Source organism: Dendropsophus ebraccatus, chromosome 7 (genome assembly GCF_027789765.1).
Source record: "Dendropsophus ebraccatus isolate aDenEbr1 chromosome 7, aDenEbr1.pat, whole genome shotgun sequence".
Lineage (NCBI taxonomy): Eukaryota > Metazoa > Chordata > Amphibia > Anura > Hylidae > Dendropsophus > Dendropsophus ebraccatus.
This window is the reverse complement of record NC_091460.1, coordinates 24,837,508-24,909,596: the sequence shown is the minus strand read 5'-3', so window position 1 is coordinate 24,909,596 and position 72,089 is coordinate 24,837,508. Positions and strand designations below refer to the sequence as shown.

Below are 72,089 nucleotides of genomic sequence, written 5' to 3'. Positions count from 1 at the left end.
TGGCCAGCTGAGGAATTACGTACCTGTTTTCCTCTATAGATTATATAGTACTGGTTTAGCTGTCCACTTCCATGTTGAGGTGTTCTAGTTCAACATTACTGTCTGTACTTTACTATTAGTGACCACCAGATGGCAGCGTTGTAATTGGCACATATTACACTATAGCACTTTAGCATATATATGTGTATATATATGTATACTTGGTTGGTTTACCGCACTGAGATCTTCCTCCCCCTTTGGCCTTAGTGTTATCTGTGTCATTCCCCATGGAAATTTTGAGTTTTTAATATTATGTATATGATGTATATGGTAATAAAGGATTTGTTATACTTCTAGATTATTTGTGCAATTTCTTTGGTTGTGTGTATAGGTTTGGTTGCACAGTAGATTTATGTAGGCAGGACTTTGTTTTGGGTTGTTAGTTGCCAGACTAGTGTTCAGGAAGGCACGAGCATTCAAAGGTACCCCAAGGCAGCAGCGGCACTCCTCAACAGTCTGGCAGTGCGCCTGCTATAAAGAACCATTTATTGCAATCAGTATAGTAGTTTTTCCGTGTTGGGGGTGGCAAAGACCATGATGCTCTTTGCAGCATCTGTGCCAAAAAGTCGGCTAGGGTTTAAATCCAGGTACTACCTCTAGACCATTGGGAAAATATTGCCACTATGGAGACAATAGTCACTGGTAACTCCTTGGGCCTCTCTGTGTATAATTGAGTGCATGTTGGCACAGACGTGAGATCAAACTAGAGGCAAGGACTGTATATGTTCATCACTTCCCACTGGATAAAAGTCCTTCCAAGAGAGGTGCAGCTCCAACAACAATGAATGGAGCTCATACCATTTTTGCCTCCTAGGTTCATTCACAGCCATTATTCAGACATCTCATCATCTGCTTCCACCACCTCTGTGCTTCTGTGACTTTCTCCTACAACACAAACAGGCTGAATTCACACCTCCTGGAACCAGTTAGCCTATGTAGCTTTATAGGGGATCACGTCCGAGAGAGTGTGACTAGTAATTGAATGGCTGCAAGAGATTATGGTTGCACTTGCCAGTTTCATGTACCGCATGAAAACATGAAGGCCGCCATATTTTTTTTATTGTGCTGGCTCCTCTCCTGGGATTATTTAGGAAGTGTATAAATGTGTCCTTAGGGAAATGCTGGTGATACATGGGGCGAGGCATACAAAGGAAACAAATTAAACACCTGTCAAAAATACACTTAGTTAGTCTCTCTTTATAAACAAAATAAATGCAGCGCATTTTTATTATTTAAACTAATTAGCATTTTGTCCTTTTGTCAAATATTTTCATCTAATGGCTGCTATGAGGATATATCCAGGGTAATATGTAGATCCAATGTCAGTTTTGACTGTTTTTGACAATTCCTATGATATATCCACCTTAGGGACTGAAAGACATATCTAGTAGATGTTGTAGTTATCATCTGCAGAAACTGCATTATTTAATTGCACTGGCCCTGATTAACATTTTATTTAACCTATGGTAATAGGGGCCTCACTGCTGCACAATGGAAGATGAGGTCTTCTGTTCCATCCTCAAAACAGGATGCTTAAATATTTAATGGACACATGTTGAATTGGCTATACAAACAGAATAATATGCAAAGCATGTGCCTAGTAACAAGCAGCAAAGTTATGCCATCAGAATAACAACATGTTCTTCCACCCTGGATGCGTTAATTTACTTGCTATCAATAGGGGCATTGGACAGTGGAAGTGAAATTCAGGAAATGCCAACATAAAAGAGAACCTAAAGAGAGATTTCTGTGTGGCCAGGAGTTTGGCACTAGATCAATGTCAGTAAATACATTAGGTTGTTAGAGATGTAGCACAGCATGTCTCACCACGCGTAATTGCTTTATTGAATAACAAGTTGTTTATATTGACAACAATTATAGTCACTTAGTTTGTTGCACATGCTACTCATTGTACTTTCATTCAATGTCATTCATAAATTTACCAGCAATTACCTTTCCAGTGAAATTTTTGAAGGGTATATTTTAATATTTGTAATAGTTTTGTTTTAGTTTTGATTTTGTAAACAAAAATAGCAAAATTAGAATGAAAATGTTCTGTATTAAGTAACTATTTAGTAAAATAACTGGCGGCTATATTGCATTATAAGTGATCCTCTTGCATTAAAGCCACCAAGTATTTTACTATATATACTTAATAAAACATATTTCTGTTTTAATTTTGCTACTTCCGTTTATAAAAGCAAAACTGAAATTAAAATTTGCTGTTTTAAGTGAATACACAGTTCCTTAAGGTTTATTTTAAGCAAAATAAATGGGGAACTAGTAAAAAGAATTTTAGAAATTTGCTCAGGGCAGGGTTAGAAAGCCTAAAATTATCAGAGTTGGGAAGAGGTTAACCCCTTAACATTTAACTAACTGCTTAACTCTACATATGCCTATGTGATCTGCAAACCCAAGCCTTCGCTTGGACAGAAGGAAATAGAATGGCAGGATGATACCTTCTATGTATAATATGGACATTGGATTAGCTTATGTTATCTTAGATTTATAATATTTCTCAATAATTTCATTGTATACTGATTTAAGTCTACGGATTATATGAAAGTAAACTAGTACTATAACTAGAAGGATATATTGGTTTACATTGATGAAGTTTTTTTATTGATTCCCATAGGTAGTTTACAACCGTGAACACTTTTATTTGTTTTTAGCTTTGTTTTTAGCTAACTGTTCTCAATATATCTACTATCTGAGCAACCGTGGCTCTTAGGATATATAAGCTAGCAGTTTTCACTGAGCAGCTCAGAAAGAAAAAAAAAATCATCCCTGAGGCTGCCATACAGAACTCTGCTAATATCTGAAGAATTTCTGAAGCCAAAGAAATGAAGAAAAAAATTTTAGCTAATTATGTCTGGAAAATATATTCTACCTAGAACAGCATTATTTTTCAGTATCCTGTTGCTGACTCAAAGCCTGAAACTAAGCACCGGACCTCACTGTTTTTTAGTGAAGAGAGAATTTTTATTTAATACAGATTTGTTCCAGTATGGAGATATCATTATTGGAGGAATATTCAGTGTATATTATCAATATACAGGTTTAACTTTCAATGGAAAAGATGGTTTCCTGTACTTTTGTGATGTGTAAGTAATATTTGTACTACAACATTCTAAACTGCTCACAATTAATATAATTCCCATGAATCATAATTAGAATATATAGTATAGTAAAGCTGCAGCTTGTTGTACAGTAATTGGAAGAGCCCTGAGCCATGTAGAAAGATATACTATATTACACAACAATTTTTATTTTATTTTTTTATTTTTATTGAATCTCAGATGTTGGCTTTTTATCTTGAAATTCTGACCAAATTTACTTAGACTTTTGGTGCCTAACTTCCGGATGTCTATAGTATTTGAACTTTAACCATGCTTCGCAGCTCCCTTGTAGATAAGTTCTCATACACAGCTGTTTGCCTATATTATGTGTCCTTACCATCGTTTGTTACAACATAACATGTAATTATAATACACACTCCTTATTTTTCTCATAGATTTTATTTAACCGGTACCTGTCACTGTCACCTGTCAGTTTTCTGAATTTCTGTAAACAGATGCAACTGCTGACAGAAGTTCAGGTTGCAATAAAAACATCTCAGTGAACCTTATCACTATAGATTTTTATAGACTAAGCTGGACTTACTTGGTTTTAAATTTCAAAGTGTTATTTATATAAATTTTTGAGTCTGCTGATAAATGGCGGTGGTGGTTCTGCCAGCCTAGATAATTTACAATAATGTTTTTTTTTTTTTTTTTTTTGTAGCCTTGTAACCTGTGTGTTAGAATAGGATAAGGATGCACTCATAGTAGCAACCAGCCAGGTATGTTAGGTATGGATTTAAATTATACCAAGGAGATTAATACATTTATGTGTGGGAGAAAATGATAGTGATTTATTTATTTTTTTAAATTGACCAATGTGGGTGATATTTTGATGTGTCCTACTGTTGAAGTGGGTGTAGAAATAAAGGTGTTGGATCCACCCTTAAATTCCTTTGTTCATGTTAATGACTGGTAGAACAAACAACTGTACCAGAGGGGTCAATAGAATTGCTGTGACATTTTATGGTGGAGAATTAGGTGGGTATCACTACACAGTCGAGCAGGACCCAGGGATATCCTAGTTAAGTAGCCCATTGTTTGCTACCACCTGGCTCCTGAGCTCTGGTCTCCGGTGAAGAAGCAGACCACGCAATGTGGTAATGATGAGCTTTTGGCCCCCATGTGGACTGAAGCCCATGAGAGTATGGAGCAAAAGGTGGTGGACACACAGCCCCAGCCAACCAGTGGCCCATAACCAGTTGGTTGGCTGGTCACCCAGTTTATGCCAAAGCCAGCTCAGAGGAGTTCACTGGCGTGGCAGATTTTTTGCTATTGACAAGACATGGGTGGTTCGCAGGTTGTAGCATTGGGTAAAGCTCTGTAAAATAAAATATAAATAGGTTAACAACAGGGATACTGTAGGTAACAACTGGGGTAGAGATAGGTAACAACTGGGGTAGAGACAATTGTGTGTAAAATCTTTAAAAAGCTGCCAGTCTATAATACACAAAATCATATTTAAAGCAACTCTGCACCCACACTTTTTAGGACTATAACTGCATCACCTGCTGAACGGACCCTAGGACGGATTGGATTAGAAGCAGCTATTTGACAGTACAAGTGGTTTGGGGGGAGGGGGGTCAGATTGTGGGAACAGAGTCGCTTTAATAAAACGGTAAAGGTTTTACTGGTACTTGATAGAGATGAGCAAATAGTACTCAATAGAGTAGCAATTCGATCGAATAGTACCCTATCTGAAATACTCATTTTCGATCCAGCATCCAATCAAAAATGCAGTTAAAATTTGTTTCTCCTCCCACCTTGCCTGGTACCTTTTTATAGCAAATAACAATGCAAGGGTATGTGAAAGGCCCTAGGAGCACGCTGGCATTGTGAGAAAAGTGTTTACATTCATTGGCTAGCTTTCTCATGTGACCTCCAGAGTATAGGAACTTGGCTTTTCCTGCTCATCATCAGGGAGAGAGATTGAAGCAGGAAGAGTGAGAATTTAGCTGATAATAGGAAGGCAAGACCTCAAAAGCCATTTTTAGGGCTACAACAATGTTACTTAAACAAAATGCTGCAGCCAGTGTGCAAGCAGCAGGAATAAGTTGAATTTTAGACCCAGAACACAGCCAGTAGGACCTTTCTCTCCAATGACAGGGCTCTGATGGCCGGTTGCTGACCCTTCAGTGGCCATGAACACTGCTATCAAGCCAGGGGACTGTGTTGAATGAATGGGACAAAGGATTTGTCAGGGTGACATCCAAATCATCTTAAGGGCTCTTATGTGGTGTGGCATGGCTAAGGGGGAAAGGGGGGTGAGTTAGTGCACAGTGGACCCAGAGGAGAGATTTGACATGAAGGACACATGAGGTGTAAAGAATTTGAGTCCTGATCTATCTACTCGCAAACACACAAAAACACAGAAAAATGCAACAGCTCACCGCAACAGCAAGATACAGACCCACCATAGACATGAAAATAATTAAAAGCAACCCCCCAACTGCCCAAAAAATTCCCACAAAAATAATGAGTCTCTTGGTTACTATTTGCAAACAGCGTAAACTGCCTCACCACGATAAGGTGGACTCATATCGAGGCAGACCCTACACTGTATGTACACTATGGCTTCTCCATGGCGTATAATACGCCTATGCTCTGGGCACGCAAGATCCGTCTAATACCTGCAAAAATAATTGCACCACCTGGGTGAGACAGGTGGAGTGCACAACCAAATAGAGGCAGCCACTCCCCCAACTGGAACACAGAAAAAAAGGGAAAACAAAAATTGGTCAGCTCTCCTAGAACACTGTTCACACTAGGCAGGAGCACGTTGCCATGGCTGAAATTGCAAACACACAAAAACACAGAAAAATGCAACAGCTCATCGCAACAGCAAGATACAGACCCACCATAGACATGAAAATAATTAAAAGCAGCCCCCCCCCAACTGCCCAAAAAATTCCCACAAAAATAATGAGTGTCTTGGTTACTATTTGCAAACAGCGTAAACTGCTTCACCACGATAAGGTGGACTCATATCGAGGCAGACCCTACACTGTATGTACACTATGGCCTCTCCATGGCGTATAATACGCCTATGCTCTGGGCATGCAAGATCCGTCTAATACCTGCAAAAATAATTGCACCACCTGGGTGAGACAGGTGGAGTGCACGACCAAATAGAGGCAGCCACTCCCCCAACTATAACACAGAAAAAAAGGGGGAAAAAAAGGGTGTTTCCAAAACACCAAAACAGATTTGTTGACCGCTACAACCTTCCCCTACCCACCCAACCCCCCACCCCCCCAAGAAAGAAAGAAAGAAAGAAAGAGAAAAAAAAAAAGAGGGTACAATAGGCTTTTAGATGATTGGTGATGCAGACGATTTTTACCTGTAGACAACCAGGCAACAAAATGCAGATGAAAAGAAGTAATCCAGTAATCTTATAAAGATAGATCAATTAGAATATATGATACAGACAAAGTGCAGTTTGTGCTGTACCATGCTGTGTTTCGGCCTCTGTTTGGCCTTGATCACAGCATAATAAAAGTGAATATATCACTCCTCTTTATACATAGTGACACAGTTGGTTACCTTTCCTCCTCAGTGCCTTTCCAGTGCAGTTAGTCATTTACTTTTCAGTCTGGTAAGATGGCAAAGAGCACTCGGGCACCATTAAGAGCACTGCCTTGACCTCATATCACCCTTTTAATTATTATCAATGGAGCAGGACACCCAGGGGCAGGCTAGAATGGCGCTATGTGGACGGGGCAGTTTTACTAACGATCTTACTGGACAAAAGAAAAAACAACAAATTGCAAGGTAATGGCACTGAGGAAAAAGGTAAGAAACATACCTTCATCCTCTGTTCCTTCTGCACAATAGGGGGCTATCAGAAGTTGGATTTCTCTAAGCTGCTGATGGTTACTCTTTAATTATAGTGCTTGAAAAGCACTATATTGTAATCCGTATTCTTCTTCTTCTTCCGTTTCTTCTTCCAGCCATTTTTCTGCGCGTAATACAGCCCGAACCGCTTTGCGCACAGACTCCGTTCAAACTGCGTTTCGAAGCCCTCGGCGGTGTGTGGTGTGCTATCTATTTTTCGTTTCGATCGGATTTGTCGTTTTTAAGAAATTTACGTTTAAAGACCCCAAATTTCCCATAGAAAATAATGGCCCATTGCAAATAATGGCCACACTCTCACCGCTGATAGCCAATCACAGCACATATGCAAATAGCTGAAATATAGCAGCCAATAGGAACTCTAAGGTCTCGTCATGCATTGTATCACACCATCCACAGTCACATGTCCACTATTGGCCAATAGAAGATGTAATATATGGAAGGCCCTTAACCATTTTGTCTCACTGACATGAGTAAGATTGTCATGGTAACCGAGCAATGATCTTTACCATTATAAGTAGCTGAGGCAGCCATGTAGCAGGTACGGGATCCAAGCTGCTCTTAAAGGGACGGTACCCAAGCCGCTTTTAAAGGAACGGTACCCAAGTCGCTCTTAAAGGGACCCAAGCCGCTCTAAATGGGTCCCTTTAAGAGCGAACTAAGTACCTGTAAGAGCGACCCAGGTCCCTTTAAGAGCGACCTGGGTCCCTTGAGGGGGTAAATGGGTCCCTTTAAGAGCTAAATATGTCCCTTTAAGAGCGACCTGGGTCCCTTTAAGAGCGAAATGGGTCCCTTTAAGAGTGATCTGGGTCCCTTTAAAGGAAATATTTCGCTCTTAAAGAGACCCGTTTCGCTCGAACTGGGTCCCTTTAAGAGTGAAATATGTCCCTTTAAGAGCGACCTGGGTCCCTTTAAGAGCGATATATGTCCCTTTAAGAGCAAAATGGGTCCCTTTAAGACCGACCTGGGTCCATTTAAGAGCGAAATATGTCCCTTTAAGAGCAAAATATGTCCCTTTAAGAGATAAATTAGTCCCTTTAAGAGTGACCTTGGTCCCTTTAAGAGCAACCTGGGTCCCTTTAAGAGCGAAATATGTCCCTTTCAGAGCAAAATGGGTCCCTTTAAGAGCGAAATATGTCCCTTTAAGAGCAAAATGGGTCCCTTTAAGAGCGACCTGGGTCCCTTTAAGAGCGAAAGATGTCCCTTTAAGAGCAAAATCGGTCCCTTTAAGAGCGACCTTGGTCCCTTTAAGAGCAAAAAATAACCATTTAAAAGCGACCTGGGTCCCTTTAAGAGCGAAATATGTCCCTTTAAGAGCAAAATCGGTCCCTTTAAGAGCAACCTTGGTCCCTTTAAGAGCGAAATATGTCCCTTTAAGAGCTAAATGTGTCCCTTTAAGAGCAAAATGGGTCCCTTTAAGAGCAAAATATGTCCCTTTAAGAGCTAAATCGGTCCCTTTAAGAGCGACCTTGGTCCCTTTAAAAGCGAAATATGTCCCTTTAAGGGCAAAATGGGTCCCTTTAAGAGCAACCTGGGTCCCTTTAAGAGCAAAATGGGTCCCTTTAAGAGCGAAATATGTCCCTTTAAGGGCAAAATGGGTCCCTTTAAGAGCAACATGGGTCCCTTTAAGTGCGACCTGGGTCCCTTTAAGAGCGAACTATGTCCCTTTAAGAGCAAAATGGGTCCCTTTAAGAGTGAAATATGTCCCTTTAAGAGCAACCTAGGTCCCTTTAAGAGCAAAATGGGCCCCTTTAAGAGTGAAATATGTCCTTTTTAGAGCAAAATATGTCCCTTTAAGAGCGAAATATGTCCCTTTAAGAGCAACCTAGGTCTCTTTAAGAGCAAAATGGGTCCCTTTTAGAGCGAAATATGTCCCTTTTAGAGCGAAATATGTCCCTTTAAGAGCGAAATATGTCCCTTTAAGAGCAAAATGGGTCCCTTTAAGAGCGACCTGGGCCCCTTTAAGAGCGAAATGGGTCTGTTTAGGAGCGACCTGGGCCCCTATAAGAGTTACCTGGGCCCCTTTAAGAGCTAAATGGGTCCCTTTAAGAGCGAAATATGTCCCTTTAAGAGCAAAATCGGTCCCTTTAAGAGCGACCTTGGTCCCTTTAAGGGCAAAATATGTCCCTTTAAGGGCAAAATGGGTCCTTTTACGAGCAACCTGGGTCCCTTTAAGAGCGACCTGGGTCCCATTAAGAGCGAAATATGTCTTTTTAAGAGCAAAATGGGTCCCTTTAAGAGCGAAATATGTCCCTTTAAGAGCAACCTGGGTCCCTTTAAGAGCAAAATGGGTCCCTTTAAGAGCGAAATATGTCCCTTTTAGAGCGAAATATGTCCCTTTAAGAGCAAAATCGGTCCCTTTAAGAGCGACCTTGGTCCCTTTAAGAGCGAAATATGTCCATTTAAGGGCAAAATGGGTCCCTTTAAGAGCAACCTGGGTCCCTTTAAGAGCGACCTGTGTCCCTTTAAGAGCGACCTGGGTCCCTTTAAGAGCGAAATATGTCCCTTTAAGAGCAAAATGGGTCCCTTTAAGAGCAACCTGGGTCCCTTTAAGAGCAAAATATGTCCCTTTAAGAGCGACCTGGGTCCCTTTAAGAGCGACCTGGGTCCCTTTAAGAGCAAAATGGGTCCCTTTAAGAGCGAAATATGTCCCTTTAAGAGCAAAATCGGTCCCTTTAAGAGCGACCTTGGTCCCTTTAACCCCTTAAGGACCGGGCCTGAAATGGCCTTAAGGACCGGAGCAAATTTTATGAATTTGACCAGTGTCACTTTATTCATTAATAACTTCGGGATGCTTTTACCTATCTGGCTGATTCTGAGATTGTTTTCTCGTGACATATTGTACTTCACATTTCTTGTAAATTGGAGTCGATACTTATAACGAATCTTTATGAAAAAACTCAAAATAGCGTGAAAAATTTTGAAAAAATGCATTTTTCCAACTTTAAAACTTTTCTGCTTATACAGAAAATGGTTATACCACATAAATTATATATTAAATAGCATTAGCAACATGTCTACTTTATGTTGGCGGCATTTATTAAACTATATTTCATTATTTTTAGACAATAGGAAGCTTAAAACATTAGCAGCAAATTTCCAAATTTTCAGTAAAATTTCAAAATCAGATATTTTTAGGGAACTGTTCAGGTTTAAAGTGTATTTGAGGGGACTGTGTGTTAGAAAGCCCCACAAAGCACCCCATTTCAGAAACTGCACCCCCTAAACTCTGCAAAAGCACATCCAGAAAGTTTTTTAACCCTTTAGGGGAGTCACAGAAATAAAAGCTAAGTGTGTAAGAAATTTGAAAATTTTAATTTTCTGTGCAGAGATTTTATTGTAATCCAATATTTTTCATAATTATAAACCTATTACCAGAGAAATGCACCCCAATATTGATTGCCCCGTTTCTGCAGTTTATAGAAATACCCCATATGTGGCCCTATTGCGCTATTTGACGCAACCACAAGCCTCAGATATAAGGGAGCGCCTAGTGAATTTCAATGGCTCCGTTATTTTTGGTCATTTTTGACTGTACCACTTCAGGTTGGCAGAGGCTCTGGGGTGCCAAAACCTAAAAAACACCCCTAAAGGGACACCATTTAGAAAACTACACCCCTCAAGGAATGTAACAAGGGGTGCGGTGAGCATCTGGACCCCACAGGTGCTTCACAGATTTTCCAAACAATATGGCTTGAAAAAAGACTAAAGTATTTTTTACACTAAAATGTTGTTCTAGCCTTCAATTTTTCATTTTCACAAAGGGATAAAAGGAAAAAAAAAACACAAAACATGTAGCGCAGTTTCTCCCGAGTACGGAAATACCCCACATGTGGACATAAAGTACCAAGCGGGCGCAGGACGAGCCTCCAAAGGGAAGGAGCGCCAATTGGCTTTTGGAAGCTGGATTTCACTGGAATGGATTTCAAGGGCCATGTCGCATTTACAGAGCCCTTGTGCTGCCAAGACACTGGAAAACCCCCACAAGTGACCCCATTCTGGAAACTACACCCCTCAAGGAATCTAACAAGGGGTGCAATAAGCATATGGACCCCACTGGTGACGGGCACAAATGTGGAAAAATGTGACGTGAAAGTGAAAATTTTCATTTTTTCACTTTCATGGCACAAATGTGCCCGTCATCCAGGGGTCCATATCCTCACTGCACCCCTTGTTAGATTCCTTGAGGGGTGTAGTTTCCAGAATGGGGTCACTTGTGGGGGGTTTACAGTGTTTTGGCAGCACAAGGGCTCTGTAAATGCGACATGGCGTTCATCATCCATTCTAGCCAAATCCAACCTCTAAAATCCAAATGGCGCTCCTTCCCTTCGGAGGCTTGCCCTGCACCCACATGGCGCTTTATGTCCAGATGTGGGGTATTTACGGACTCGGGGGAAATTGCTCTACACATTTTGTGTTTTTTTTTCTCTTTTAACCCCTTGTGAAAATGATAAATTCAAGGCTAGACCAACATTATAGTGTAAAAAATTTAATATTTCATTTTCACGCCACATTGTTCCACATTTGTGCCCGTCACCAGTGGGGTCCATATGCTGACTACACCCCTTGTTACATTCCTTGAGGGGTGTAGTTTCCATAATAGGGTCACTTGTGGGGGGTTTAACTGTCTTGGCAACACAGGGGCCTTTTGAATGCAACATGGCCCCTCGAAATCCATTCCATCCAAATCCAGCCTTCAAAAACCAAATGGCGCACCTTCCCTTTGGAGGCTTACCCTGCACCCGCATGGCGCTTTATGTCCACATGTGGGGTATTTCCGTACTCAGGGGAAATTGCTCTACACATTGTGTTTTTTTTTATCTTTTAACCCCTTGTGAAAATGAAAAAATCAAGACAAGATCAATGATTTAGAGTAAAAATTAAAAAAAAATTACCCTAAATGTTGGTCTAGCCTTGATTTTTTTCCATTTCCACAAGGGGTTAAAAAAGAAAATGAACACAAAACGTGTAGGGTAGTTTCCCCTGAGTACGAAAATACCCCACATGTGGACATAATTTGCCATATGGGCACAGGGCAAGTCACCAAAAGGACAGAGCGCCATTTAGAGGCTGGAATGGGGGATGGAGGCCATGTCGCAATTACAAAGCTCCTGTGCAGCCAGAACAGTAGAAACCCCCGACAAGTGACCCAATTCTGGAAACTACACCCCATAAGGAATCTAACAAGGGGTGCAGTGAGCATATGGACCCCACTAGTGATGGGCACATGTGTAGAACATGTGCCGTGAAAATAAAAAATACCATTTTTTTCATTTTCACGTCCCAAATGTGGCCGTCACCAGGGGGCCATATACCCGCTGCCCCACTTGTTAGATTCCTTATGGGGTGTAGTTTCCAGAATGGGGTCACTTGTGGGGGGTTTCTACTGTCCTGGCCGCACAGAGGCTTTGTAATTGCATCATGGCATCCTCTAATGGGAATGGCGGCCATACCTACTTAGCTGGGGAAAAGGGACAATTCTAATTTATTTGGGGGTATTAGGCCAATTATTAGTTTATAAGGTTGAAAATGACAGGTGTCCATCAAATTCAACCTGTGTTGATCCAGAGGAAGGCAAAAACCCCTCGTGAGGCAGACGACAGTAGCCTCATCACAGGGGAAAAATTCCTTCCCGACTCCATATTGGCGATCAGAATAATCCCTGGATCAACGTGACCCCTGAAATAGGAATAAGGGACAGAATTTAGATAATGTAGAACCCCAATGACGTGTGGTGCGCCTTGGAGCGATCCTGTATGCAGAGGCCGGGGGGATCAGGACAGGTGTCACACTGGAAAATGGTGTCCTTCCTGATCCCCCTGTTACCCCACACTCTGCACTTCTTCTGGGGTCTCCTGTTCTCCAGTGTGGGGGACGTCACCTGGAGAATGTTGTCCTGGTGCGATACGGGGTCCTTCATATCCAGAAGCGCTGGGTCCGCTCCATGGCTGCTAAATATTAGGGTGCTATTACTGCTTCTGATATTTTCGGATCGTGCCGCAAGCTACAGTAGCTCGGGCAGCGAGGGACCAGAAGAGGGGGTGCTGGTATAAAGGTTATCCCCGTACAGGTGGTGACCTTTATCCAGCAGTGGGAAGATCAGTTCCCGGACGATGTCCCCACTAACTCCGAGGATGGGGGGGGAGGGGGCATCTGGGGGCTGGATTCGAGTGTCCCTTCCTTCATACACTCTAAGGGTACGTGCACACTGCGGAATCGCGAAGGATAACCCTTTGTGCATTCCGCAGTTGGCACCCGCCGGCGGACTGATGCAGGCGCACGTCTCCGTCCGTGTCGTAGACTCCATTCTATGCACGGGCGGATTCCGCTCTGCGTCCAACGTGTTGATGGAATGACGGATGATGGAATCCGCCCATGCATAGGATAGAGTCTATGACACGGGCGGAGACGCGCCCCTGCATCAGTCCGCCGGCGGGTGCCAGCTGCGGAATGCACAAAGGGTTATCCTTCGCCATTTCGCAGTGTGCACGTACCCTAAATCTGTAAGTGTACCCTGAGGTACTCTCACAGAGTTTGTAGAATTTCACGCCATACCGTCATCTCTTATTGGGACGGTACCGGCGGAAAAGACGTGTCTGGGGGGCAGCGTACGCTACGCTACCCCCCAGACATGTCACTGGATGATGAGGAGGATGAGGATGAATGGAGGAACAAAGGACCCCCCATTCATCCTCACTGGCTGTTTCGGTGTCGGAGGCAATAATAACGTACGCGTCCGATACCGAAAACACCCTGGGGGCCATCTTTATATGGGGATTGGTATATAGGGTATGTAGTGGTGTAGTGTAAAACTTTATTCAATGTAGTGTGGTGTAATGTAGTGTTTTTTTACGTGTTTTTTACAGTAAGTATACAAAAAAAACCTACGCCAAAAATGGTGTTGCTGATGAATGCCGCACTTATGTTCGGCACTTATCAGCAGACCGTGGCAGTAGGATATAAAAAAAAACCACCCTACGCCAAAAAGGAGGAGTTGCTGATTAGCAGCGCACTTTTGTGCGATGCTGATCAACACTCAGCGGCGATAGGGTGCGGAAAATAGAAAAAAAAAAAATTGGGAAAAATTTTTTTTTTTTTACTACATTCTGAACATCCCTGTAGTGGCTGATACGTGTATTACACTTATCAGCCGCTAGGGGGCAGCAGAGCGCAAGATCCGAAAATAGACGACGCTGGAGCCGGAAAAATACGAAAATAGACGACGCTGGAGCCGGAAAAAGCCGATCGGGACTCACGGAAGAAGCCGAAGTCCCGACAAGATGAAGAGGACGCCGGGAACCCGGAAGACGCTGATCAGGACCCCGGGACAGGTGAGTAATGTACAAATACCTGCTCCGGACCCCTCAGCTACCTAGCTGAGGGGTCCGGAGCGGGTATTTATTACTTGTCGGGACGGTGGTACCGTGACCACCATTACTTTTTACAGTAATGGCGGTCGGTGCCGTCCTCGGACAGCACCGACCGCCATTTTTTTCCGGGTCATCGGGCCACCGATGGCCCGGAAAGATTCCGATCGCCGCTATGGGCCTATCAGCCAATAGCGGCGATCGTCGGCATGGGGGGGGTTAACAACCCTCCATGCCGACAGGACCCGGCCGGCCGCGGCGCCCGTTTAAAGGGCTGACGTACCGGTACGTCATGGGTCCTTAAGTGACAGTGATCCATGACGTGCCGGTACGTCATGGGTCCTTAAGAGGTTAAGAGCAAAATATGTCCCTTTAAGGGCAAAATGGGTCCCTTTAAGAGCAACCTGGGTCCCTTTAAGAGCGAAATATGTCCCTTTAAGTGCAAAATTGGTCCCTTTAAGAGCGACCTTGGTCCCTTTAAGAGCGAAATATGTCCCTTCAAGAGCGAAATGTGTCCCTTTAAGAGCAAAATGAGTCCCTTTAAGAGCGAAATATGTCCCTTTAAGAGATAAATCGGTCCCTTTAAGAGCAACCTTGGTCCCTTTAAGAGCAAAATATGTCCCTTTAAGAGCGAAATATGTCCCTTTAAGAGCAAAATGGGTGCCTTTAAGAGCGACCTGGGCCCCTTTAAGAGCGAAATGGGTCCCTTTAAGAGCGACCTGGGTCCCTTGAAGAGCGACCTGGGTCCCTTTAAGAGCGAAATAGGTCCCTTTAAGAGCTAAATGGGTCCCTTTAAGAGTGACCTGGGTCCCTTTAAGAGCGACCTGGGTCCCTTTAAGAGCGACCTGGGTCCCTTTAAGAGGGACTTGGGTCCCTTTATGAGGAAAATGATTCCCTTTAAAGAGCAACCTGGGTCCCTTTAAGAGCGACCTGGGTCCCTTTAAGGGACCCAGGTTGCTCTTAAAGGGATCCAAGTCGCTCTTAAAGGGATCCATGTAGCTCTTAAAGGGATCCATGTAGCTCTTAAAGGGACAGGACCCAAGTCACTCTTAAATGGACCCAAGTCGCTCTTAAAGGTATGGGACCCAAGTCACTCTTATTGGGACGGGACCCATGTCGCTCTTAAAGGAATGGGATCTAAGTTTCTCTTAAAGGGAAGTCACTGTTAAAGGGGCGCTCTTTTCAAGCACTATGTATTTTCCTGGAAATGCAAATCTAGTTAAGAATATGGAGCCTACAAAGAAATAGTAAAAGAAAAATCTCAAACTAGTTCTTGGCAGGCTTAGGCACCTACCCCTGTGGCCAGGCCCTGGAAAAAAAAAAACTCTCCCCCAGAGGGTTAATAGGTTTCCGTGTTTCCATGTTGTCGTGACCCTAAGAAAAAAAAAATGACCTCAGATAATTTAATTATAATTTGAAAATTAGTTTTATTAAAATTTTATTTTAATTAAATTAAGTTTGACAAATTTTATTTAAATTTCAAGAAATTTTAAAAGACAAATGTGAAAAAACTTATTGGTAGGCTTAGACACCTGACCACAGGGGCAATTCCCTGGAGAAAGCTGTTCTTTAGAGGGGGTATAGTTTTAAGGGTAATAGATACATGGATAGAGGGGGGCCAGTACAACGCCATTCGATTCCCGGGCACTGGCCGAGGGTGAATCACTGGAGGCAGCCCTCAGTGGGAGGGAACCCCTTCTATAATGCGGCTCCATTAGAATCAATCAAGCCATGCATTTAACCTCTTAAGGACCCATGACGTACCGGTACGTCATGGATCACTGTCACTTAAGGACCCATGATGTTCCGGTACGCGGGTCCTTTAAGAGGGCGCCGCGGACCGGCCGCATGCGATCGGGAGAGATGGCCTGCAGAGATACACTGCAGGCCATCTCTCCCTGTCAGCATGGGGGGTTGTTAACCCCCCCCCCATGGCGACGATCGCTGCTATTGGCTGATCAGTTTAGCCAATTACTGCACCGACCGCCATTACTGTTAAACGTAATGGTGGCCACGGTGCCCCGTCCCGATCGCCGTGAACGGCCGGCCAATCACGGCGATCAAAGTCCCCAAAAATGATAAATAGCTGAGGGGTCCAGAGCAGGTATTTGGCCATACTCACCGGATCCCGGGGTCCCGATCGGTGTCCTCCGGGTTCCGTGACATCATCTTCTTCCGTTCGGGGCTTCGGCCTTTTCAGTTGGTCCCTCGGATGTCCTCGACTTTTTTTCCGGCGCTCTGCTGCCCTCTAGCGGCTGAAAAGTGTAATACACTTATCAGCAGCTATAGGGGTGTTCAGCATGTAGTAAATGTTTTTTTTTTTTTTTTTTTTTTTTGTATTTTCCACACCCTTACGCCGCAGAGTGTTGATCTGCGTCTCCTCCTTTTTGGTGTAGGGTGTTTTTTTCTATATCCTACTGCCACGGTCTGCTGATAAGTGCTGCACATAAGTGAGGCATTTATCAGCAACACCATTCTTTGCGTAGGTTTTTTTTTCATACTGAATGTTTAAAAAAAAAACGTAAAAAACACTACATTACACTACACTACATTGAATAAAGTTTTACACTACACCACTACATACCCGATATAACAATCCCTATATAAAAATGGCCCCCAGGGCGTTTTCGGTGTCGGACACATACGCTATTATTGCCACCGACACCGAAACAGCCAGTGAGGATGAATGAGGGGAATCCTTCTTTCCTCCATTCATCCTCATCATCCAGTGACGTGTCTGGGGGTAGCGTAGCGTACGCTGCCCCCCAGACACGTCTTTTCCGCCAGTACCGTCCCAATAAGAGATGACGGTATGGCGTGAAATTCTACAAACTCTGTGAGAGTACCTTTAGGGTACACTTACAGATTAAGGGTACGTGCACACTGCGGAATGGCGAAGGATAACCCTTTGTGCATTCCGCAGCTGGCACCCGCCGGCGGACTGATGCAGGCGTGTGTCTCCATCCATGTCATAGACTCCATCCTATGCATAGGCGGATTTCATTGTCCGTCCAAAGAATGAATACGTTGGACAGAGAGCGGAATCCGCCCGTGCATAGAATGGAGTCTATGACACGGATGGAGAAGCGCGCTTGCATCAGTCTGCTGGTGGGTGCCAGCTGCGGAATGCACAAAGGGTTATCCTTCGCCATGCCTCAGTGTGTTCATACCCTTAGAGTGTATGAAGGAAGGAACACCCGAATGCAGCCCCCAGATACCCCCCAATCCTCGGAGTTAGTGGGAAGATTGTTCGGGAACTGATCTTCCCACTGCTGGATAAAGGTTACCACCCGTATGGGGATAACTTTTATACCAGCACCCCCTCTTCCGGTCCCTCGCTGCCCGAGCTACTGTAGCTTGCGGCACGATCCGAGAATATCAGAAGCAGTAATAGAGCCCTAATATTTAGCAACCATGGAGCGGACCCAGTGCTTCTGGATATGAAGGACCCCGTATCGCACCAGGGCAACATTTTCCAGGTGACGTCCCCCACACTGGAAAACAGGAGACCCCAGAAGAAGTGCAGAGTGTGGCGTAACAGGGGGATCAGGAAGGACGCCATTTTCCAGTGTGACACCTGTCCTGATCCCCCCGTCCTCTGCATACTGGATCGTTTCGGGGCGTACCACACCTCATTGGAGTTCTACATTATCTAAATTCTGTCCCTTATTCCTATTTCAGGGGTCACGTTGATCCAGGGATTATTCTGATCGCCATTATGGAGTCGGGAAGGAATTTTTTCCCAGTGAGGAGGCTACTGTTGTCTGCCTTACAAGGTTTTTTTTTGCCTTCCTCTGGATCAACACAGGTTGAATTTGATGGACACCTGTCATTTTCAACCTTATGAACTAATAATTGGCCTAATACCCCCAAATTAATTAGAATTGTCCCTTTCCCCCAGCTAAATAGGTATGGCCCCCATACCCATTAGAGGATGCCATGATGCAATTATAAAGCCTCTGTGCTGCCAGGGCAGTAGAAACCCCCCACAAGTGACCCCATTCTGGAAACTACACCCCATAATGAATCTAACAAGGGGGGCAGCAGGGATATGGCCCCCTGGTGACGGCCACATTTGGGACATGAAAATGAAAAAAATGGTATTTTTTATTTTCACTGCACATTTTCTACATATGTGCCTGTTACCAGTGGGGTCCATATGCTCACTGCACCCCTTGTTAGATTCAATATTGGGTGTAATTTCCAGAATGGGGTCACTTGTGGGGGGTTTCTACTGTCCTGGCAGCACAGGAGCTTTGTAATTGCGACATGGCCTCCATCCTCCATTCCAGCCTCTAAATGGCGCTCTGTCCCTTTGGTGGCTTGCCCTGTGCCCATATGGCACATTATGTCAACATGTGGGGTATTTTCGTACTCAGGGGAAATTACCCTACACGCTTTGCATTTATTTTCTTTTTTAACCCCTTGTGGAAATGGAAAAAAAATCAAGGCTAGACCAACATTTAGTGTAATTTTTTTTTTTTTTTTTTTACTCTAAATCATTGATCGTGTCTTGATTTTTTCATTTTCATAAGGGGCTAAAAGATAAAAAAAAAAAAAAACACAAAATGTGTAGAGCAATTTCCCCTGAGTACGGAAATACCCCACATGTGGACTTAAAACGCCATACGGGTGCAGGGTAAGCCTCCAAAGGGAAGGAGTGCCATTTGGTTTTTTGATGCTGGATTGGATTTCGAGGGGCCATGTTGCATGTAGTGAGCATATGGACCCCACTGGTGACGGGCACAAATGTGGAACAATGTGGCATGAAAATGAAATATTAAATTTTTTACACTATAAAAAATGGAATCTAACAAGAGGTGCAATGAGGATATGGACCCCTTGATGACGGGCACATTTGTGCCGTGAAAGTGAAAAAGTGAAAATTTTCACTTTCACGTCACATTTTTCCACATTTGTGCCCGTCACCAGTGGGGTCCATATGCTTACTGCACCCATTGTTAGATTTCTTAAGGGGTTTAGTTTCCAGAATGGGGACACTTGTGGGGGGTTTCCAGTGTTTTGGCAGCACGAGGGCTCTATAAATGCGACGTGGCCCTTGAAATCCATTCCAGTGAAATCCAGCTTCCAAAAGCCAATTGGCGCTCCTTCCCTTTGGACGCTCGTACTGCGCCCGCTTGGCAGTTTATTTCCACATGTGGGGTATTTCCATACTCGGGAGAAACTGCGCTACATGTTTTGTGTTTTTTTTCCCTTTTATCCCTTTGTGAAAATGAAAAATTGAAGGCTAGAACAATGTTTTAGTGTAAAAAATACTTTTGGCTTTTTTCACATTATATTGTTCGGAAAATCTGTGAAGCACCTGTGGGGTCCAGATGCTCACTGCACTCCTTGTTACATTCCTTGAGGGGTGTAGTTTTCTAAATGGTGTCCCTTTAGGGGTGTTTTTTAGGTTTTGGCACCCCAGAGCCTCTGCCAACCTGAAGTGGTACAGTCAGAAATGACCAAATATAAAGGAGCCATTAAAATTCACTAGGCGCTCCTTTATATCTGAGGCTTGTGGTTGCGTCAAATAGCGCAATAGGGCCACAAATGGGTATTTCTATAAACTGCAAAAATGGGGCAATAAATATTGGGATGCATTTCTCTGATAATAGGTTTATAATTATGAAATATATTGGATTACAATAAAATCTCTGCACAGAAAATTAAAATTTTCAAATTTCTTACACACTTAGCTTTTATTTCTGTGACTCCCCTAAAGGGTTAAAAAACTTTCTGGATGCGGTTTGCAGAGTTTTGGGGGTGCAGTTTCTGAAATGGGGTGCTTTGTGGGGCTTTCTAACATACAGTCCCCTCAAATACAAACCTGAACAGGTCCCTAAAAATATCTGATTTTGAAATTTTACTGAAAATTTGGAAATTTTCTGCTAATGTTTTACGCTTTCTATTGTCTAAAAAAAATTAAATATAGTTTAATACATGCCGCCAACATAAAGTAGACATGTTGCTAATGCTATTTTATATATAATATATGTGGTATAACCATTTTCTGTATAAGCAGAAAAGTTTTAAAGTTGGAAAAATGCATTTTTTCACAATTTTTCACGTTATTTTTTATTTTTTTCATAAAGATTCGTTATAAGTATCGACTCCAATTTACAAGAAATGTGAAGTACAATATGTCACGAGAAAACAGTCTCAGAATCAGCCGGATAGGTAAAAGCATCCCGAAGTTATTAATGAATAAAGTGACACAGGTCATATTCATAAAATTTGCTCCGGTCCTTAAGGCCATTTCAGGCCCGGTCCTTAAGGGGTTAACTCCCTAGCTCCCGCTGTCTCTCCTGCAATGCACATGGTACAGGCAGTATTCCTGAGAATACAACCTTAGAGGTCCTTCCACTTGGCACCTAAAATTTACTAAAATAATTTTTAATGGACTTCAGCCTACCTTGTTTTCTGTTCCCACATGTTCCCACAAGGACCAGCTGGGTCATCTCCTAAGTAATTTGTCCACCCTTTCTACCACATGCCAAACCCTGGCACCAGGGAGACAGCAAACCATTCGGTTGAGGCATTCTTGGCGACAATTAATTTTATCCGTCTTCCTGATTATAGAATCCCCTACAACCACTAGCTGTCTAGGCCTACCTACAATATCATGCCTCCCACTACTAGTTGGACTGTTCCCACAGTTGTTAGGGAGAACACGATCCACTAGAGCTGGTCAGTTTCCCTCAATATTGCAATATGCTTCTCCAGATCTCTAACTCGAGCTTTTAGATGGACAAAATGCTCACATCTTCGACAGCATTATTCACCTTGGAACTCCTGATCCAGTTGTGCATACATATGACAGACTGTGCACGGAATGAAACCTCCCATCTCACTAGCCATTATTCTTTTTTTGCAGAAAAAATAAACAGTAAAAGGAAGGAAATTTAGCACTTACCAAAAATTTTTGCTCCTACTTTTAACTCTTTAACTCCACTATTTTAAAGCAACTTAGCACTCCATGCATTTGCAGTGAAATGTGCTGCAAATCTATTACTGTCATTCTGAAAAGGGTTTTAATTCCGCTGTGAGTATGTAAACGCTGCCCCTCTTAACCCACGGTACATTATACATTATCTGGTCCATGTTCTGGCCTCCTCCTGTGGCTCCCGGCATCCTGACATCCCCCAGCCAATCAGTGGCTGCAGTGGGATAGCGAAATGATTGGCTGAGTGGGATGTCAAAATGCCAGGAGCTACAGGAGGAGGCCGGGGCACGGATCCAATAATGTATGCACCGGGCCGCCATCGATTAAGGTGGGGGGGGGATGTTTACATACTTGCAGCGGAATTGAAATTCTGATCCGTGTAAGTAACCCTATTCAGGATGACAGTAGGGGATTCGGAGCAGTTCCGTTACATGTGAATGTAGCCTCAGGGTGCCTTCACACAGGATGTATCGCAGTGGAAATCTTGCTGTCAGTTTTGCAGCGAGATTCACTACAATGTAAGGTCCTGGCAGGTTTCAGGGAAGCCTCCTGATGTCACAACAACCATTGGGCTGTGCGATCTCACCGCACAGCCCTGATGGGGAACGAAGGGAGAATTATCCCTTCTTGTAGCACCATAGGTGCTGCGATCGCACTGATCACCTATAGCAGGGGTCCTCAACTGACGGACCGCGGTCCGAACCCGGACCGCGGCGGCCAGCTGCTCCCTGCACAGTAAGTATCTATGAGCGCTCGTAACAAGCGCTCATAGATACCGATCGGCAGCCGCACTGAAAGAGAGGAAGCCAATGGCTCCCTCCCTGTCAGTCACCTCTCACTGGCCACAGCGGTCACAAGAGGCCCCACTCCCCCTCTGGTGTCAGCGCTCAAATGACATTCCTGCGCCGGCGGGGAGAGCGGCCTCTAGTGACCGCTGCAATGTGGCCACAGGAGGAAGAGAAGAGGACGCACCGGAGTGAGGTGAGTATAAAGTGTTTGTATTTTTTATGCTATATGGGAGGGGGGTGGAGCGCACAGGGGGGCTATATACAGGGGAGGGAGCACAGGGGACTATATACTGGGGGAGAGCGCACAGGGGGGCTATATACTGGTGGAGACCGCACACGGAGGGCTATATACAGGGGAGGGAGCACAGGGGGCTATATACTACAGGGGGAGAGAGCACAGGTGGGGCTATATACTGGGGGAGAGCACAGGGGGGCTATATACTGGGGGAGAGCACAGGGGGGCTATATACTGGGGAAGAGCACAGGGGGGCTATATACTGGGGGAGAGCGCAAAGGGGGGCTATATACAGGGGAGAGAGCATAGGGGGGCTATATACAGGGGAGGGACCACAGGGGGGCTATATACAGGGGGAGAGAGCACAGGGGGGCTATATACTACAGGAGGAGAGAGCACAGGGGGAGAAAACAAAGGTGGGGCGATTTACAGGGGGAGAGAACACAGGGGGGGGGCTATATACTGGGAGAGAGCACAGGGGGGCTATATACAGGGGGAGAGAGCACAGGGGGGCTATATACAGGGGGAGAGAGTACAGGGGGGCTATATACAGGGGGAGAGAGCACAGGGGGGCTATATACTGGGAGAGCACAGGGGGGCTATATACAGGGGGAGAGAGCATAGGGGGGCTATATACTGGAAGAGAGCACAGGGGGGCTATATACTACAGGAGGAGAGAGCACAGGGGGAGAAAACAAAGGTGGGGCGATTTACAGGGGGAGAGAACACAGGGGGGGGGCTATATACTGGGAGAGAGCACAGGGGGGCTATATACAGGGGGAGAGAGCACAGGGGGGCTATATACAGGGGGAGAGAGTACAGGGGGGCTATATACAGGGGGAGAGAGCACAGGGGGGCTATATACTGGGAGAGCACAGGGGGGCTATATACAGGGGGAGAGAGCATAGGGGGGCTATATACTGGAAGAGAGCACAGGGGGGGCTATATACAGGGGTAGAGAGAACAGGGGAGCTATATACTACAGGAGGAGAGAGCACAGGGGTAGAAAGCACATGTGGGGCTATATACAGGGGAAGAGAGCACATGGGGGGCTATATACTACAGGAGGAGAGAGCACAGAGGGGGAAGACACAGGTGGGGCGATATACAGGGGGAGAGAGCACAGGGGAGCTATATACCACAGGGGGAGAAAGCACAGGTGGGGCTATATACAGGGGGAGAGAGCACATAGGGGGGCTATATACTGGGAGAGAGCACAGGGGGGCTATATACTGGGAGAGAGCACAGGGGGGCTATATACAGGGGGAGAGAGCACATGGGGGCTATATAGAGGGGGAGAGAGTACAAGGGGGCTATATACAGGGGGGGAGCACATGGGGCTTTATACTGGGAGAGTACAGGGGAGCTATATACTACAGGGGGAGAAAGCACAGGTGGGGCTATATACAGGGGGAGAGAGCACGGGGGGAGCTATATACTGGGAGAGAGCACAGGGGGGCTATATACTGGGAGAGAGCACAAGGGGGCTATATACAGGGGAGAGAGCAAAGGGGGGGCTATATACTGGGGGAGGGAGTACAGGGGGGCTATATACAGGGGGAGAGAGCAAAGGGGGGCTATATACAGGGGGAGAGAGCATAGGGGGCTATATACAGGGGGAGATCAAAGGGGGGCTATATACAGGGGGAGAAAGCACAGGTGGGGTTATATACAGGGGGAGAGAGCACAGGAGGGGCTATATACTGGGGGAGAGCACAGGGGGGCTATATACTGGGGAGAGAGCAAAGGGGGGCTATATACAGGGGGAGGGAGTACAGGGGGGCTATATACAGGGGGAGAGAGCACAGGGGGAGCTATATACTGGGAGAGAGCACAGGGGGGCTATATACTGGGAGAGAGCACAAGGGGGCTATATACAGGGGAGAGAGCAAAGGGGGGCTATATACAGGGGGAGGGAGTACAGGGGGGCTATATACAGGGGGAGAGAGCAAAGGGGGGCTATATACTGGGAGAGAGCACAGGGGGGTATATACTGGGAGAGATCAAAGGGGGGCTATATACAGGGGGAGAGAGTACAGGGGGGCTATATACTACAGGGGGAGAAAGCACAGGTGGGGTTATATACAGGGGGAGAGAGCACAGGAGGGGCTATATACTGGGAGAGAGCACAGGGGGGCTATATACTGGGAGAGAGCACAGGGGGGCTATATACAGGGGGAGAGAGCACAGGGGGGGCTATATACTGGGAGAGAGCACAGGGGGGCTATATACTGGAAGAGAGCACAGGGGGGCTATATACAGGGGGAGAGAGCACAGGGGGGCTATATACAGGGGGAGAGAGCATAGGGGGCTATATACAGGGGGAGAGAGCATAGGGGGCTATATACAGGGGGAGAGAGCACAGGGGGGGCTATATACTGGGAGACAGCACAGGGGGGCTATATACTACAGGGGGAGCTATTTACTACTAAGCAGTCACCCCCTGTGTACCTAATTTTAAAGGGCTGGTGAGAGAGAGAGAGAAAATGACAGTTTTCCCACTAATAAGCAGCAATTCTGTATGTAAATAGTTCAACAACGTTTGTGAAAAGTAACAAAACACAACAAAAAATGACACCTCAAACAGCCCCATAGACCAAAGGATAAAAGCATTATAAGGATGGGAATAGAGCGATTTTAAACATATTTATTTATTTTAAGGTTTTAATTAGGGATGAGCGAACTTTTGTAAAGTTCCATTCGGTTTGATCCGGGGAACTTTCGTGAAGTTCGGATTCGTACGAACCGAACCTACAACGAACCTTGCAATAACGGCTGAATAATTGCAGCTACAATAGTGGGAGTGTGATAGGGTATAGTTTCGATTAGTTGCAGTTGCTATTAGAATGAAAAAAGTGGAGAAAAAAAAATCAAAGTGCAAAAATAGTGAAAAAAAATTAGCCAGGGTTAAGTGATTACACGGGACATAGGACACAAAGTTCCTTGGACCCAGTAGGGTGGAAAACAGAAATTTGACAGTGGAACCAGCAGCAGTAATAGTACTGTATTGGACCCAGTGTGGTGGAGAACAGACAATTGAAGGAGGAGGAGGAGGAGGCAGTTGCACTTGATTGCACCCAGCCCAGTATGATTGAGAACAGACTATTAAAAAATAAGAGCACAAGTGGTCTGTAGGTGAAAATTTGCAAGTGTTTGGCCTTTGAAACATGAATTAGCCAGCTCCTGAAGGGGTTAAACATACATTTAGAATAGGCAATTGTAATATTTTATGTTTTGTCCCCACACAGACCTTTACCCTGCTACTACAGATATGTTCTAGCTCTGATATTTGCCATAGATGAGATTAACAAGGATCCTGATATTCTTCCCAATGTGACTCTGGGATACTATGTGACTGATTCCTGTAACAATGTGAATAAGGCCATAGAGAATGTGTTACAGTTATTATATGGTCCTGGAGACATAATTCCTAATTATTCCTGTATTGATAAATACAACGTGGTTGGTGTTATCGGAGATCAGTCCTCAAGGATTTCTCTGCAGATATCAAACTTGTTGAATATCTATGGTTATCCACAGGTAAGAATAATAAGTTTAGTATAACACCAACATAATCATCAATGCTTCATAATTCATATTACGGTACACTTGTGCTCAAAAAGTATTGTTGCTTTCATGTCCTTTTTTTCAGAGAATATGAATGATAACACAAAACCATTTTTTCCACTCATAGTTAGTGGTTGGGTGAAGACATTTATTGTGAAACTACTGTGTTTTCTCTTTTTAAATCATAATGAAAACCCAAAACATTCAAATGACCCTGATCAAAAGTTTACATACATTGTGTATTGCCCCCTCTAACATAAGTGACAGCTTGAAGTCTTTTGTGGTAGGTGTGGATGAGGCTTTCTATTTTCTCAAGTGGTAAAGCTGCCAATTCTTCCTGGCCTTTAAGCCTCCAGTTCCTAAATTCCTGGGCTGTCTTGCAGGAACTGTCAGTTTGAGATTACATATTATGATATTAAGCTGACTGAGATCGCCACTCCAGAACCTTCACTTTGTTCTGCTGTCGCCAATGACAGGTTGACCGGGCCTTGTGTTTTAGATCATTGTCATGCTGGAACATCTAAGTACATCCCATGCAAAGCTTCTGGACTGATGAGTGCAAATATGCCTTGAGTACTTGCTAACGTGCTACATTCATCTTTCCTTCAACTTTGACCAAGTTTCCCGTGCCTTTATAGTTCACACATCCCCAAAACATCAGTGATCCAATCCCATGCTTTACAGTAGGAATGGTGTTCCTTTCATCATAAGCCTTATTGACACCGCTCCAAATGTAACTGTTACAGCCGTGGCCATGGCAAGTGCCTTCCGCTGCGGCCACACTGTCAACCCTGACCGCAACCACTTGTGTGTCCCTGTGCCTCCTGACGCCCATTCTCTTTCTCAGACTCCTGCTTCTTCCCCAGCAGTCTCTCTCTTCCTCTGGCTAGCTTTGGTTTGTTCCTGACTGCCTACCAGTGTCCAGTTGTACCTCGCCCGCCGCCACTAGCAAGCCCAGCCAGGGGTAGCGACCTCTGGGGCGCCTGCTGCAGAAAGTCCATCCCACCTTGTGGTGGGCACTGGTGAAAACCCTTAGACTTTGCTTCCTGGTGGGGCTAACGCCATCGCTAGCAGCAGTACTGCGGATTCAGGACTCCAGTTGTTACAGTGACGTTTATGGTTGTGGTCAAAAAGTTTGCTTTTGGTCTCATCACTCCAAATTACCTTGTTTAGGTCTTGTTTCTGTGCTGTTTGATGTATTGTAAGTGAAATACTTTACGGCATTTGTGCAGTAATGGCTTTCTTAGGGCCACTCAATTTTGGTCTCATCCCTCTAAATCACCTTGTTTAAGGCTTGTTTCTGTGCTGTTTAACATATTGTAGGTGAGATACTTTGTGGCATTTGTGCAGTGGTGGCTTTCTTCTGGCAACTCAACCATTCAGCCCATAAGTGCCTCCTTATTGTGCATCTTGAACCATGATGTTAATTCTTTTTTTGGTTTGTTTGTTTGTTTTCCCTTTGTATCCTAAACTATTTTCCTGGCAGTTGTGACCTAATTTTGTCAATTTGTGTCAACTTCTGTGCATCTTATCAGGCCAAAATCACCATGGTATGTGAACTTTTAATCAGGGTCATGTGGATGTTTTTGGTTATCATGATACACCTGTCATTATCTGTAGCAGAGCAAAGTGAAGGTTCTAGAGAGGCCATATCAGTCTCCTGGCCTCAATATCATTGAGCCACACGACAGGAACTGGAGGCTTTTTTGCCAAGAAGAATTAGCAGCTTTACTATCTGAGAAAATAAACAGCCTCATCCACAACAACCACAAAAGGCACCAAGCTCTCATTGATTTTAGAGGGGGCAACGCATAGTATTAAAGGACAACTCTAGCAAAAATCTATTTTTCATTATATTATTTCATAAAGTTAGAAAAATTCCTAATGTACACTTATTATGGGGTATGCACATATAGTGCTATTTCTCGCAATTTAGTAGATCAGACAGGCTTCAAATTCTCAGAAAATGTGATGTCACGACCCAGTCTATATTTGAAGGGTCTAGCAGAGGTGCAGTATATGTAGAAATTACATGTAAAAAATGATTACAGGGCCCTTCCTGCACTTTCTGCTGCACAGCCAGGAGCGGTGAAACCATCCCCCCACTCCCGGGTCACCCCGGTCACACCTGAACCACCAGTCCCGTCCCGTTCAGCGGGGTCAACACTCCTTAGCTACCATCCTATATCGCCTTCCCTGCTGCCTCTATCCCACAACAGTAATTGTTTAGGACTATTGCAAAGTCAATTACAGCAGTTACAGTGCAACCGTGTGTGCTTGGCATGGTTTACGTGCATCAGGTTAGCTCTAGATAACTCTATTGCCAATGTGTCCTTTAATCTTTGGAAAATCCTCCTTAAATGGTTATTCCAGTTGGGGCAAGGGGAAAATAGAAAATAAAAAGCCATGCTTACCTGGCCACATTCCCCTGCTAGTTCCTTGCTTCTATTGTTCTTCTTCTTATAGTTCCTCAATCTTCTTTTTTATGAAATGAGCTAGCTGTGCAGCAGCTGCCACAACCAGTCACAGAGGAGAAGACTAAAAGCAAAACTGGGATAGCCTTGGCGCTGGACATGGACAACACTCTCCGGTTCTTGTAGAATACTTTATTTTGAGCAACGCGTTTCGGCGGCGTGCTGCCGCCTTTATCAAGCTCCCTAAAGAGACAGAAATGATTATGCCACTGGTCAGTTGCACCCCATCAATAGAAGAAAACCCCGGTTAGAATCCACAAACACATCGGCAATAACACAGTCACATCCTCCTGCCAAACTTGCAGACAATCATAAAGTGGGATCTGCCCCTACATCCACCGGTTTCCAAAAACCATCTACTTCGGGAAGAGTCTTTAGAAATTCTAACTATACTAAGAAGCAAGCTCGACTCCCTCCACCCTCTCAACCTTCTCTACCCCCCATCATCAATCCACTCCCTTCTGCATCCAATCACACCAGGAATGCTTCCACACCACTAACCAAGTCCCTTTCTCTCCCTCTGGCATCTCACCTCCAAAAGAAAGCACACACACCCATGGCTTCTTACTCCCAAGAGGTCATAGGAGATACAGGAAATAGAACGATCAGCAGTACACTCCATAACAGTCAGAATTCTTAACCCACCTTGAATTCTTCTGTACTTACCATCCATGATTCTTTTTGGAGTAATGATACCACCATTGTACCATACAGATCACCTCCTAGTATATCTGATTTTAACATCGAAAGGATTAATAACATCGAGGATGCCATCCATTCTCCAGGATGTCCATCATCAGTAACCATAGAGGAGGTGTTTACATCTGTCAGTGAAGTCGAGGGAGGATCTCCAATGAGCACTATTTCCACCCATAGTGTGATGTCTACAGTATCTTTTTTAGGTCTTCCGACCCTGTGCGACAATGCCCAGACCCAGGCAGCACGGGGGATGACAAACAAGATTACCAATTACTTTTCAATCAGAGGAAAAAGAAAAAATATTATAGAGGAGTTAGAGGTGGGAAGCGAAATAGGAGAAATAGAAACAGCTCCCCAGCAAAAAAAGAACAAGGTGAAGCAGTAAAGATATTCAATCTTTCCAACCACATTCTTAACATAAATGAAGTATCACTTTTAGCCAAAGGTCTATCCTTTTGTCCCGTTCAGTTGTCCAATGACTTTGAGTTATTTTTGGACCTAAATAAATATACCAGAAAACTTACCCTTCTCCGTCATTTTGAAATAGAAAATAATAGAAGGGGGAGTACAGATTCAGTGAATACTGTGACATACACCTCTGAAGACCCCTTTGTACATTTGGATGTGAGACCACAGTCCAACTTCTACCCACACCACCATAAAGGAGGCTTTATACAAACCTTTTATGCCTCCATGCTTGATGATTTGGAAAAGATCACGAAAAATAAACAAATCAGGAAACACAATTTGAGCCGAGAGGAACGCCAAGCAATGAAACATCTCCGTGATAATACGGATTCAGTGATTAGATCAGCGGACAAAGGTGGCGGTATTGTCATTCAAAACTTCAATGATTACCACCAAGAGGCACTCCGAGTCTTATCCGACATATCCTACTACGAGGTTCTCGACAAGGATCCTTCGAATGTATACTACAGCGAGTATACGCTACTAATAGAAGAGGCGGCGAAAAAAGGGATCCTTAATAAAAGAGAAAAAAGATTTCTCCAGGTGGATTCCCCGAATATGGCATTTTATTATCATTTGCCGAAAATTCATAAAAATGAAACAAATCCACCGGGTAGGCCTATAATATCGGGGATAGGATCCCTCACTAGCCAGTTATCCCACTTTATAGATCTACACCTCCAGGAAATTGTGACAAAATTGCCATCATATCTCAAGGATTCCAGTTCTCTTCTACGTGATCTATGTAACATCATCTGGAACCCCGATTATCTCCTGATATCACTTGACGTGACAGCCTTGTATTCTAATATTGAACACAAATTGGGGCTATATACGGCTTCAGAGGCATTAAAGAAAGAGGGCAAATATGACCCAACACAAATAGAATTCTTGATAAAGGGGGGAGCTTGATAAAGGCGGCAGCACGCCGCCGAAACGCGTTGCTCAAAATAAAGTATTCTACAAGAACCGGAGAGTGTTGTCCATGTCCAGCGCCAAGGCTATCCCAGTTTTGCTTTTAGTCTTCTCCTCTATGATTTGGGAGTGATGGTATCGTGACGGATCTGTCCTCTATATGCTGGGTGCCAGGCTGCGGATTCCACATCAATTACAAGCTCTACTAGTGTTGTGCCTATTGTTCGCACAACACCAGAAGGTGAGTTGTCTTGCCTGTTGTGAATAGATACCAATCAACTTAACCTACTACACCATAAGCGCCCCTCTCTGTTCATTTTTTTGTTTGTCTACATCCAACAACCAGTCACAGGTCACAGCATTGCCCCTTCTCAGCTAGTTCTTTGCAGTTCTGGCACCAAGTACTCATCTCAAAGACAGGAAGAAGATCAGAAAACAAGAAAGAGAAAAATTGGATCTGTGAGGGACTAGCAGGGAATGGGGGCTAGGTAAGTATGTCCTTTGTTTTTCTATTTTCTCCTCAACCCAGCAGAATGTTATCTTTATGTCACAGAATTACAATCTACTGTATGCCGGCTGTTATCCTGTTTACAGTGTAAGGCCATGTTCACATGGCGTTTTATACCGGCCGTTTCGTGACCCGGCCGATACAATACGCGGCGGGCCGGATGATGTTTATGGCCGTAGAGTTCTGATGCATCAGAACACCCCACAGCACACTATGAAGCAGGTTGCGGGAGCCAAACACTCATAGTGTGCACTGACATTGTTTCCTACAGCCGCTATTCAATGAATAGTGGCCGCAGAAAACTGACATGTCAGTTGTTTGCCGTGCCGCGAGGGGTCCCGGCGAAGCGTATACTATGTGTATACGCTCCGGCCGGGATCCCATAGACACCCGGCCAACATATTTTTTCGTATTTACTACGGCCATTGTTGCAATCGGCAACAACGGCCATATAAATATGAAAAAATACGTTGTGTGAACATAGCCTAAATGTGAAAACTGTTCAGTGACCCACAGACACAAGGACAGGGTGAAGCCCTGGCACTGCTTCCACCAATTTGTCCCTTCCTTTTGGGGAACCCGACTTCTTAACAGGCCAAACCCCTGAAGCTCCAGCCACACTACATTATCGGCAATGGTATTTGAAATGCAGGCACACCTGAATGAAATCAATGAAATTATGTTCATCTGGCCTGTAGTGCAGTACTGGCCGGAATGAACTTCATTGACACCGGCCGCACTATGACACAGCTGTGTTACAGAATGTCCGGTGTCCTACGTAGTCTGAACCCGACCTAAGTGTGAAAGTTTAATATAGCATGTACACACATAGTATAAGGCATTATTTCCTTCTATTGTATGATATATTATGTCTTTTAGATCAGCTATGGGGCTACAGATACCATTTTGACTAATAAGAAGATCTATCCAACTTTCTTCCAAACACTTCCCAATGACCAAACCCAGTACCTGGCAATTGTGAAGCTTATGATATATTTTGGTTGGACATGGTTTGGTGTCATCGCTTCTAATGACGATGGGGGATATAGACAAAGCCAGGCATTAAAGACAATTGCAGAACTTCATAATATCTGCATTGAGTTTATCATTAATATTAAATCTGATTTTGCAGATAATAAACAAGAAATTTCAGAGAAAGATAAAATTATACTTAAAAGATCAACCTCAAAAGTCATTGTGCTTTGCGGTACAATTTCTTTTTATTCATTAGATAATATTGGATTGGAAAGCAGCGGTGGCGAGGAGAAGACATTAATATTCCCAGCCGGACCAAATTTCCATGTTCAGTTAACCAAAAGATCTAAAACAGATACTCTCCATGGGAGCCTGGTATTTTCTCCATTCTATAAGGAGATTCCACTTATGAGGAGATTCCTAGAAGATGTTAGTCGGGAAACTCGCCCCAAAGACTTAATACTTGAACATATTTTTGCAGTCCATTTTAAATGCTTACCTTCAAATCCCCGTTATAACTCTTTGTATAAAAAACTTTTTGCTCATGACTCTAAAATGAACAACTGCAGTATTAGTATAAAATTAGAAAGTATTGGGGGGAAAAATTATTTGACTTCCAAGTTTGGAGTGACATATTTAGTATATAAATCCGTCTATGCTATGGCCTATGCTGTCCATGAAATGCAAAAATATATGTTTAGAAACCATGATAGAAGCACAGAACACTATAAATACATGCTGAAGGTAAAGCAATATTATAAAATAAGACTTTTGCATTAAAGGGGTTATCCAGTGCTACAAAAATATGGCCACTTTTCCCCCTCTCTTGTCTCCAGATTGGGTGGGGTTTCAATCTCAGTTCCATTGAAGTAAATGGAGCTTAATTGCAAACAACACCTGAACTGGAGACAAGAGAGGGGGAAAAGTGGCCATGTTTTTGTAGCGCTGGATAACCCCTTTAACCATCCATTTAGTTAAAGGAAACCTGTATCAGCCGCCACCCATCCCAAACAGTCATCCTATTCTCTTGTTGTTACCATGCCTTGGTCCTGCATCTGGTATTATGGTTGAAAATGTTTTATTCCAGGCGAGGAGTCAAATGGACGGGGTCTAGAGCATTCTTTAATCACTCATATTGCAATGTTCCTTTCTTGACAAATGCTGCTATTAAACCTGTGAAGACCTAATACCCACAATGTGGCACAAAACCAAGTGCAGTAGCAGATGTCGCGGCAATAGGGTGTGGCTGCCTATAACATCGAGTGGCCATGTGTTAACTGGCCAGCCTGAGGTCTTGGAGTGGATGACTTTACCCACTACACAATCACGCAGCCAAGAATTGGGCTTGAGCTGGGAACTAATTCAGTGCACCATCTGCAAGAGAACTATTGGCAGGTGTGGGCTCTGGGCAGGATGGCCGCATCCAGCAGCTTGGTATCAGTGGGACACCCTGAGCCAAAGACAGGATGGTTACGTGGTCTTCTGTTCGGACTAGCTTGGAGGAACACACTGGCAGTGTACAGAGGGCTGAAATCAGCAAAATTAGTAATCACCCAGCATGCAGTGCCAGGGCAAAAGTTAAGCATTTGGAATAGTGGGAGTTTTTCCACCTGACAAGGGATATTTGTGTTGCGGTATGCAATCTGTGTCACCAGAAGGGGAAGTGTGGACAGGTTTGAAATGGGAACATTATGGCCCTGTGCTTAGACAGGATACACTGCCACAGCATTGCCTGGGAGAACCATGGCAAAGATGTGGTTTTGCAGCCTGGTCCGTGAACCGGCACATTACTTAGTGCTTCTCAAATCATCAGCGACAGTCGGGGGTACTCAGTGTCACAGTGCACCTGGCCATGTTGCTAGACCTACAGTCCCTCCTTTTCTATCTAGAGGATTCTGCACCATTCAGAGACCTGATGGAGAGTCTTAAACAGGCACTACTTCTACAGTACCAGCCCTGCACACCTATGTTCAGTAGAAGGTGGGACAGTGCTTCAGACTTTCAGTCTCTGCTATTCTGTACTTCAGCGCTTATGGATGGAGCAGGATAAGGGCGGTATATGTCCATTAGAGACCACTGGTTTAATGACCTTCTGGGCCAGTCACTGAAGCAACTTGGCCAGGTCACACCAAAGGCACCACCATGGATTGCTTTCTGACACACTTCTTGTTCGGCCTTTACTTTGTCTTGACCCTCCCATCTGTCCTCAGTTCAACCTGTTCCAACTTCATACGACTGATGTCAGGCCTGCAGTTGTCACATGGTTCTGCACCTGGTGAAACTGGGCAAACAAGAGGGAGCGGAGCCTGACATGCTAGCGGACGGACGCACAGCTTAAGAGCTCCGGCATGGGCCGACAAGAAAAGGGGATACATGTTGAGCTATATAAGGGTGAGAAGAGCCAAAGATTACAGGAAGAGTCAGGGGCCTGCTGTGACAGATTTCCAACTTTTTCTCACCCTTTGCGAGCATCTCGGAAGATCCAGATTACGGTGTGGGGGAGCTGTTGCCATCTTTGTCACTGCTCACGAGGCAACAAAGCAGAACCAGGGGCCGGGCGTCTGGCACAACTAATAGCCTCTCCACAGCTACAAGTACTCTCCCATCTGATCGCAGGTGCTGGGAGGGAGCTGCAGGAGGTGACCAGCCTGCCGAGGAGACAGAGGGGGAGCAGAGAATGTGGGACAAGCAGCCTCCGTTATCACAGCTGAGGCTGGCAAGTGAGTCAGCAGCACAATTAGACCAGGTGGCAGAGAAAAGTGCATGTTCTGGGGCTGTGTTTGCTGTGAGACTTTGCCCTGTGGAGCTAGAAGTTGAGCTGTCAGGGCAGGAGAGGTCCTTTTGAGGGGTTAACAGTGTCTGCTAGCTGTGCACACACAGAAAAGTCATTAGTTGAGTTACAGGCCGCTTCCTATATTGTGCTGTCGTACAGTCCCTCTCCTGCTACCTTTAGCATGAGATAGTTACAATGCTCCTTGAGTGATAATATGTCTGTTATTTCAGCTCCAAGACAGTGCAGGTTAGGGCAGAACTGCATAGTGTACCACAGCTACATGTACCTGAAACCATGGAGGCAGGAAAAGTGTAGTCAGAGCTGAATAACCTCTCTGAGCAACAGAGTTCTGCCCCCTGCTGTACCTGCCAGTATAAATAAGCCTTTGCATACTGCTACTATACTAATACTTCAGTGTGCATCCTAAACTGCAAGTACTGCTTACCTTCCTTCCCACAAAAAGGGGATTGGAGTCTATGTTGTCTCACTAAAAATGTGATTGGCGACAGGATATGAGTGCATTTAAAACGGATATCATGTTGTTTCAAGTTAAAGTGCAGGAGCAGAAATTTTGAAAGTGTCTGTTCAGCAGTCGCTCTCTGATCTGGTCCACAGTGATAGACTGTCCAATAATCCCTCAATGCTGCTACTGTCTATGGTCCTGCAGCATTGTAAAAAGATTATAACACGGTTTCTCCTGCTGGCGGCAAGGACAGTGATGCCAAAGAGGTGGAAATCTGACACCCCACCTTCGATCACAGAATAGATTGTAGAATTTGTATTCTTGCAAAGGATGGAGGATCTGAGGGTGGAGCACAATCCTGCTCTTACATCTGCTACTAGTGTATGGTCTGCCTGGACGGAGTGTGCAGAGTCAATAGTGTTTCTGTACCTCATTCTAATTGAACGGTGGGACTATGCTGGCTTTTCTCTTGTTTCACTGCTGCTTTCTTTATTCTTCATTTGACTACTATGGTTTCTTTTTTATCTTGTGTTGTATACTCAGGGGTTGGTCAACCTTTGCCAGCCCAGGCTGTATATGGTCTGAGCTGTACAGCCACAAGCTCAGTGTGGGCGGTGCTGTTAGAACTGCAATTTTGTGTAGATATTGAGAAGAAGAAGAAGAAGAAGAAGAAAGAAGAAAGAAGAAGAAGAAGAAGAAGAAGAAGAAAGAAGAAAGAAGAGGAAAGAAGAAAGAAGAAGAAGAAGAAGAAAGAAAGAAGAAAGAAGAAAGAAGAAAGAAGAAAGAAGAAAGAAGAAAGAAGAAAGAAGAAGAAGAAGAAGAAGAAGAAGAAGAAGAAGAAGAAGAAGAAGATCAACACTAATGGGGAACTGCTTAATTATCCTCCTGGCTGTTCCTTCGCCAACTGCACCAGGAAGGGTTGATGTGTTCAATCTTGTTGTGATCAGGTTCCTAAAGTCTTTTACTGGGCTAAAACAGCTGTCAGAAATGTCATGCACTTCAGTCACTCCTATCTTTCAAGAAAGGCCCTTCTGAAGTAGCCTGGAAACACACCTCAGACTTGCTGTGTCTGAGGAAGTGCAGGACCACAATCCATGTGATGTTTTCATCTATCCTTAAAAATAGTCTGCAATTTTCCTTATTCGTGCAGCATGTTTTGATTTTGTAATGTTCGGTTTTGTCACCCCTTGACGATTGTATAGCACTCTAAAACTAAGGGCACTTTAAGAATAAAAAACAATAATAATAATCTTAAACATTAAATGCAATCATGCTTACCCTCCATCTTCATTAGTAGGAAGTGGGTCATTGTATGAAATAAAAAGAACCGCACTGGATAGAAACCAAAAGTAGGAGCTTTGTCTTTCATAACGACTTTTATAATTTTACAGAATGGAGAGGCATTTACTAAACTTTTATGTTTGTCGGGGAAATATAATTCTAGTGCTTGAAAAGCACTACATTGTAATCCGTATTGTTTTTCTTCTTCTTCCGTTTCTTTCAGCCATTTTTCTGCGCATAATACAGCCCGAATCGCTTTGCGCGCACACTCCGTTCAAACTGCGTTTCGAAGCCCTTGGTGGTGTGAGGTGTGATATCTATTTTTCGTTTCGATCGGATTTGTTGTTTTTAAGAAATTTACGTTTAAAGACCCCGAATTTCCCATAGAAAATAATGGCCACACTCTAACCGCTAACAGCCAATCACAGCACATATGCAAATAGCTGAAATATAGCAGCCAATAGGAACTCTAAGGTCTCGTCAGGCAATGTATCACACCATAAATAAATAATTACACACAAGGTTTGAGATAAGGGGAACGGGGTAATCTAACAACTTAGGCTGAAGTACCACCCTGCACCACCAGATGTCACCTTATCAAATAAAAACAACCCACACTATACTTTTTACAAACGAACACCGGGCTTAGTTCATAAAAAAATATATAATTTTTATTATGTATACATTGGTACCAAATACATATTATATCTCATTCAAGTAAAATTTAAAAATGACCACAAAAAGTTAATTAAAAAACATTACATAAAAAACTGGTGTCAGCAGATATAAATCATCATGGAAGGTGCAGCTATGATAATATCTTTTGTTTTAGCACTCTACCTCAATATGCTGCACAGGGGTATATATATATATATATATATATATATATATATATATATATATATATATACAGGCCGGGCAAATGCCCGCTGGGCTGGCCAGATTACCAGTCCGTGGGCTGCCTGGGCTGCATAATAAAAAAAAATATTATTTAAAAAAAAAAAAAATCACCGCCGCAGCCCTTCTCTCTTGTCCCGGCCTGACCAGGTCACCGCAGCCCGCACGGCCCGCTCCGGTCACTGCAGCCCGCTCCTAATGTGCTCATCCAATCAATTTGGAGTAGGAGCGTGAGGCCGCTGCGGCCGGCCGTGGAGCGCACGTTGTATGTGCACTACAGCCGGCCGCAGCGGCCCCATGCTCCTTCACGTTGATTAGATTAGAGAAGCACATCAGGAGTGGGCTGCAGTGACTGGAGCAGGCCGTGCGGGCTCCGGTGACAGGAGCGGGCATTAACGGGCTGCAGTGACCGGTGCGGGCTACTGTGAAAGGTGACCGGAGCGGGCCGTGCGGGCTCCAGTGACAAGTAATCGGAGCGGGCCGTGCGGGCTCCGGTGACAGGTGACAGGAGCGGGCAGCAGTGACCGGAGCGGGCCGTGCAGCTCCGGTGATAAGAGGTGACAGGAGCGGGAAGGGCTGCGGTGACCGGGGGCCATCTATAAGGGACAGGGGGAAAAGAGAGAGGGAGCCATCTATAAGGGACAGGGGGAAAAGAGAGAGGGGGCCATCCATAAGGGAAGGGGGAGAAGAGAGAAGGGGGCCATCTATATAGGAGGGGGGGAGAAGAGAGAGGGGGCTATCTATAAGGGACAGGGGGAGAAGAGAGAGGGGGCCATCCATAAGGGAGGGGGAGGAGAGGGAGTCATCTATAAGGGAGGGGGGAGAAGAGAGAGGGGGCCATCTGTAAGGGAGGGGGGAGAAGAGAAAGGGTCCATCTGTAAGGGAGGGGGAGAAGAGAGAGGGGGACATCTATAAGGGACGGGGGAGAAGAGAGAGGGGGTCATCTATAAGGGACGGGGGAGAAGAGAGAGGGGGGTCATCTATAAGGGAGGGGGGAGAAGAGAGAGGGGGCCATTTATAAGGGACGGGGGAGAAGAGAGAGGGGGTCATCTATAAGGGAGGGGGGAGAAGAGAGAGGGGGCCATTTATAAGGGACAGGGGGAGAAGAGAGAGGGGACCATTTATAAGGGACAGGGGGAGAAGAGAGAGGGGACCATTTATAAGTGACAGGGGGAGAAGAGAGAGGGGACCATTTATAAGGGACAGGGGGAGAAGAGAAAGGGTCCATCTGTAAGGGAGGGGGAGAAGAGAGAGGGGGCCATATATAAGGGACGGGGGAGAAGAGAGAGGGGGTCATCTATAAGGGACGGGGGAGAAGAGAGAGGGGGTCATCTATAAGGGAGGGGGGAGAAGAGAGAGGGGACCATTTATAAGGGACGGGGGAGAAGAGAGAGGGGACCATTTATAAGGGACAGGGGGAGAAGAGAGAGGGGGCCATTTATAAGGGACAGGGGGAGAAGAGAGAGGGGACCATTTATAAGGGACAGGGGGAGAAGAGAGAGGGGACCATTTATAAGTGACAGAGGGAGAAGAGAGAGGGGGCCATCTATAAGGGAGGGGGGAGAAGAGAGAGGGGGCCATCTATAAGGGAGGGGGGAGAAGAGAGAGGGGATCATCTGTAAGGGGAGGGAGAAGGGGCCATCTATAAGGGGTAGGGAAAAGGGGGCCATCTATAAGGGGGGAGAGGGGGCAATCTATAAGGGGGGGAGAGGGGGCCATCTATAAGGGAGGGGGGGAGAGAGAGGGTGCCATCTATAAGGGAAGGGGGGAGAGAGGGAGCCATCTATAAGGGGGGGAGAAGGGGCCATCTATAAGTGGGGGGACAACATAGGGGGGAGGGGGCCATCTATAAGGGGGGGATAACATAGGGGGAGAGGGGGTCATCTATAAGGGGGGACAACATAGGGGGAGAGGGGGCCATTTATTAGGGGGCTAAATAGAGGGATGCATATACTATACGGGGGTCACATAGAGTCAGCCTACATACTAAATGAGGGTGTAAAGGGGCCAATGCAGATGTGCAGTTAGTATAGAGATGAGGATGGTGCCAGGCTGAGGAGCCTAATATGTCTGTCTGGCAGATTCTGTGGATTCGTGGCTCGGAGGGCCCAGGGCAGATGGAGAAGAAAATGAAAAGGGAAGAACTCCGATCAGAGAAGACGTCCCCTGTGAGTCACCTGATGTAACTGCACTGTAATGTATGTGGTGTACAGAACCTGTGTAGAGCTGGGTACCTCTATATGACTGTATGAGGTGATAGTAATCTGTGTACAGTGGATGTTATTTAGTAGCAGCGGTGGTATTAGTCAGTATGTGGTGGTATTTGTCAGTATGCGGTGGTATTAGTCAGTATGTGGTGACATTAGTCAGTATGCTGTGGTGTCAGTATGCGGTGGTATTAGTCAGTATGTGGAGGTATGTGGTGGTGGTGTTAAACTCAGCACGGTGACCGGGGCAGGAAGCAGTCTGTCTCTGTACACTGTGTATTGGTGATGACCTGTAACTACAGCACAGCTACATAGTACAGAGACAGAAGCTTCTGACCCCATTTACTGTGTTATTATCTGTAATTCCAGTCATGGCCGTGATGATACAACATGTAGCCATGCTGCGCTCACAACATCCTCTCATAACATTTCAACGCGCGGCGAGTGGGCCTGTGTGCTCTGAAATGCCAGGGCTGATTTTTAGTCCCAGTCCGGCCCTTTATATATATATATCTGGGAGCTAAAGAGTCTCCTAATATCCCATATGCTTACAAACAAATTACAAGGGGTCTAAAATCAGCTACTATTATCCTCTAGTTCTATTGCACTCACCCATGCTGCCAGAACACCAGAAAGAGCCGTCCCTACGTGCGTTTCGTTATCTTCCCTGAGGAAGAATTAATAAATTACATTAATTACATTCAGCTGTTTCTCATTGTTTGATGGATCTGTTTTACATGTTATTCAGAATTGGAAAAAAAAACATTATTTTTGGGGTGTGGAACCAATTGTCTACATTTTAGTGATTTCTTATGAAAAAAAATTGCTTTGGTTTAAGAGTGGTGCGGACTACAAGCACGAGCCCGGAAAGAATTATGCTGGTAATCCAAGGCACCACTGTACTTGAAGGATATAATAGTTAATATTGATAAAAGTTTCTTTTCAGTGATTCCCATAGGTAGTTCACAACCATGAACACTTATGTTTTTTTAGCTTCTACAAACTTTTCTCAATATATCTACTATCCTTACATGGGAACAACCGTGGCTCCTAGGATATATAAACTACCTGAGTTTAACCAAGCAGCTCAGAAAGAAAGAGAAAATCATCCCTGATGCTGCCGTACACAACGCTGCCAATTTCTGAAGACTTTCTGAAGATAAAGAACTGAAGACCTATTAGCTAACAATGTCTGGAAAATATCTTCTCCCTAGAACAGCAATATTTTTCAGTATCTTATTACTGACACAATGCCTCAAACGAAGAACCCGATCTCAATGTTTTATAATGAAGAAAGAATCTTTATTCAACACAAATTTGTTCCGGGATGGAGATCTCATTATTGGCGGAATATTCACTGTGCATAATGAATATGAAGCTCTAGAAGTCAATGGAGCAGAAGGTTTCCTGAACTATTGCAATATGTAAGTATTCCAGTATTTGTACTACAACATTCGAAAAGGTTCACAATTAATATTATTCACAAGGATCAATGCTGAATTGCTCAAGTCAATCATTAGAATATATAGGATACAGCTTTAGCTTCAGCGTTTTGTACAGTGTTTGCAAGAACCTTGAGCCATGTAGAAACATAACATACTATATAACAGAAGATTTTTATTTAATTTTTTTTTCCAGATGCTGGCTTTTTATCTTGGAATTCTGACCAAATTTACTTAGATACTTGGTACCTAACTTCTAGATGTCTGCTTTACTTTAATGTTATCAGGGTCCCCAAACTCTCCAGTAGATAAAGTCCAATGCACAGCTGTCTACTTTTATTATGTGGCCTCACCATCTTTTGTTACAATATAACATGTAATACAATCTTTCTCGTAGATTTTGCTTAACCGTTACCTGTCACTGTCAACATTCAATTTCTAAACTTTTGTATACAGATGCAGCTGCTTAGAAAAGTTCAGGTTGCAATGGAAATGTCTTAAGTGTCAGTGAACCGAATCTCTATAGTTATGGATTCTTAAAAGACAATGCTGAAGACTTAAAGGGGTAATCCAGCATTGTAAAAACATGGCCGTTTTCTTCCAGAGACAGCACCGCTTTTGTCTCCAGTTTGGGTGGGGTTTTGCTACTCAGTCCTATTGAAGTGAATGGAGCTTAATTGTAATCTGCCCCTGAACTGGAGACAAGAGTCGTGTTGTCTCTGGTAGAAAGACGCCATGTTTTTCTAACGCTGAATAACCCCTTTAATTGTGTTTGAATTTCTAAATTATAAATTATAATTATAAAATTATGATTTTAAATTATATGAATTTGTAAGTGTGCTGATAAATATGGTGGCTGTGTTCTTCCAGCCTAGATGACATGCAATATATATATATATATATATACAGTAATACCTTTATTTCGAAGGCTGTTCCAGAACCGAACAGTTTGAGAACCAAGCTGTGTGTTCCTATAGGGAACAATGTAAATGTATTTAATGTTCGAGTACTGAACAAAACTTCAGGGGAATGTTTTGTTCGAATACTGAAGTGTTTGGGAACCAAGGTATTACTGTAGACATTTTTGAAGCCTTAAAAAACTTTTGTAACCTGTGTATTAAAGTAAGAATGTGCTCATAATGGGAATGATTATGATTATACCAATGAAATTATAGGAGAATTCTGGGGTCTGTTCAAAAAAGAAAACTATCACCAAATAGTAAAAGGGATCATGTACACTTTTTGTATACATTGATCCCAGAATCGCCACTCTCCAACCCCAACATTGCCCGTTCTGATTATCAGCCATGTCTGAGCTCCCAGCTCCTCTTCGTTGTTACCGTTATTCTGTACACTCCCCTATCCTCCTTGTCCAGCCCACTCAGCCAAGCCTTCTTCTTTGTCCCATAGACCCCATGAATGTAACCAGGGCCATATTAAGAGCTGCTGCTGCCCTAGGCACGTAACCTGAAGATGTCCCATCTTGGGGAGTGTTGGGGAGAATGGTGTCGGCCACATGCATTTCTCTTCATGTAGAAACATTGTTTGAATCGTGTTTTTTTTTAGCTTTTTTAGGTTTTTTTAGGAACAAATTTCCACAATGGATCAATGATTAGAGCAGTGTGCATATTGTCTGATGGAATTCTCACCACAGGATTGGTAGGCATCACATTTAACACAGCTATCCCCCCCCCCCCCCCCCCCCCTTTGAAAAGACACCAGATTTGCTGGCAAGTCTGTACGGGGGGAGGTGGGAGACTTAAAAAAAAAAAAGTTGTTTTCTTCCCCCTGCTCCCTGGTGCTCCCTTAGGCACCGGACCACGGGTGCCTAGTGGTAAATACGGCCCTGAATGTTACCACCCCCCTAGTGCTAAGCCTGTTTTCCTGGCTACTGCATCCTCTGTGGCATTAGTGGTAGTGTCTGCATGCCTAATGTGCAGCTTTGCAAAATGGTAAATCACCACATATAAATATATAATTTTTTTAAATGATATATAGTTTTTGTATAAGTGCAGACTCATGACAGTGTTTTTTTCTCCCCTTCTTCCCGCAACAATCCCCCCCCACCCCCGTACTTAGATTTCCACTATACGCCCATCTCCTTATATGACACAGAGCCAGGAGAAGATTGCCTTATGCTCAACTTCTCCCGATTCGTTCTCCTGACCGGTGGGGGTATGAACACTCTGACCCCGACTGATCAAAATTTGAGAACAGAAGCTTAAGCAGAGTGTACAGATTGTAGATTGTACGGTTTTTAAGAGATACCAATTGTGCTGTTAGACTGATTTCCACAGATATCAGTCTAACATATGAGGAATACCACAAAGCGACACCTGTCACAGCTATAGGCTATGTTCACACTAGGTAAAAGTACGCCCGTTCTTGCCATTGGCAACAATGGCCGTACTTTATGCAGCGTGAAACATTGCCTATTCCTCTATAGGATCCCGGCCAGAGTGTATACACATCGTATACGCTCCAGCCGGGATTCCATGCCTGGCCGCAAAGAACTGACATGTCAATTTTCTGCAGCTGCAATTTAGTGAATTGCGGCCGTAGGAAACCCTGTCAGTTCACACAATGAAGCGAGCATCTCCGGCCGCTTGCTTCATTGTGTCCTATAGGGAGTTCTGATGCGGGCACGCGCTGATGCGCCCCCATCAGAACACTACAGCCATAAAGATCATCCAGGCGGGACTTAAGTACCGGCCAGATGATCTTAGCAGAGACCGGCCATTCCGTGACCCGTACCGGTCAGGGAACGGCCGGTCTCTTACAAAGTTTGAACATAGCCATATGGTGGAGGTATACATTGGAGGGATCTTTGATGTAAAACCCTGCTGGACACAACAAAAACATGGCGTGAAATAAATACAAACCAAACCAAATTATACGAACCAAAAAGCTAAAATTTACAAAGATACATATCTATAATATACACTCAAACATATATTCAGAATAGTCAATAATGCATTTTTTTTTTAATCTCCATAAAGACCTTTACCCTGCTACTACAGATATGTTCTAGCTCTGATATTTGCCATTGATGAGATTAATAAGGACCCTGATATTCTCCCCAATGTGACTCTGGGATACCATGTGACTGATTCCTGTAACAATGTGAATAAGGCTACAGAGAATGTGTTACAGATTTTATCTGGTCCTGGGTATTTAGTTCCTAATTATTCCTGTACTGATAATTACAGCTTGACCGGTGTTATCGGGGATCAGTCCTCAAAGAATTCTCTACAGATATCCAATATACTGACTATGTATGGTTACCCACAGGTAAGGATAAGAAGTTTACTATAACACCAACACACAATAAACATCAACATTTTACACTTCACCTTACACCTGAAAAGACCTAAATAAGACATTTTAGAGTAATATATTATAAATAAAGATGAATGAGCAATTCTCGATAGAGTAGCTATTGCACTACTGGAAAGAGTATCTGATCGAAAATTTGAATCTAAACGAGCTTTACTAAAACAGCTAAAAAAAATTTTAGCTGTTTGGGTAAAGTATGCCATAGTTACTAGTCCGTTTTTGTTTTCATATTCTCATATTTTCATAAAACTAAAACTAAAAAAATTGCAGTTTCAATTAAATATACTATATATATATATATATATATATATATATATATATATATATATATATATAATTACATACACACACAGCGTTTTTTTTTGTTGTTGTTGTTTTTTTCAGTTTTGTTATTGTGAATGAAAAATGGCAATATTAAAACAAAAATTTTCAGTTTTATTAAATATTAACTATTACAGGGAGCGGTGTTACTGCCGGGGACCGGTAAGACCGGTCCCTGTGATAGTGGTGTAATACTGCTACCCTGCTTTCCCAGTTGCATTCCAGAGGTGTTTGCATCATTTTCTAAAAGTGTCATTATGGTTAAATTTAGGTTTCCAAGAAACAAGCATTTTTTTCCTATTGACTTTAATGAGGTTCGATATTCAATTGAATAGTCGAGTATCCCGATCTATTTGAATCAAATTTCAAGTTTTCGAATATTTCACTACTTGCTCATCTCTAATTATAGACATGTCAAACAATAGAAGAGAGGTCACACAAGATATTAGGAGGAGCTGATTTGTGCAAGATTTTGAACAAAACTGTGGAACACTCATGAGTTGTATAAGCCAGTCACCTTTCAGTTTTTCTATTGTAAACAAAAAATATTAATATTAGAACAATCGGTATCGGGATCAGTATTACTAATTCTAAATTTTGAGCTTTCGAATATTTTACTACTTGCTAATCTCTACTTTCAAGTATTAGGGAAGATACAAATTTGAAGTACATAAGGTAGCGATACACCTTCAATAACTGCCGACAGAACAATTGTTTAACAGTCATCTCTCCTATCTCCCCAGATTTTCCTGTTGATTGCAATGTATCTAGGTTTTTAATCACAATTACTGTAAACAAAGCAGGAAAAGATTTAAAAGGTGGATACATTTCAGTCCTTTATAACTTGTTCTAATTTTTCTTTGGATGTACAGCCAGTCCGTACAAGCAAATTTAACAATTTTTATTTGTTAAAGTTTTAACAGATATAAAAACATGCAAGCGTACATAGACACTAAAGTAAATAAAGGGATTATCATATGCTGTAAACTTACCATATTTTTTGGCGTATAGGACGACTTTTAAATCACCGAAAAATGTTCATAGAAGTTGGCGGTCGTCTTATACGTCGGGTATGGTTGCCCCATATGGTGGGGGAGCTAAAAAATTGCTGCATCCCTACTGTACCACTATTAAAAAAAAACTAAAAAAAAAACTGTTAACCGTTTCCAGGATCCGCCCATCTCCTGGTCAGTTCCCAGCACAGGCAGTGTGACGTACACTGCCTTCGCCGGAGAACCCCGAAGCTCTCCCAGGCAGCAAACCTGGCAGCTTCGGGAGAATGACAGAGGCACTGTAAGTTCCCAAAAATATGGTATCCTGGAAAATACGGTACATTGAAATGTTCAGAGGGCTTAGTATGATAAATAACTTATACAATTGAGGCATTAACCCCTTAACGACATCGGGCGTAAATTTACGCCCTGATGCCGGTAAGGGAGTTCAGAGCGGGGCCGCGCGGCGGCCCCGCTCTGAACCGCGCCGGTCCCGGGTGCCGCGTGTAGCCCGGGACCGTAGGTATTAGCGGGCACGGTCCGATCGCCGTGCCCGCTAATACAGTAATCGGATGCAGCTGTCAAAGTTGACAGCTGCATACTATTACCGGACGCAGCGTCATCCCTGGTGTCTAGTGGGGAGATCATCCCGGAGGAGCGATCTCCGTAAATGAAGCCGGCCGGGGACCGCTCCAAGATGGCGCCGTCCCCGGCTCGGCACTCGTTTACTTCCGGCTGCAGCAGCCGGAAGTAAACGAGTGCCTATCTCATGGATCTCTGCAGCATATCTATGCTGCAGAGATCTCTATGAGAGATCAAAGCACTTATACTAGAAGTCCCCCAGGGGGGCTTCTAGTATAAGTGTAAAAGTTAAAAAAAAAAATGTCATCATTAGTAAAAAGCCCCCTCCCCTAATAAAAGTCTGAATCACCCCCCTTTTCCCAGGTTATAAATAAAAGTAAATAAATAAATAAATAAATAAACACGTTTGCTATCGCCGCGCGCGTAATCGCCCGAACTATTAATTAATCACATTCCTGATCTCACACGGTAAATGGCGTCAGCGCAAAAAAATCCCAAAGTGCAAAATTGCGCATTTTTATTCGCATCAAATCCAGAAAAATTGTAATAAAAAGCGATCAAAAAGTCGTATATGCGCAATCAAGGTACCGATAGAAAGAACACATCATGGCACAAAAAATGACACCTGACATAGCCCCATAGACCAAAGGATAAAAGCGCTATAAGCCTGGGAATGGAGCGATTTTAAGTGTCGTATATTTGTTGACAATGGTTTAAATTTTTTACAGGCCATCAGATACAATATAAGTTATACATGTTACATATCGTTTTAATTGTAACGACTTGAGGAACATATATAACAAGTCAGTTTTACCCCAGGTCGAATGGCGTAAAAACACATTTCCCCCAAATAAACAAAATGCGTTTTTTTTTTTCAATTTCACCACACTTTGAATTTTTTTCTGGTTTCGCAGTGTACTTTATGCAAAAATTCAGCCTGTAATTGCAAAGTACAATTAGTGACGCAAAAAATAAGGGCTCATGTGGGTCTCTAGGTGGAAAAATGCAAGTGCTATGGCCTTTTATGCACAAGGAGGAAAAACCGAAAACGCAAAAATCGAAATTTGCTCTGTCCTTAAAGGGTTAATGGTAACCCAGCTACCTCAGAAAATGCCATCTAATATATACTGTAATATGTAATCCATGATAACAGACAAATATTAACAAAAATAAAAGAATGAAAAGAATAAGGAGATATTGGTTAAAACATGGGGGAGAGAAAGGAAGGAGGAAAGTCGTTAGACATGAAATATATGGGCCTCAACGTATCATGATATGAAAAGTCAATGAAACCAGGAAATTATTCCATGGCTCACATCAGGGCAGTTTCTAGATCATTTTGGCAACAGGGTGAATCTTGATAAAAATGAGGATTTCTTGCAGCTACAATTCGTCTCCTCAGAACCTGCCAGACAGTCTGCAAGGTGTGACCTCCATCACACTGACATACAGGATACTGGGAGAGCTGGGTGACCTCCATCACACTGACATACGAAAGCTGAGTGACCATCCCATGTAATCCCCCCAGTGCTGTCCCCATTGTAATAATCCCCCCTCTGCTGTCCCCCCCACTCCCCCCTGTGCTGTGCTGCCCCCCACCCCGCCAATAGTAATAATCCCCTCTGCTCCCCCTGCATTGCCAAACACACACACACAAAAAAAAAACATTATACTCACCTTATTCTGGCATAGGGGTCCCTCTCTCCTCTTTTTCTCCAGCCTGCAAGGAGCAGGTCGCTGCCGCCCCTGCACACATCTCTCTCCAGCAAACGCAGTGAAATGACATCATTGCGCTGCTGGAGGGAGATGTCTGCAGGTGCAGAGTGCTCGACTGGGTCGGAGCGGTCCGGGGGCGGAGCTACGGGCGGTCCGGAGGCAGAGGTCCAGGCAGTCCGGGGGCGGAGCTATGGGAGGTAATTGTTCAGAGGGGCAGGCGGGCGGGCGGCTGGCCGGCCGGGGGTGCGCGCAGCTAAGTGGAGTCTGGGGGGTGCCACCAGCGCCCCCTAGCTGCCGGCGCCCCGTGCGGCAACCCGGCCCGCCTGCCTCTAGAAACGGCCCTGGCTCACATGTCAGATACAATTTAGCAAGATCATATTCATCTTTTGCAGCCAACTCCTCCATCCTTGTTATGGAATTAACCTTGTTCATCAAGTCTAAAAAGGAAGGCTAAAGGAACATGGAAAGGAACATGCTAAAGGCATCTTATGTGAAAACAGAAAGGCCTTAGACCAATCACTCTCAGAAAGAACCTCCTTTTTTTTTCCTTCCCAGCATTATTTAAATGAAGGAAGTTCAGGAGTAGCACTAATCAAAAAAGAGCCTATGGAGCCTCAACTAAGGGTCTCAAAACACAGGACTAGCCAGATATCCCTCCAGGAAGGACCCAACCAAGGGGTTTCTCCTGCACGGAAACCACCAAAACCAGGAGCCACTCCATGGCTGGGTACTTCCCGGAGGGATATCTGGCTAGTCCTGTGATTTGGGACTCTTAAATAAGGCTACATGGGCTCTTTTTTGCATATTCATATATCCCAGGGAGAAATGCAGCTAGGATTTCACTGTATTGAGCGCTTTAGCCGGCAGCTGACAGTGTTATCTTTGGCTGGTCTCCCTGAGATCAGGGATCTGTTTCCCGTAATTAAAAAAAAAATTATAAAGAAGAGAAAGGACATTATATGGATAAGAAGAAAGGAAGAGAAGGTTCTCAAGTAGAGTTGGAGATGTGGGGCATAATGTCCATTTTCAAGACGTTAATCTTCCCAAACCATGAAAACATCTTGGTTGAATAGTTATGCAGGTCGTCCAGTCCAAAAGAGGGTGGTAGTTAATATTAAACAATTGTGTAAGATTTCTAGGGATGTGAGTACTTAAAAATACTTAGTAGATTAGGACCTCAATTTGAATAGGAACCTGCAAGTGAGATACAAAAATACCAATACCTGCTACAATACCTATAAAATGATATAAAGGCTAAAAATACGATACAACTGTTGCATTATATGTGGAACAATGGTATTTGCCATCTTATGTTAAAAAAATTGCATTTTTGGTATTTTATAACATTAGATGGCAAATACCATCATTCCACATATAATGCAACAGTTGTATCATATTCTTAGCCTTCATATCATTTTATAGGTATTGTAGCAGGTATTGGTATTTTTGTATCTCACTTGTAAGGTTAACTCCGAAGGGTAATGCATTTATGTAATTAGTGAATTCATCTGTACTATTTGCATTTAACCCTAGTAGGGAGTACTGGCTTATGTCTGTGAGCCAGGGCGTAGGTGTCTAAAACGCTTCATCAGAGACTAACTGGTGTATTGCACAATGGTGTAAATTGTCCTGTCCTGTTGTCCTGATTCTTAATGAAGCAAAGCAGAAGTTTTACTGAAAATGCTCAATCATTTCTCCTTTCTTATGTATGGCCAGATCAGGTAAACTGACGAAGAATAAAAAGAGTTTCATAGCTGCCTTTTTAACGTGCAGTGGACCAAGTTGGAGACTGGGAGTCATGAACCTGTCAGACACACCAATGGCGTCCCTGGTAACCGGCTCGGCCGGTGATGTCCTTAGCACCAAGCCACAGCCGAGCTTGCACTGCTCCCAGTCGGGCGCTCAGCTATGTCTGCCTTTAGTAATGCTGACTGGCAGGTGCAGCTGCCAGCCAGCCTGGGAGATGTTTTGGAGGCTGGAGTTCCAGGCCGTAATCAGTTCTGGGGCTGGGACTTCACCTCCCATATAAGCCTGCCTATTCCCCTTCCTACTTGCCTGTGATAGAGCCTAGTTTACTAGTGTATCTTGACCTAGTGCCCTTCTCTGCATTTGTGTATTCATTTTTCTGGCTACTAGCTTTTGGACTTAGACTATTCTCCTGGACTACATTTTGTACTGCGCTGCCCTCCTGTTGCTGACTTGGACCTTTGACCTTGCTATATAGGATAGGGACTATCGACCAGTTGTCTGCAGTCGTTTAGGACTGTTGTGGAAAGTAGGTAAGGACAGCGGGGGGGTTTCAGTGTTAGGGCTGCACCTGTCCTTTGTCTTACTGGTCCCACATATCCTGACGCTGGGGTTCCTATGTATGGCTACTGCTAAATGTTTCATAACTAATGCAAAGAGAAGGATAAAAAGGGTACATCCCTGACAAGCACCATTCCTAATAAAAAAATAGACAGGATGTAATTCTTCCAGACCCGGAGAGTAGGATCACTGTAAAGGGACAATATTTTGTATCTAAATTTAGGGCCCAGACCAATTTGTTGAAGGGAAGTCCTAAGGAAACCTCAGTGTACATAGTCAAATACGTTCTCAGCATCCACAGCTTTTGTTTCAGCCATCATAAAAATGTATTATTATTATTATTATTATTATTATTATTATTATTATTATTATTATTTTCTATCTATTGTATGATATATTATGTCTTTTAGATAAGCTATGGGGCTACAGATATTATTTTCACTAATAAGAAGATCTATCCATATTTCTTCCAAACACTTCCCAGTGACCAAACCCAGTATCTGGCAATTGTGAAGCTTCTGATATATTTTGGTTGGACGTGGTTTGGTGTTATCACCTCTGATGATAACGGGGGTCATAGACAAGGTCAGGAATTGAAGACAATAGCAGAAGTTCATGATATCTGCATTGAGTTCATTATTAATATCGGATCTTCTGATCCATATAATAAACTGATCATTTCAAAGGAGGATAAAATAATATTTAATAGATCAACCTCAAAAATTGTTGTGTTTTGTGGTACAATTTCTTCACCTTCAATACAATTTATTAGAGTGGAAAGCCGTGTTCATGGGAAGACATTAATACTCCCAGCAGGACCAAATCTTAATGTTCTGTTCAACATAAAATCTGAAAAAACTTTTCATAGTTATCTGTTATTTTCTCCGTCTTATAAGAAGATACCACATATGAAGAGATTCCTACAAGACGTTAGTCGTGAAAATCGTCCCAATGACTTGATCCTGGAAAACATTTTTGCAGTATTTTTCAATTGCTTAACCTCAAATCCCCTTCTGAACAATGTACGAGAACAAATGTTTCCTGGTGTCATTAAACTGAACAATTGCAGTAACAGTATAAAATTAAAAAGTGTTAGGGAACAAAGATATTTAACTTTCAAGTTTGGAATCACATATTTAGTTTATAAATCTGTCTATGCTATGGCTCATGCTGTCCATGAAATGCAAAAATATTTGCTCAGAAATCCTAATAGAAGCACAGAAAACAATAAACACATGCTTAAGGTAAAGCAATAACTTAAAATTAGATTTTTGCACAATCAATCAATTTAGATTAAGGCCATGTCCACACAACGTATCTTCTGCATAAATTAATGCAAAAGATACATTCTATGGGAATAAATGGAATCCGGGCCGGAGTGCATAAACATAGTATACACTCCGGCCGGGATTCCAACCGGATCCACGGAAAACTGACAAGTCAGTTTTGTGCGACCTCTATTTATTGAATAGCGGCCGCACAGACATGTCAGTTCACATAATGGAGAATGCGGCTCCGGACGGACTTTCCACTGTGTGCTATGGTGAATAAGGATGCAGGCGCACACGCAACAGAAATTAAGATCATCTGACCGGCACTGCCGTACCGGCTGGGATGATCTTCTCTGACACCGTTCAGTGACTTGGTAAGGTGACAGAACGGCCGTTCTCATATGCCGTGTGAACATGGCCTAACAGTGTATACCCTTCCCCAAAAAGACACAGGCTATTTGGAGCTTTAGCATTTTTTTTATAGTTCCTCTGTAGTATATACAGCCTGTTCTTGTTTGGAATGATTGGGGTTATTTATTGTTAATACAAAAATATATTGTTTTCTTTATAATGAAACATGAACATATTATAGTAGACATATAGGTTTATTGTTTTTTAAATACATTTTAATGTTTTGTGCCACAAAGCCTTATTTAACTTTATTTAAGTCTAACTGTGAGACTTAAAGGAGAAGTCTGGCCAGACTTTTTTTTTCTTTTTTTTTTTTTATAGCAAGTGCTGGGGAGGGGGAGGATACAAGAAAGAACATGCTCTAACCTTCCCCACTCCAGTGCTGATGATCACACAACATTGCTTCAGTCCCCGAGTCCCCGGCCGCTTCCTGGTCTGAGCAGGGGCCCTAGTCCTGACATGTGAGGTCCACACAGCCACTCAGTCAGTGGTCATAGTGTGGTCCCTGGGTCCCCCCTGGGACCTTGCTCAGACCAGGAAGCACCCGTTGAACAGGGAACCGGAGAGACAGTAAGCGGCTACCAGTGGAGTGGAGGAGGTAAGACCACATTATTTCTTTTATCCTTCCCCTGGTCAGCACTTACTAAAAAAAAATAGGTCTGGCCGGACTTCACCTTTAAATTTGTGATTCTTCAATCATTTTAACAATATAGTGCAACATTCCTTTCTTGACATATGCCACTATTAAACCTGTAAAGAGCTAAAAGCCTTCACAAAATTTTTGCCTTGCCAACTTATGGCTCACAATTACACCACTGAGCAAATAAATTTAGCTGAGGCATATGAGCTATCAGAGACAAGAGGATCAATCTATTTAAACCCAGTTTTGAACCGAAAATTGGGGGGGGGGGGGGGGAATTTTAATTGTGTAAAAGCCTAGTGGTTGTACTCTTAGGGGTTGGCATCACAAATCCTGGCTACCGTGCCCAATCAAAACACCAACACCTAGGAAACTGATAACAGCACCTAGCAACCCCAGGTTTCTGCAAAGAGACATTTGTTTCCCTGTTACGTTTGTGAAGCAATTACTGCTATTCTTTCTTTACCTTTTGCGCTTAAGCACACACTGAGCTGCTAAGAAAAGTGCCACCCCTGCTGCTCCAGCTGACATCCTGCCCTCAGTGTTATATTCTACTATTCTTGGTATCACAGCTAGGTGTAATTAAGATCTTAATTGAAATTTCCAGAAAAAAAATGCCAAATTGGCCAAGTTGAATTTTTTACAAATTCCCTCATCTCTATAAGACATTAAACCTGCTACCATGCCATCAAACTAGCTGCCCATTAATTCTGTATGGGTCCAAACACTTGTGAGTGCTAAACTGGTGGCCATGCAAGCATGTTGAGTGCTCCATTTATTGCTGGGTGAGTGCACCCCTGTTAACGGGGTCGGTGAGAAGTCCAGATTCAAAAAACTCAACTATCAGCTTATTCCAATAGACAGTGCATAAGCTGAGATGAGAATACTCCTTTAAAGCTGCGTTCACACTACATATATTTCAGTCAGTATATGTATATTTCAGTCAGTATATTTCAGTCAGTATTGCAACCAAAACCAGGAGTTGATTAAAAACACAGAAAGGCTCTTTTCACACAATGTTGAAATTGAGTGGATGGCCGCCATTTAATGGCAAATATTTGCTGTTATTTTAGAACAACGGCTGTTATATTGAAATAATGGCAGTTATTTACTGTTTTATGGCGGCCATCCACTCAATTTCAACATTGTGTGAACGGATCCTTTCTATGTTTTTAATCCACTCCTGGTTTTGGTTGCAATACTGACTGAAATATACTGACTGAAATATACGTAGTGTGAACGCAGCCTAATTAAGGTGATATTCAGCTTGAAGTCAGATGTAGTCAAATAAATCATGAAGTAAACCATAAAGTGGCATACTGGATTTTCTTAAAATAATAATAAACTCCTTATAAAAGTCTGGCAGTGAAAGGAGAGTCACGTGCTATTGCCCTTTCTTAAGTCCCAAATAATTTTCATTGGATGTCAGCATCTACTGGATGTACACTTTTTTTCTTTTTTTATGTTTTTCATACATTATATATCTAATAATATATCTGATTCAGGAACAAATTAAATTGTTTTGACAAAGGCTAAAAGTTAGAGAGGCTATCCTTTATTAGAAAACTTTTAGTAATTCTCAGCGGTTATGTACAAAACAGTAAAAAGCCTATGCTTACCTCTATGCGCTTCTCCTGTTGTGTCGCCGGCGTCCTCCAATGACTTCAGTGTCTCGGGAGTGATTTCCTGCTCAGCCGAGCCAATTACAGACTGAGACCAGGCTGATCAGTCTGTCACCCAGTCACCCAGGAAGTGCCATGTTTTCTATGATAACTAGAGATGAGCGAGTAGTGAAATATTTGATTCAAGTGGATTCCATTTGAACAGCTCCCGATATTCGACTATTCGATCGAATATCGAATCCCATTATAGTCTATGGGAGAAAAATCCTTGGGACCTGGAAATCAAGATTCGACGAATTGGAGGTCATTGAAGTCCAAGCCATCTTTAGAAAGTGATGAAAACCCCTCTGGAATGCATCTGGGAAAGCAGGGAAGCAGTACTACAGGGCATGATATTACTGGGTTTAGCGATCCCCGGCAATAATGCCGATTCCTGTAATAGTTAATATTTAATTAATAAAGCAAATTTTCATTCTAAGAAAGCTATTTTTCATTTAAAACAGCATAATTAAAACGAATAAATGATTTTCAATTAAATATACTGTTAATAAAAAATGAATATATAAAAAAATATGTATATTTATTTATTTATTTATTTACAGTATATTTAATTGCAAAAGTATGTATTTGTTTTAATTATGCTGTTGAACAACGAAAATAACTTTATTAGAACGAAAATGTGTTTTATTTATTAAATATTAACTACTACAGGAAGCTCTATTGCCAGCAATACCTATTGCCGGTAATACAGCTGAATGTACTATTTAATACTTTACTTAAAACAGCAAATGTTTCTTCTAATAATGCTATTTTTTAATCACAATAGCAACATTAGAAGAAACATTTAGATTTATATGTCCGCTCAGCTGATTGGCTGAGCGGACAAATAAAAAGCCGGTCCCGTCACAGTAAGCTCAGTGTGTCGGGGACCAGCAAAGAGAGAAGATAGAAGAAAGAGGAGAGAAGATGGGTGTTGTGCTCCTTTTTGTTTTTCAGATTACGACAGATTATGACAGATTACGACAGATTCGTTGGACTTCCTCGATGACCAGTGGTTGTTTGAATTTTTTTTTTTATAAAATGGTAAACAAGGGGTGTGGGAGTGTTTTTATTTGAATAAAAAAAAATATTTTTCACTTGTGTCGTGTCTTTATTTCTTTACTATATAGACTTAAGGCTGGGTTCACACACAGTATATTTCAGGTAGTATTTGGTCCTCATGTCAGGTCCTCATAGCAACCAAAACCAGGAGTGGATTGAAAAGACAGAAAGGCTATGTCCACATAATGTTGTAATTAAGTGGATGGCCATCGTTTAATGGCAAACATTTGCTAATATCTTAAAACAACGTCCGTTGTATTAAAATAATGGCAGTTATTTACCATTATATGGCAGCCATCCACTCAATTTCAACATTGTGTGAACATATCACTGAAGAAGGGAGACCACCGTAGGTCAAAGAAAATATATTAAAACTTAGCTTTTATTGATATAAAAGTAAAAAGAGGTACGTACCTCAAAAAACCACACACTACTAACACTTGTACAAAAATACAAAAATACAGGTGCACAATGGAACAATGATAGTTGATCGTTTATGAATAAGCGGTATCATGGTCTGATGGAGTACCGATCCATACAGCTTTGTATATATTTTTGTACACATATTGTTGTAGTGTGAAGTGTTATTATTTCGGGACACAATACACCTTTTTGTCTGTCTGTTTTATTATTTTTTCCTGGGCACTTTAACTAGAGCAGGGTCTGTCTACGTGGTTGGGCAACCCCAAAAGGCAGCGAAAGTCTGAACCTAGGAGATAAGGGCGCACCTCCCTTTGTCCTTTCCCATCATTCAGACATCCAACATATTTCAGTCAGTTACTACATACTGCCTTGCTCACTGTGTGTAGCACCTGTATTTTTGTATTTTTGTACAAGTGTTAGTAGTGTGTGGTTTTTTGAGGTACGTACCTTTTTTTACTTTTATATCAATAAAAGCTAAGTTTTAATATATTTTCTTTGACCTACGGTGGTCTCCCTTCTTCAGTGATATACAATTAATAAATACTACTGGGTCACTCCCATCCGGGGCTCACAGACCCTATATATTTTCTTTTCTGTGTTTTGGAATTTATTGTGTGAACATAGCCTTTCTGTGTTTTTAATCCACTCCTGGTTTTGGTTGCTATGAGGACCTGACATGAGGACCAAATACTGCCTGAAATATACTGTGTGTGAACCCAGCCTTGTAGTGGAAGCCGTATAATAGACGGAATCCATTACTAAGTCGGAGCTTAGTGTTAGCCGGTATAAAATGGCTAACACTAACCCCCACATTATTACCCCAGTACCCAATGCAACCAGGGGTACTGGGAAGAGCCGGGTGCCATTGGTCCCGGAGCGTCAAAATTGGTGCACCTGGACTGGGCGGCAGCAAGCTGGTAATATTAAGGCTGGGGAGGGCCAAAAACAATATCTGAAAAACAAAAAGGTAGAAACACATAAAAAAACACACAAACAGGAGCACAACACCCATCATTGTGAGCGGCGCTGCGCACCTTACAGTATGCAGCATCTTTACAGATCGCTGCTTACAGTGTGGCACCCAACGGGGTTAAAGAAGGATGCATTGCATCCCCCTTAATCCTTTGGATGCCATACTGAACAATCTGGCCCCCAGGGGGTTAAGTAAGCATCCCCACTTAACCCCTTGGGGGCCAGACTGATGTCAGACTGCACCCATACCAGCAAGGAAGGGGTTAAGTGACCCCCCCCCCCTTCCTTGATGGGATGGGTGTAGTGCAGGGGAGGGGAGATCTTTCTACTCAACCTCCGATATTCTATCTTCTCTCTTCTTTCTTCTATCTTCTCTCTTCGCCGATCCCTGGCACACTGAGCTCAGTGTGACGGGATCGGCTCTTTATATGTCCGCTCAGCCAATCAGCTAAGAGGACATATAAATCTAAATGTTTCTTCTAATGTTGCTAATATGATAAAAAATATCATCATTAGAAGAAACATTTGCTGATTTAATTAAAGTAAAGTATTAATTATTACATTTAGCTGTATTATAGGTATTGCCGGCAATAGAGCTTCCTGTAGTAGTTAATATTTAGTTAATTAAAAACACATTTTCATTTTAATAAAGTTATTTTTGTTGTTCAATAGCTTAATTAAAACAAATACATACTTTTTCAATTAAATATACTATATATATATATATATATATATATATATATATATACACACACACACACACACACACACAATTATTTATATATTTATTTTTTTATTAACAGTATATTTAATTGCAAAAGCATGGATTCGTTTTAATTAAACTATTGAACAATGAAAATAACTTTTTTAGAACGAAACTTTGTTTTATTAATTAAATCTTAACTATTACAGGAAACAGCATTATTGCCGGGGATCGCTAACCCCAGTAATAACGTGCCCAGTAATACTGATTCCCTGCTTTCCCAGGGAGCAGTAAACTTTATTAAAACAGCTAAATAATTGTTTAGCTGTTTTTGTAAAGTTAATTTAGATTCGAATATTCGATCACATATTCGATCGAACTCCAATCTTTCGAATACTGCATACTATTCGCTTATCTCTAATGATATAAAAAAAAAAAAAAATAATAATCACTAAAGATTTAGACAGAATAAGTTAAGAATATATGTTATATTTTCTCAGAACCTTTTAAGAAAAAATCATTTCCGAGATCCCATGGGAGAAGACGTCTATTTTAATGAGAAAGGAGAAATGACCACATACTATGAGATTAAACACTTTACTATTCTAAACTATGGAAAATATGAAAAATATTCATTGACAGATATAGGAAAGTTCAATAAAACTTTAAAAGAAGAAGAGATGATTATCAATAAAATGCCCCCATGGAATCATGGTAAGGTAAATGTTATTTACCCATAGGAAAACTCATACTGTACTGGGGAGTAACCCTTTCCCTCTGCAGCCTGTTTTTGCCTCAATGCCCAGGGCCTATTTTTCAAATCGTATCCATCTTACGTTATGTAGTAATAACTCTGTGATTGGTTTAACCCCTTAATGACAACGGGCGTACATTTACGCCCTCATTGCCTGGGACTTAACGCAGGAGGACGTAAATGTACGCCCTGGCGCGGTCCCGGGCTATGGAGCATTTCACGAGCGATCGCGTGGCCACCCTCCATTAACCCTTTAGTATAAGTGACCGGAGCATCTCCAGTCACTTAACAATCGGGACCCCCGCAGCGTGTCTTCGGGGGTCCCGATCGCTTTTCCTTACTGACGGAGGTCTTCTCCTTAGCTGCATGCAGTCCTTGGATCGGTCCTCAAGGCAGGCCGAATCAGAAGATCACAGATAACATTGATCCCTGCAATGCTATGGCATAGAAGGGATCAGTGTTACTGATCTATTATATGTAAGTGATAGTTCCCTAAGGGAACTATAAAAGTGTAAAAAAATAAATAAATAAAAGTTTTACAAAGTGCCCCAAAGCCCCTCCCCCAATAAAAGTGTAAATCACCCCCTCCTTCCCATTGCATACATAAAACACATAAAAAGTAATAAAGTTAATTAACATATTATACACCATAGCATTCATAATCATCTGATCTATTAAAATAAAACATTACTTTTCCCGCTTGGTGAACGGCGTGAAAAAAAACCCGGTAAAAATACGCAGAGATTGTTTTTTTTTAATAACATTTTATGTATTAAAAATTTAATAAAAAGCAAATAATACATTTGATCTAGAAAAACATGTTACTAATAAAAACTAGAGATCATGACGCAAAAAATGACACCCCATACGACCCCATAGGTGAAAAAATAAATGTGCTATAGGAGTCACAATAGGACCATTTAAAATATGCCGATTTGAAATTTTTTTTTTTACTGCTAATAAAAATAGTAAAACGTAAGAAAACCTAGTAAACCTGCATATCACCATGTTCAGACCGACCTATAGAATAAAGGAAAAATGCCAGTTTTACCGCAAAGTGGATTGCTTAAACGTGGAAGACCCCCAGAATTTGCCGAATCAAATTTTTTGACCGAAGTTCATAAATAATATTTTGGGGGTTCCTTCATTCATTTAATGGCAGATTGAAAGATGCCATTAAAAAGTACACCTGCTCCTGAAAAAAAAAAGCCCTCACATGGCCCCGTAGGGGGAAAAATGAAAGTTATGGGTCTTAGAAGGAGAGGAGGAAAAAACAAAAATGCAAAAGTGACAATTGTCCCTGTCCTTTAGGCCATTTCAGGCTCTGTCCTTAAGGGATTAACTATCCTGATGATTCTGAAAAAGTTTTTGAGAATTAGAAAAATGTATATTTATTTTTATTTATTTTTAAAGAAAGATAGGCTTGGCACAAAAACAAATTATTAATTCACATCTAAAATATTTCGACTTTGAGGGGGATTTGTCATTGTTGGGTCCCAGGTGTACGCCAGGGAGAAGGTGGAAATGTACACCTGCTGAGGTTTGGCCAGATCTGGCCGGTGTGAATGAATATGAGGTGTGAATGAATGTGGTGGGGCAGTTGGGGGTGGGGCATAATTTAAGACAGGCGTGTAAGTAGAGCAGTCTTTATACCCCAACCCCACCCCCACCCCCTATATTGACAAGATTTGATGAAGGTCCTTTTACTTTTTTAGGCTATGTTCACACTACGTATATTTCAGGCAGTATTTGGTCAACCAAAACCAGGAGTGGATTGAAAACACAGAAAGGCTCTGTTCACACAATGTGGAAACTGAGTGGATGGCCGCCATATAACAGTAAAGAACTGCCATTATTTCAATATAACAGCCGTTGTTCTAAAATAACAGCAAATATTTGCCATTAAATGACGGCCATCCACTCAATTACAAAATTATGTGAACAGATCCTTTCTGTGTTTTCAATCCACTCCTGGTTTTGGTTGACCAAATACTACCTGAAATATACGTATCGCGAACATAGCCTTAGGATGTAAGAGGGCAAGAGGGCTTTAAAATTTAGCAGCAATTTTTCACATTTTCTGGAAAATTTAAAATTCAGATTTTTTGAGGAACCATATTTAAGAGGCCTGTTTGTTACCCTCATAAATTATTCCCTGCTAAAAACTGCACGCACTCTCAAAGTATTCAGAGTACATGAACCCTTTAGGTGTTTCACAAAAATGTTAACAAGTTGGAGGGGAAAGTAACCCCTTAAGGTCAAAGCCAATTTTCGTTTTTGCGCTTTTGCTTTTTCCACTTTATGTTTAAAAAGGCCATAGCACTTACATTTTTTGACCTAGAGACCCACATTACCCTTATTTTTTGTGACACCAATTGTACTTTGCAATGACAGACTTTATTTTCCCATAAAATATGCTGCGAAACCGAAAAAAAATCATTTGTGCTGTCAAATTGAAAAAAAAAAGGAATTTGTTTTCATTTCAGGGAGTTTCATGTTTACGTTGTTCATCCTGGGGTAAAACTGACTTGTTATACATGTTCCTCAAGTTGTTACAATTACAACGACATTTAACATGTATAACTTTTATATTATGTGACGGCTTGTAAAAAAATCTAACCATTGTTAAGAAATATATGTTCATTAAAATCGCTCTATTCCCAGGCTTATAGCGCTTTTATCCTTCGGTCTATGGGGCTGTGTGAGGTGTCATTTTTTGAGCCATGACATGTTCTTTCTATCTATACCTTGATTGCGCATATTTGACTTTTTGATCGCTTTTTATTACATTTTTTCTGGATTTGATGCAACTAAAAATTTAGCACTTTGAAATTTTTTTGCACTTACGCCATTTACCCCGCGAGATCAGGAATGTGATAATTTAATAGTTCGGGCGATTATGCATGCGGCGATAGCAAACATGTTTGTTTATTTGCCTATTTATTTGTTTAAATTTATAAAATGGGAAAAGGGGGGGTGATTTGGACTTTTAATAGGGGAGAGGATTTTTTTTATTAATAAAAACACTTTTTCCTTTTTCTTTTTTTTATATTAACTAGAAGTCCCCCTGGGGGACATCTATATACAATGCACTGATCTCTCAAAGAGATCAATGCTGTGTATATACACAGCAAAGACCAGTCACATCGGTGATAGATTGCACTGGCCTGCTGCACGGGCACGCTGAGGCCCGGCACGGGCAGAAGAATGGATCTATTCCCCGCAATGCAATCGCGGGGGCAAGATCCATCCCACTAGACACAGGGAGATTATGTATAAAGCCCTTCAATGCAGCTGTCATGTTTGACAGCTGTATTGAAGTGCTTAATAGAGCACTCCCCGGCTGCAGATCACAGCCGGGAGCGGCGCCGTTCAGAGCAGGGTCCCGGCGGGGTTAATAAAATTCTTTTTTTTTTTTCAGCAAATACTCCATTTTAATCATGTTCCCCCTCTAACACAGGAAATACGTAGAAATTACCAGAAATACCCCATATGTGGCCATAGTGTGACATCTGCCTCACCACAGGGCTCACATCCATGACAGAGGCCTGGTGAATTTTGGGGTCTATTTTTCTTTAGTTTTTTTTTTTTAGCTGTTATATCAAGTCATAGAGATCATTTATAATGGGGAAAATTGTATATTTATTCATATTTCTTTATTTACTGTGTATTTGGGTGATGCCCATTGCTTTCTTTACTGCCAGCTGTTTGTGTGCATATTTACATCATGTTATGTTCCAATGTTGCTGTTGGAACAAAAAAAAAAAAAAACGCAACAGTGAAAAAAAAAATGCTGCAATAAGTAAATATACACAAAAGAAGTAGGCAGGGGAGAAAGCAATAGGCATACCTTGGGGATTGCAACTATAAAAGGCTAGCTAGCATACATAAAACTATCTGTATACAACGGCTTAGCTCCTTAAAATAATATAATAAATCATATTATTTTAGGGGATTAAGTAGTCTTCTGTATGCTGACTTTGCATAGGCACAACTCCTGTGTATGGCGATTGCTTTCTTCTCTGCCAGCTTCTTTTGTGTACATTTACTTATGACAGCATGTTTTCATTCTAAACAGCAACATTGGGATAAAAAAAAAACATGCTTTGAAAAAATAATCGTGATCATTCTACACTTTATTTGTGATTCATATTTCTAAAATCATGTGATGCTCTTCTTTGGTATTTTTGGGGGTTGGTATTATACACATTGAACCTTATAAGGCTCTTTGCAGATTTGTTGTGTGTATTTTATTTGTTTTTAGAAGTTATCATTTTTTCTGGTTGTGTATAATGAAGTATTTGAACAATTGTGCTTTGGTGAGGTGCAGTTAGTTTTTTCTAAGCCCCTTTTCCCCCTTTTTTGTTTTTTGGTAAATTGCTAGGTTGAAGTCAGCAGCTGTCTGCTGCCGCCGCTCCTGTGTTGCGGTCCACGATGAGCTGACATCATCCAAATCGGCTGATCATGGTCTTTTAACATGCTCTTTAACCAAGCGATTATTGGCCAGAACGGTCAAGTATGGCTAATAATCGTTTGCGTAATAGGGCCTTAACTTTATACTTTGGTAGATCAGTCTAAACGTACAGACATTTTATTTAACTATTCTTTTTCCTTTTTACAGCATATTTTCATTCCAATGTTGCTGTTTGAAACAAAAACAACATTGGAATGAAACAGGCTGTAATAAGTAAACCACACCTACCTCTCTAGCGTTGTCTACATTTACCATCACCATTTACTACTATTCACTTATTCTTGAATGTGGCACAGGTTCCTACAGCTGTCAGGTCAGAAAGGACAGGAAAGCTGTTTGCTGTCTCTACAGGGCTGTACTCAGCCTTCTCCCTTATAAGATAAAAAGGCCATGCAAAGATGGAGGATGTTGAAAATTTGCCCATGGCCCATGGTGCAATTTAATTGAAATAGCAATGACCCCCCCCCCCCGCACACTTTTTTTCTAAAGTAATTGATTTTTTTTTATATAGGTTCCAGTGTCTAAGTGTTCAAATGATTGTCTCCCTGGTTTTAAAAGAGTCATGATGAGTGGAATTCACAAGTGCTGCTTTGAGTGCACCAAATGTTCAAAGGGGGAAATATCTAATGAAACAGGTAAAACTATCTTATGCCCATGAACAAAGAGAATAAGTGTAGTTTTTAATGTAAAGTTAAACAAATATTTATATCACTCTATGTTGTTTAGTTCAATAAAGTTTGTTTGTTTTAAACCTAGTGTGTGTAAGGCTATGTTCACTCAACGTTTTTTCAGCTCCGTTTAAAATGGCGTTCGTTATTTTGAGGCTAAAAGGTTATTTAGCAGCCTGGCCTCCCCTTAGTGCAATGATGGCTGTTGGTACATTATTTTAGTTTGGGGTTACTAATTGGCCTTTGGGTGCAGCTTAATTGAGAAGTCCATTGCATTTTATAGTAAAGACGGAGAAAGAACGGTTGACGAAAGGAAAACTGTGTGTTAACTACTAATAAAAAATGTCCGCTGTTTGCAAAAGATGTCCGAAAATAATGATCATGTTCGGTATTTTGACGTAGGCAGGAAAAACGTCCATTATTCAATGCATTGTGTGCATTGGACGTCCATCTTCCTGTTGACTTCAATGGATTGCCATTGCAGTCAGTTAAATTGTGGCAAAAACTGCAGTTTTTTTAAATATGAAAATCAGCCGCCTTTTCATTAATTTTGACCTGAAGATGAGTTTTTTTTTCCCCTCTTTTACTTATTTTTGGTTTTGTGGTAGACATTGCCTGATAGATGGCCTCCCATACTAAGCTTTGGTTTAGAATATTCTAGCAAAATTGCTAGTCCTAGCCATCCATTATCACCTTACTACGACCCAACACTAGGGTACTGTACTATTAAAACAGGAGTGTCAAGCAATGATGGCCCAGAACTGGGTGCCTTGTATAATTAGGCTGGTAATGGCTAAAATTGATGGCCTATGCCACCCTGGTAATGCCACGCTGCTTTTGGTAGGATTTGGATCTAGATAGTTATAGAAAATATAACTTACATTAAATAAATAAATCAACAGGGTTCCCTCTATTCTCCATAACTAGCCAGATATTAAACCAAGAAATACCATCTTGACTTTATCCTTTGACCAATATTAGCCTGCTGTCACATCAGACATGGACCATCATTTTTCATGGTTACATAGTTACATAGCAACATTGTATTAAGGGCCACCACCCGGCTGTGAGAGCTTTGGTCCCCTGCAAAAATGCTCAAGTTTCCCATTGACTTCAATAGGGTTCGTTACTCAAACTGAGTACCCGAGTATCAGGAAAAATTTATCTCGAGTATCGAGCACCCGAGCATTTTAGTACTTGCTCATCTCTACCTCAGATATATTACATTGCTTGCAGCCTCTTGGTTTTATAATTTATGTAGTTATTATTAATAAAGATATTTTAATTTTATACCGAAGTTGATCCAATTTTGTAGATTATAGCAATTTTCCCCTGTCAGGGTATAAATTAGTCCTGTACATCTCCGTGATGAGCTGTCAGCAGAAGAATGAGTTTCAACATCACAGATTTTGATATGATACTGTTGCTGCTAAACAAATGTCCTCATATGTCTTTCACAGTTCTTTAAAACTTTTATATTTTATGATCAGACTTTTTTTTTACCATAGTAAATTATTTATATTCATTGTTATACAAGGTAAATGGTATTAATAAAGTAATATTTTAGATTGTAACAAGACATTTAGGTAAGTTTCCATTGTTTTTCAGACACCCTAAAGTGCCAAAGGTGTCCAGAAGATGAATGGCCAAACGACAAGAACCAGTGTGTAAAGAAAACTGTGGAATTTCTGTCCTATGAAGACACTGCAGTCCTTATAGTTTCAATCGTATCTGTCTCATTATCTGTTAAATCTTTTTTTATTTTAAGCATTTTCATTCTATTCCGAGACACTCCAGTGGTCAGAGCCAATAACGAAACCCTGAGCTTCATCCTCCTGGTCTCCATCATGTTGAGTTTCCTCTGTGTATTCTTGTTCCTGGGTCGTCCTACACATGTCACCTGTATGCTCCGCCAGACTTCATTTGGGATCATCTTCTCAGTAGCCATTTCTTCTATTCTGGCTAAAACCATCATGGTCTACATGGCCTTCAAAGCCACAAAACCTGGAAGTCTTTGGAGAAAATTTATTGGTGTGAAAATTACAAACTGTGGTGTCTTCTTCTGTTCATTTCTTCAAGTGTTACTCAGTATCATCTGGTTATCTACATCTCCTCCATTCCCAGAACAGAACAGTCACCTATATGAAGAGAAGATCATATTCCAGTGTAATGAAGGGTCAATGCTGGCCTTCTCCATACTCCTGGGCTATATGGGACTACTCGCTGCTGTTAGTTTCATTGTTGCTTTCTTGGCCAGAAATTTACCAGATAGTTTTAATGAAGCTAAAAACATCACATTCAGCATGCTGGTTGTGTGCAGCGTCTGGGTGGCTTTTATCCCGGCCTATATGAGTGTTACTGGGAAGAATACAGTTCTTGTAGAAATATTTGCTATAATATCTTCAAGTGTTGGTATTTTAGGCTGCATATTCTTCCCGAAATGTTATATAATGTTGGTGAGACCGGAGTTAAATACAAAAAGTTGCTTATCAAGGCAAATAAATGCAACACTGTAAATGTATATAGTATGTGGAAAGTCATGATACTGCCTGGAATATAAAAATGAACAGCGCTCCATAGTGTAGAAATGAAGCAGAAGGTCATCAGGAAAAAGAGATAATAGAGATTTTCACCTGATGGTATTGTGCAAATACAAGGCACAACACTCGAATACAACAGGCATATGAACCGCAGCCACAACCAGGCAACCACAACGGGACAGTAACAGCAACAGATTCCTTCTCTCCAATACTGGTTCCAAAGGGCGCTGGTCCAGGTAAAAAAAAGCAAGGCAAAATAAAGTAATTAATTTTTAGTACTTTATTTTGTCTTGCTTTTTTACCTGGACCAGCGCCCGTTGGATCCATTTGTAGAGTGGAGGATTCTGTTAATGATACTGCCTGAACACATATTTTTCCTATTGATCAATTGTGATTAATTAATGGGTATTATAGCCAATTAGACAGGTTTTTTAACAAATCCTATTTGTAATATTGTGGCTTTCAGTAGAAATGTGATTATTTTAACACTCAATACCCTGTTATGGGTAATTTAAGAAGACCATTTACATGTCTTAATTACATTAAAATTTATATTGAAAATGTCACATTAAATATTGCTGTCTTTTGTATTTTAATGGACGTTTTAAAGCTAAATTGTGTATTGGTCATACTATGGTACTAGCAGTGCCGTGTTCCGATAACCCAGAAGTAATCAGAGTGCCGTTAGGTAATAATATGAATTTGTCTACTATTGTTCATGCTTAACCCCTTAAGGACAGAGCCTGAAATGGCCTTAAGGACAGAGACAAATTTTCTGAATATGACCAGTGTCACTTTATTCATTAATAACTTCGGGATGCTTTTACCTATCCAGACGATTCTGAGATTGTTTTCTCGTGACATATGGTACTTTACATTTCTGGTAAAATGGAGTCGATACTCATAACAAATCTTTATGAAAAACACAAAAAAAAACTTGAAAAATTGTGAAAAAATGCATTTTTCCAACTTTGAAACCTTTCTGCTTATACAGAAAATGGTTATGCCACATAAATTATATAGTAAGTAGCATTAGCAACATGTCTACTTTATGATAGTAGCTTTTATTAAACTATATTTCATTTTTTTAGACAATAAAAAGCTTAAAACATTAGCAGCAATTTTCCAAATTTTCAGTAAAATTTCAAAATCAGATATTTTTAGGGACCTGTTCAGGTTTAAAGTGTATTTGAGGGGACTGTATGTTAGAAAGCCCCACAAAGCACCCCATTTCAGAAACTGCACCCCCCAAACTCTGCAAAAGCACATCCAGAAAGTTTTTTAACTCTTTAGGAGAGTCACAGAAATAAAAGCTAAGTGTGTAAGAAATGTGAAAATTTTTATTTTCTGTGCAGAGATTTTATTGTAATCCAATATCTTTTATAATGATAAACCTATTAGCAGAGAAATGCACCCCAATATTGATTGCTCCGTTTCTGCAGTTTATAGATATACCCCATATGTGGCCCTATTGCGCTATTTGGCGCAACCACAAGCCTCAGATATAAGGGAGCGCCTAGTGAATTTCAACGCCTCCGTTATATTTGGTCATTTTTGACTGTACCACTTCAGGTTGGCAGTAGCTCTGGGGTGCCAAAACCTAAAACACCCATATAGGGACACCATTTAGAAAACTACACCCCTCAAGTAATGTAACGAGGGGTGCGGTGAGCATCTGGACCCCACAGGTGCTTCACAGATTTTCAGAACAATGTGGTGTAAAAATTCTATTTTTTACCCTAAAATGTTGTTCTAGCCTTCATTTTTCATCTTTACAAGGGGATAAAAGAAAAAAAAAACACCAAACATGTAGCGCAGTTTCTTCAGAGTACAGAAATACCCCACATGTGGACATAAAGTGCCAAGCGGGCGCAGGACGAGCCTCCAAAGGGAAGAAGCGCCAATTGGCCTTTGCAAGCTGGATTTTACTGGAATGGATTTCATGGGTCATGTCGCATTTACAGAGCCCTCGTGCTGCCAAAACACTGGAAACCCCCACAAGTGACCCCAATCTGTAAACTACACTCCTCAAGGAATCTAACAAGGAGTGCAATGAGTATATGGACCCCACTGGTGACGGGCACAAATGTGGAACAATGTGACATGAAAGTGAAAATTTTCATTTTTTCACTTTCACGGCACAAATTTGCCCATCATCAAGGGGTCCATATCCTCACTGCACCCCTTGTTAGATTCCTTAAGGGGTGTAGTTTCCAGAATGGGGTCACTTGTGGGGGTTTTCCAGTGTTTTGGAAGCTTGAGGGCTCAGTAAATGCGACATGGCGTTCATCATCCATTCTGGCCAAATCCAACCTCCAAAATCCAAATGGCGCTCCTTCCCTTCGAAAGCTTGCCCTGCGCCCACATGGCGCTTTATGTCCACATGTAGGGTATTAACGGACTCGGGGGAAATTGATCTACACATTTTGTGTGTTTTTTTCTCTTTTAACCTCTTGTGAAAATGAAAAATTTAAAGAGTCACTGTCGTATTTTTTTTTTTTTTTTTTTGCAGAAATCAATAGTCCAGGCGATTTTAAGAAACTTTGTAATTGGGTTTATCAGCCAAATCTGCCATTATCTGCATGTAAAAAGCCTTTTCCCAGCCCCCCCCCCTCCCTCCTCTTTTTCATCCACTCCAAAAAATCTGAAAATTGTGACTTGTTGCAGGAGTCACACTCTGTCTGTTCTAGGGAGAGGGGAGGGGGGAGGCGGAAGGAGGGAGTTAGCCGGCAGCAGAAAGCAGATAACAGAGGATTACAGGCACGGAGCTGGGTGACAGCTGTAATTTGAGCTCAGACAGGTCACTGGTGACTGTCCCAAGAGATATCGGGTGAGGGATTTGTAGATTAACTCTTTGTTGTCCTGCTTTGGTCTTTTCTTTAGCTCTCTCCATAGGAGAACAATGAAGACAGGGGGGAGAGCTTCAAACTGCTTTTTCATGATAAAAATGCATTTTTCGGATAATAAACCCAATTACAAAGTTTCTTAAAATCGCCTGGACTATTGATTTCTGCAAAAAAAAAAAAAATTCATGACAGTAACACTTTAAGGCTAAACCAACATTATAGTGTAAAAAATGTATATTTCATTTTCATGCCATATTGTTCCACATTTGTGCCCGTCACCAGTGGGGTCCATATGCTCACTACACCCCTCGTTACATTCCCTGAGGGGTGTAGTTTCCATAATGGGGTCACTTGTGGGGGAAGGGGGGGGTTTCAACTGTCTTGGCAACACAGGGGCCTTTTAAATGCAACATGGCCCCTCAAAATCCATTCCAGCCAAATCCAGCCTCCAAAAGCCAAATGGCGCCCCTTCCTTTTGGAGGCTTACCCTGCATCCACATGGCGCTTTATGTCCACATGTGGGGTATTGCCGTACTCAGGGGAAATTGCTCTAAACATTTAGTGTTTTTTTATATTTTAACCTCTTGTAAAAAATGAAATAATCAAGACAAGATCAATGATTTAGTGTAAAAATTAAACATTTTTTACACTATATGTTAGTCTAGCCTTGATTTTTTCCTTTTTCACAAGGGGTTAAAAAAGAAGGTGAACACAAAACGTGTAGGGTAATTTCCCCTGAGTACGAAAATACCCCACATGTGGACATAATGTGCCATATGAGCAGGGCCGCCATCAGGATTTTCGGGGCCCCATACAGCCAAATTGTCTGGCCCCCCCCCCCCCCCACTAACGAAAACTATGGAACGTATCTTTGACTCAGGGCTGGCCTTTGGGGGGTGCGACCTGTGTGGTTGGCACAGGGCACATCACTCCCGGCTAGCTGGTGCGGGGATGTACCGGCAAACAAACAGCACACTTAACATACAAATTGAAATTAGATGTGCTGTCTGCCGCTGCTTTGCAACTAGAACCCCCAGCATGCCTGGTCAGCCGCTGCTGATATATATATATATATATATGGATGTAGTATACACATATATATATGCTGGATATAGTATACACATACCATACAGCCTGGATATAATATACAGATACCATACAGCATCACCCCTCCAGACTCCATGTCCACAGAAATCAACACACACACACACACACATCCTCTTTAATATGACCCACGGATAGAACGCCGCCATCACGGTAAAGCCGATGCCGTGGTATGTTTTTAGAACTGCGGCCCGGTTTCCGTGTACGGCGCCGTTCTATCCACGGGTACCGTGCTAGGTCTGAATCACTGGAGTCGGGCCGGCTTGCCCCAGTGGGCGGAATCCCCCACCCCCCTATGACGCGGCTCCATTGATTATAATGGAGCCCCGTCATAGAGGGGAGGGAATTCCCTCCCACTGGGGCAAGCCGGCCCGCCTCCTGTGCTTCAGACGCATTGTTGCATTGGTCAAGCACAGCAGAGCCGAGTTGTCGGTTACATTGGTCAAGCACAGCAGAGTTGTCAGTTACATTGGTCAGGCACAGCAGAGCTGAGTTGTCGGTTACATTGGTCAGGCACAGCAGAGTTGTCAGTTACATTGGTCAGGCACAGCAGAGCTGAGTTGTCGGTTACATTGGTCAGGCACAGCAGAGTTGTCAGTTACATTGGTCAGGCACAGCAGAGCTGAGTTGTCGGTTACATTGGTCAGGCACAGCAGAGCTGAGTTGTCGGTTACATTGGTCAGGCACAGCAGAGTTGCCAGTTACATTGGTCAGGCACAGCAGATCTGAGTTGTCGGTTACATTGGTCAGGCACAGCAGAGTTGTCGGTTACATTGGTCAGGCACAGCAGAGTTGTCAGTTACATTGGTCAGGCACAGCAGAGCCGAGTTGTCGGTTACATTGGTCAGGCACAGCAGAGCCGAGTTGTCGGTTACATTGGTCAGGCACAGCAGAGCCGAGTTGTCAGTACGGTAGGGACTGGTTCAGCAGTAGCAGATTTATATACTATACCAGGATGGGGGCACACACACTCACACACACACACACACTCTCTCTCTCTCTCTCTCTCTCTCTCTCTCTCACACACACTCACACACTCACTCACTCACTCTCTCACACACACTTACTCTATGCAGGGAAGCTCCAGGACCCATTCAGTCTTCAGTGCTCCTCACACAGCGGCTCCTCCCCTCCCCCTCATGTTCCGACCTTGCAGCAGAGACCACGGCAGCCAGAGAAGTTTGTGAGATGGAAGGAGGGAGAGAGGAGAGGGGGAGGCAGGAGAGAGGAGAGGGGGAGGCAGGAGAGAGGAGAGGGGCCCGCTGCATCTACCTGTCATCTGGGAGAGCACACAGGCCGGAAGTCACCAGCTCCACACGAGCCTGGGAGCTGCTGAGGAGGGGGCCGGTCCATTGTGGAGGGAGGGGGGGATTCTGCAGCCTGGTCCACAGACAGTGCAGGGGGGAGGAGGGCCTAATGATTTTAGTTAAGTAGAAGGGGCCCCTTACATCTGCGGGAGCTCTCCCCTCTCCCTCTCCCTGTCTGTATACCAGGTTTCTCATAAAAGTGAAGTGTGTGGGAGACCCGGGCCCCCCCATAGGCCGGGCCCCATACACCTGTACTGCCAGTAATGCCCTGTTGGCGGCCCTGCATATGAGCACATGGCAAGTCACCAAAGGGACAGAGCGCCATTTAGAGGCTGGAATGGAGGATGGAGGCCATGTCGCAATTAAAAAGCTCCTGTGCTGCAAGGACAGTAGAAACCTTAAACAAGTGACCCCATTCTGGAAACTACACCCCATAAGGAAACCAACAAGGGGATACAGTGAGCATATGGACCCCACTGGTGACGGGCACATATGTGGAACATGTGCCGTGAAAATAAAAAATACAATTTTTTTCATTTTCACGCCACAAATGTGCCTGTCACCAGGGGGCCATATCCCCGCTGCCCCCCTCGTTAGATTCCTTATGGGGTGTAGTTTCCAGAATGGGGTCACTTGTGGGGGGTTTCTACTGTCCTGGCCGCACAGAGGCTTTGTAATTGCATCATGGTATCCTCTAATGGGAATGACGGCCATACCTATTTAGCTGGGGAAAAGGAACAATTCTAATTTATTTGGGGGTATTAGGCCAATTATTAGTTTATAAGGTTGAAAATGACAGGTGTCCATCAAATTCAACCTGTGTTGATCCAGAGGAAGGCAAAAAAAACCTTGTGAGGCAGACGACAGTAGCCTCATCACAGGAGAAAAATTCCTTCCCGACTCCATATTGGCGATCAGAATAATCCCCGGATAAACGTGACCCCTGAAATAGGAATAAGTGACAGAATTTAGAAAATGTAGAAC

General features: G+C 42.7%; 1 protein-coding gene across 1 annotated transcript; it reads left to right on the top strand.

The window, feature by feature from the left end:
- The first annotated feature begins 40,860 nt into the window (after positions 1 to 40,860).
- Positions 40,861 to 65,824, top strand: LOC138796523 (vomeronasal type-2 receptor 26-like). Its single transcript, XM_069976129.1, has 6 exons — positions 40,861 to 40,997; positions 44,015 to 44,306; positions 50,680 to 51,513; positions 57,913 to 58,131; positions 63,152 to 63,275; positions 64,917 to 65,824. Exons 1-6 carry the CDS (start codon positions 40,861 to 40,863, stop codon positions 65,822 to 65,824), a joined length of 2,514 nt encoding a protein of 837 aa, XP_069832230.1.
- The last annotated feature ends 6,265 nt before the right edge of the window (positions 65,825 to 72,089 follow it).

Coding starts and splice junctions, on each gene's coding strand:
- LOC138796523 (XM_069976129.1), top strand. CDS start 40,861: ATGAAGAAAGAATCTTTATTCAACACAAATTTGTTCCGGGATGGAGAT. Junction 44,307..50,679: donor CTATGTATGGTTACCCACAG/GTAAGGATAAGA, acceptor TATGTCTTTTAG/ATAAGCTATGGGGCTACAGA. Junction 58,132..63,151: donor CCCCATGGAATCATGGTAAG/GTAAATGTTATT, acceptor TTTTTTATATAG/GTTCCAGTGTCTAAGTGTTC.